Source organism: Melozone crissalis, unplaced genomic scaffold (genome assembly GCF_028551555.1).
Source record: "Melozone crissalis strain CALT ecotype California unplaced genomic scaffold, PUWL_Pcris_2 ptg000140l_1, whole genome shotgun sequence".
Classification (NCBI taxonomy): Eukaryota; Metazoa; Chordata; class Aves; order Passeriformes; family Passerellidae; genus Melozone; species Melozone crissalis.
Genome location: NW_026535913.1, coordinates 520310 through 592398, shown reverse-complemented (window position 1 = coordinate 592398; position 72089 = coordinate 520310).

Here is a 72089-nt window from a genome sequence, read left to right as displayed (position 1 = left end):
CAGATGGACAGACAGCAGGACAGAGCTCTCCTTTGCTTTTAGTTAGTTTTAGCTCGCTGAGGCAGAGAAGTTCCCCCAGCTGTGGTTTTTCTTTTTCTTCGGAGCTGTTTAAAGCTGCTCTGCACTGAACACCCAGAACACCACTGGCAGCCCCACCTGTGGCCCACCAGGCTGAGCCTGGGCCGCGGCAGTTCCAGTGCTGGAGGGGCCGTTAACAGACTGATAAGAGACTGATAAGAGACTGAGTGAGCCCAGCTACAGCCCACAGAGGGACTTTCTGAGTTTGTCATGTCTTTTGGAGCGGCAAGAAGTTTTATTTATTAATACTGTTCATTTTTTGTGCTGGTGAATGCTTTGCCTGTTAAATAAACAGGTTTTTTCCCCTTTTCTCCATGGAAATATTTTCTCGATCTGGTTGGGGGAGGGGCCGCTTGAATCTGCTTTCTAGAGGAAACGCTTTTGGAGATTTTCTCCCAAATTTGGCCTAAACCAGGACAGGGTGGTGGGAAGAGGGGAGAGCCCCTAGTGACAGGACTGGGGTGAGGCTGGAGAAGGGGACCCCAAAACCCCCCAGCATCCCTAAGCAGGACCCTGGAGAGGGGAGATCCCCAGTGCCCATGGGATCTCCAGCAGCCCTGAAACGGGGGACCACCAGAACCCCAGAGACTGGAAATGGGAAACTCCTGGTGGCTTTTTTTGATTCACTCTTGATTTTTGAAGGATTTTATGGACACCAGATGACTTCTAGTGATGGACTTGGGTGGGAGAAATCCCCAACCCAAGGCATTCACACCTTGTTTTTCCCCAAACCAGGATTTCCCATTCCCAAACCTTGGCAATATGGAGGAGGAGAAGGCTTGGAGGAAGAGGAAGATGCCCTGGGACACCCAGGCAGGTGAGGAGGAAGTCAGTGCCCCTTTCCCCCTCTCTCCAGCTCTATCTCCCAGCCCAGCACGGCCCCCAGCTGCAGGACAACCCTGCTGCCAAGCCCGTCCTGCTGGGGATGCACTGGGGGGATCTCCTTCCCCTTTTGGGTGGCCTGGAGGCAAATCCCATCCTCTCCTTGTCCTTCTTTCCCCAGGGAAGGAGCTGAGGATGGAGACCAGGGAGGACAAATCCCCACAGCAGAACCTCATGGAAGAGGCTCTTTTGAGTGACTCCACAGTGCAGGAACCCAATGGGGAGGAAAAGCCCAGGCAATCCCGCACAAGGAGGGGCTGCAAACCCAGCCCAGGGTGCTCTGAGGAGGAAAGACCCACCCTGAGCCAGGAAGGTGGACGGAGCTTCAGCCAGAGCTCAGAGCTGGTGGCCCATGGGCAGCTTCATGCCAGCGAGAGGCCCTATGAGTGCTTGGAGTGTGGGAAGAGCTTCAGGAAGAGATTCAACCTGATCTGCCACCAGAGGATCCACACTGGGGAACGGCCCTACGAGTGCTTGGAATGTGGGATGAACTTCAGCCACAGGTCCAACCTGGTTGTCCACCAGAGGTTCCGCACTGGGGAGAGGCCCTACGAGTGTCCCAAGTGTCAGAAGAGGTTTCACACCAGCACCCACCTCCTTGTGCATGAGCGCATTCACACCGAGGAGAGGCCCTTCCGCTGCCCCGACTGCGGGATGGGCTTCAGGCACAACTCCACCCTCGTCACCCACCGGCGCATCCACACTGGGGAGAGGCCCTACGAGTGTCCCCAGTGTGGGAAGAGCTCCTCAGACCGCTCGTTCTTTACCCGACACCAACAGAGGCACCGGTAAGGGCAGCCCCGTTGTTAGCGTTCAAAAACACATAATCACGGAGCGATTATATGCGGTGCTTTTTATTAAGAGCTCTGGGAATCGGGGTATATTCAACCCAAATCTGACTCCGACCATGCATCCGAAATGATCGTGTTTTATACTCTATCGTTACATAACTTTCATGTTAATTATTAAACTTATATTGTTCTATAGTATACATAAATTTAGCCCCTCTCTGAATTTCCAACATAGTTTCTCACTATTCTTCTTATGGTTATATAATAATTACATTTAATTACTAAACAATCATCACATCTAACAATTATATAATTTATCATACTGCTTACGCAGGTGCAGTTGATCTGGGAAAGCATAGAGCCTAACATTTTAGATTCTATCTTTAACTTTTTCCAGGGTTCCACTATCACTGTGAGTGCCCCAGCTGCAGGGGGAGCTTCATGCACTGCTCCGGCTTCATCCCTCATGGCAGGACCCACGTTGGTCAGAGCCCTGGCCATCCACATTCCTGGTGATCTGCATTGGGAAGGCAGCTGAACATTCTTTTGTTTTGCCCCTAATTTTCTTTGGATTCATCTTCATCCCTTTAAAACAGAGAAAATTGGGGTAAAACTCAATAAATTCATCAATGGCATCTAAAGCCTCACTTTTTACTTGTGTTTCAGAGCAATCTGGGATTCAGGGAGATAATTGGGAGAATTTGGGGGTATTTGATGTACTTGTTTCCCTTTCTTGGCACTGAAAGAGACCAGAGGGTTCAATCTGTCACCTCAATGCCACTGAAAACTACTCAATCCCACCCCAAAATTCCTGGATTCCACAGCTCTTTGGTGTGGAATGGGGTTGGAAGGGGATTGAGCAAAGTGGCCTTCAAATCAGGAGGCTTGACATGGGCATTAGGTGGGGCAGAATGGGTGGGATGGGGTTTGGAGTGGGAAATGGGGGAAATATGGCTTGGGAAGGGGGTCATGATGTCCATGAGGGGTGGGATGGGTTGGGGTTGTGATTGGGGAGGTGGGCTGGGGTCTGGAATGAGACCGCCAAAGTTTGGGGATGATGAAGGGAGGGGGAGCCCATTACTGAATGAGTTCTTGGATAATCCCCATTCCTGAAGAGATTTTGAGGTATCTCACATTTCTGAGGCAGTTTTGGGGCACTCCCTAGCTCTCAGGGTCTTTCCTGAGAGCAGCTCCATGGAGCCCCATTGCCAGGGGTGGTTGCCTTGGGCCAAGCTCAGAGCTGTAGCCAGAGTTCGTTGCCTCGGTGCTGGAGAGCAGAGAAATGATGAACGGCCCCAGACATCTCCAGTGTGTGTTGGGGGCAGGGAGAGTTCTGCATGGGTGGGGTGGTCACTGTCCCACCCCAGCCACTGCAGCCTCTGGTGCAGCCCCAAAGTGGCTGCCAAGCCCCTGGCACCCCAAAAACCCCACCTGGGAGAGGGACCAGAGCAGGTCAGGCTGTGACACAGGTGTGACACTGACACGTCCCACGGCCCTGGAGCTCACAGCAGGTGAGATCCAAGACTGACTGTGGATCTCTGTCTCCCTCTCTCTCTTCTCCTGACTTTTTCTTCTCAAAATCTGGATAACTTGAAGTTGGACAGGTTAGAGTTTGCTCAGTCAGTGCTTTGTCAAGTGATTTACTGTAATTCAATGGTTTTTAATATTTCCCAAGTATCTCATTCTCTGAAGTTTGCAACTAAAAGTTTGTTCTCCACCCTCCTGAGCAGTTTTTTGTTTTCTCCCCCTGGCCATCTGTCCTGCAGGCTGTGCCCCCTGGGCGTGCTGCTCCTCTGCCCTGGCCGGCTGCACTCGCCCATCTCGCTGTGCCCCAGCATTTCTCACCCAGCGTTTCTGTGCCCTCCCTGGGCTCCCTGCACCCAGCGCTGCCGGCTCCTGGCACACAGGCCAGGGCAGGAGCCCACCCTGCCAAGGGGCTCTGGGCAGGGCGGGGGCTGCGATGGCTTCTGTGCTCAGCAGCTGCTCCTGGCATGGTTCCATGGAGACCGAGCACAGCAACGCTGCTAAGCATTGTCCCTGCTGAGGGTCACACACTGCCGGGGCACATTCCCTGCCTGCAGCATTGCTGAGCATTGTCCCTGCTGAGGGTCACACACTCCCGGGGCACATTCCCTGCCTGCAGCATTGCTGAGCATTGTCCCTGCTGAGGGTCACACACTGCCGGGGCACATTCCCTGCCTGCAGGATTTGTGGCTGACCCAAGCACTGCACTGATGGCTCCAGTGTTGCTTTCCAACAAAAACAGGGGAAGGCAAACTGTGTACAGCTCATTGTGGGAGTTTTGTCAAAGAGTGGCTTGAGGAGAGAGGACACAGCCGAATTAATTTGGTAAAGATGTCCTAACTAGGGAAGAGGCCTTTTTGCAGGCAGGGTGTCTGTTGGGAATGTAGCTGACTAGAGAATGGAAAAGTACAAGACCGTGGTTAATTCCAAATCTTGCACCTGCAAAGATAACGTGTCCTTGGGCCTAGCAGAGTATGATAAAGAAATAGACAACGAGACGTGAGAAGTAGAGAACGTAGGCCCAAAGGAATGTGGATGAGTTAATGGTATAGTTTAACCAATAGATTGCTTGGCTTACAGAATATTCATAAGTTTATTATTTGTTGTATAAGTGTTTGATGCTTTTCTTCAATAAACTGGACCTGTGATGAACCATCTGGTGTCCTGGTCTCCTTCCTTTGACAGCTCATGGTATTTTACAGTGTCTAAAACTCGCTAAGTCATTGATCTTAGAGGTGAGATGCATTTGGAACTCATGGCATGGAGAAATAGTGCAAGATGGAAAAGGGGAGCATATAAATAAATAGAGGAAAACATTTCAGATGGTTTCTTTCCATTTTCATTTCACTTCTCCACAATCCTGTCTGCTCTTCACAAAAACCTTTCCTGGAGAACGAGGTCGAGCTCCTGTCACAAGATGTGCCACCAACTGCAGCTTCTCTTGGCTTTGCACACTGTGTGTGCAGCAGGACTCTTGGAGCAAAGCAGGAAGAAGGTTTGGAGAACTTGACATCTTTTCCTTTCTTTTCCTGGTGGACTGAGGAGTTGTGCCATTGATGAGGTTTTCATTGTTACTGTTCTAGGCTAAGAAAACAGGAGGTGGTACCAGGAATTGTTAGGGAATACAAGCCTGGCTGAATGCAGAGAAAGAATATCCAGAGCCTGTAGCCACAAATGGAGAGTTGTGTGATAATCATTCCAACGTGTCAGTGGAAATCTTGAAAATTATCTGGAATGTGAAAATGCTCTGACAGAGGGAGTTTGTTTCTGAGTTCAGTGTAAATGATTCCACATCTGGTGCTTGGTGCATAAATCAAGAGCACAATCAATTCATGAGAAGCACCAGAACAAGCTGGACCTTTCAGAGTAGCTGACTGAAACAATCTGAAAAGGAGAAATGCAGAGAATGACTTGGTGAACCTTGCCTGGAAGAAAAGTGATCTGTTTTTAATAACTACTAATCCACTCCCTTGGCTTTTGACTTTCTTAACAAGGCCATTTGCATCCCAGATTCCCCATGAGGTGAGAAGCGTGAGCTTGTGCAAGTGCCTGAAAGATGCCCTGTTCCTCTGCAGGGACACTCAGGCTGGAACAGGAGCTGAAGCCCTCTCTGCAGCAGCCTCCTCCAAGCTGGAATTTGTGCCGTGTTGGGAGAGGAGGAGGAGGGGGAGAAGGCTGGCGCTGTGTGGCAGGAGCAGGAGGTTTGGGCCGCAGGACATTCCGTCTGTGCCGCTGCCCCGCAATGGGCGGCCGTGCCCGGGGCTCTGGGCCTGGCCCCGCGTGTGCTGAGCTCCCTGGGCTGGGCTCAGGTTCCCACTGGGACTGGGCAGAGCCTGGGCTCAAACTGGGGGCAGCAGCAGTGCAAAACACCTCTGAGCATCTGCGTTTCCTGCTGCTGGGAAGGAGCAATGAAGTGAGTCGAGCAGTTCTGGTTTCTGTTTCTCCTGGTGGATTTTTTAATTTAATTCCACACCGCGGAGGCAACTTCTGTGATGGCCTCTGTCAGTTTATTCTATTTCAACAGTGCCAGCAACAGGGCTCTGTTTGAGCCCTGCAAATGTGGCTTGTGAAGCTTTAATTCCCCTCATCTTAGTGTTCAGGGGCTGGTGAGCCTTCCAGTATCTGCTGATCTTTATGTGTGTGACAAAAATACTGACTTCACTGTCATGAAAGCACCGTGGGTAGCACCAACTGAAAGAGGCACTTGCATTTTTATGGATAAAATTCAGGTGGCAAGCAGAAGAGGGCCAAGAGCAGCCATGATCTGCAATTCCCAAGGCAGAGGCACCAGCAGCCTCCTCCTGTCACCTCAGGGTGAGTCAAACAGAGCTGGAACCAGTGCTGGAACCCAATCCTTTCTTGCTCTGAGGTCTGGCTCAGGGCAGCACAGGCGGGCCCTGAGCAGTCAGGGCTGTGTGTGGGTGCTGGTTGCTGTGCTCCAGAATTGAGCTGGAAAAAGCCCTTGGGAGCCGAGGCAGGAGTAGGCGGGAAGGGGCCGGCGCTGCTGCTGCCCCTGGCCGAGAGCCCCGGCTGGACCGGACCGGCGCTCTCTGCGCTGCGGCTGCTGCTGCTGCCAGAGCCGGGCGGGACTCGGGGACAGGGAACGGACACGGGGGGACAGCAAAGGCCTGGTGGCTGCAGGGATGGTGGCGCTGGGGCCAGCGCCAGCACAGAGCTTCAGCCCGCAATTAACCCCAAGGGAAACGCTGGGCAAAGGCTCCATTTAAGCCTTTCTGCACTCACGGCTGTGAAAGGACTGAAATGAAAGGAGAGCAATCAGTGCCCGACACCTTCTCCTTTGGGAGGAGCCCCGCGTTTGGGGCTGTGAGGGGCCGTGAGGGGCCGCGAGGGGCCAAGGGGAACTGTGAGGGGTTGTGAGGGGCCATGAGGGGCTCTGAGGGGCCATGGGGAACTGTGAGGGGCTGTGAGGGGCCATGAGAGGCTCTGAGGGGCCATGAGGGGCCGTGAGGGGCTGTGAGGGGCCATGGGGAACTGTGAAGGGGTTGTGAGGGGCCATGAGGGGCTCTGAGGGGCCATGGGGAACTGTGAGGGGCTGTGAGGGGCCATGAGAGGCTCTGAGGGGCCATGAGGGGCCATGAGGGGCCGTGAGGGGCTGTGAGGGGCTGTGAGGGGCCATGGGGAACTGTGAAGGGGTTGTGAGGGGCCATGAGGGGCTGTGAGGTGTCACTCTTGAGTCGAGAATGTCACAGGAACAGGTAGGAGGCAGTTGTGTAGAGAGAGTGAAATAAGGTTTTTTTCAAGAGAACTGTGCGGTTTTTATAGAGAAACAGAAAGACGAAGTAGAACAACACCACCTGCAGATTGTTTATAGTTAACAAGTTTTCACATCCCTACCATACCCTAAAAATTCTCACATGCTGCTGTGAGAAACACTTGCTGTTTCTCTCTCTCTCTTCCAGGGCATCCACAGTGAGAGGCTGTGAGGGATCTTGGGGAACTGTGAGGGGCCATGAGCTGTGGGAGGCTGTGAGGGGCCATGAGGGGCCATGGGGAGCTGTGAGGGGCCATGGGGAACTGTGAGGGAGCCATGAGGGGCTGTGAGGGGGCATGAGGGGCCATAAGGGTCTGTGAGGGGCTGTGGGAGGCCAGGCCCCTCATGGAACCAAGGATCCATTGTGACTGCAGAACCAAGGAAATCATTGTTGACAGTACAGAGCCTCATGGAACCAAGGGGCCTTTGTGGCCCAACAAGGCCTTGTGGAACCAAAGGCACCATGGTGACACTATGGAACCTCATGGTACTACAGATCCATTGTTACACAGCAGCCACAGCAGGGCCCCAGAACCAAGCAGATCATTGTGACACTGCACAACCTCATGGAATCAAGGCATCCATGTTACACTACTGAACCTCATGGAGCAAAGGGTCCATTGTGACACTGTGGAACCAAGGAGACTGTTGTTGGCAGTAGGAAAGCTCATGGAACCAAAAGTCCATTGTGACATTGTGGGGTGTCATGGAACCATGGAGACCATTAGGACACTTCAGGACCACTGGTACTAAGGGGCCATTGTGACACTGCAGGGCCTTGTATAACCAAGGGGTCCTTGTAGCATGGCAGGGCCTTATGGACTCAAGGGGATCAAAGTGACACTGTGGGGCTCCATAAGGGGCTTTGGAGCTCCATAAGGGGCTGTGGGGTTCCATGAGACCACGGGGCCATTCTGACCATGGAACCAAGGATACCATTGTTACACTACAGAATAAAGGAGGCCACTGTGAACCAGCAGGGGAACCCACTGGGACTATTGTGACACTTCAAGGGCATTGTGGAACAGCAGGGCCTCGTGGAAGCGATGAGACCATTGTGACATCCCAGGGCCTCATGGGAGCAGGGGGCCATTGGGACACTGTGGGTCCCCATGGAAACAAGGGGCCAGTGTAACACATCCAGGCCTGGTGGAACCAAGGGGCCACTGTGATCCTGGGGAACCAAATAGAACCAAGGGGCCATTTGGAGACACTGTGACCTCATGGAAGCAAGGGGCCATTGTGGCATTGTGCAGTCCCATGGCAAGAAGGAAACCATTTGGACACTGCAAGGCCTCATGGAAAGCAAAGGGCCATTGTGCCACTGCAGAGCCAAGGAGACCATTGTTATATCACTGGGCCTCATGGAAAGCAAGATCTGTGGTGATCCTACAGGGCCTCATGGAACCAAGGGGCAATTTTGATGCTGCAGGGCCCCAGGGATCCAAGAACATGGAACAGGTCTGGGTGGCTGCGCCTCCTGGGGGCTGCTTGACTGGTCCAGCTGGCCTTGGCATGTTGAGAGTTGCTTCTTATCAACCCCTGAAACCCTGGAATTCTGTGCATTCCTTCCTGTGGGAAAGAACTGTCCTTCTCCAGGGGTTCAACGCTGAAATTGGGATTCCTCCTCCAAATTTGATTATATCCAAGGATTATTCCCATATGAAACCTGCCAGGACAGACTGCTCTGGCTGGTGTTGGCCTCTTGGGGGCCACTCCTCATCTGCCTTCAAAAAGGCTGCCTTCAAACTGGGGGCCCGTTCTTTTCTTCCCATTGAAAAAAACACTTCCAAGTCCAGACATCCATGGCCAAAATTGAGAACCCGCCTCCAAAATTCCTTATATCCAAAGGTAGCTCCCAGACAAAAGCTGCCAGGGCTGTCTAGATTCTCTTGGCTGCCCTGGTGGCCCTGGTGTTGCTGTAGGGCCTGAGTGCTCTCGGGGCTGGACACAGCCCTGGGGGTGGCAGTGCCGGGGCTGCAGCAGGGACAGGCCATGGGCACGGCTGGGGCAGCACTGACGCCTCAGGCCAGGGCCTGGGGGCTCCAGGCTCCTTGCCCAGGCTCTCTCAAGAACACACCCAGGCCAATGCTCAGCACAGAAAAGCCCCGTGAGCAGCCCCAGGCTGGCCGTGGGCAGGCTGGGGGCAAACAGCATGGCTGGGGCTCTGCAAGGGCCCTGGGGGAGATGGGAAGGAGCAGCAGAGCAGGGGCTGATCCATCCCCAGTGGGCTGGACAGCTCAGGGCAGCGTCCCAGAGCATGCTCATGGAGCTGCCAACAACATCCCCCCTCTGCAGCCCTGGCCTCTCCCCAGCTCACACAGGTGCCCCATCCTTGCAGGCACAGACACGGCAGCACTGGCTCAGCAGCCCCTGTTTGCATTGCACACAGCAGGCGGGAGCACCCCCATGCTGTTGGTGTGGGGACATGAACCTGAGGGAGCACAAATGCCATCAGCCCCTGGGGCCAGCAAGGGCTGGGGGACACCAGGGAAACCACTCAGCTTTGTCCTGGCCTCTGCAGTCAGCCAGAAAGTTTGTTCCCATCAGCTGGGAGTTTCCTGTCCCACTGCAGACGCTGTTGCTCAGAGCCAGGACTGCCTGGCAGCGACCCCCAAACTGCCCTGAGCATTTCCTTGGCTTCACCTTTGCTTTCTTTCCTCTTCCTGCTGCAAATTTCTTCCTATTGCCCACCCCTCTTCCCTCCCCTGCAAACAGCCCATCCCTGTTTGCCCTTTCCTCTCTGGCCCCACTCCCCATTGCAGTTCCTGACTTGGCCCCATGGGAAGGTCCCTTTGGGCAGCAGGATCATCCTACAAGTGCTGCAGGAATTGTCTGCAGGCTCCTGCAGTGCCTGGTGCTGCTCCCTTGCCAGAGGCACCCCAGGCCAGGGGGGCACATCTGGGCTGCTGTGTCTGGCTCTGGGGCTCCCTGTTCTGGGCAGTGAGGAGGAGCTGCAGAGGCTCTGCAGGACTGACAGGATGGGCTTTGGGGCTGGCAGGAGGAGCTGAAGGACCTGGGCTGCTGGAGCTCCTGAAGAGGAGGCCCAGGGCTCATCCTGCAACTGCTCCAAGGGTGGTTCCAGAGAATCCCAGAATCAGCAAGGGTGGAACAGGCCATGGAGATCATCAAGTCCAACCTGTGCCCTGACACTGCCCTGTCTCCCCCGAGCCTCCTCTTCTCCAGGATAAACAACCTCAGCTCCCTCAGCAACTCCTCACAGCTCTTGTGCTCCTGACCCCTCCCCAGCCTTGTTGCCCTTCTCTGGACACGCTCCAGCCCCTCCATGTTCTTCCTAAATTGGGGGCTCCAGAACTGCAAACAGCACTTGAGGTGCTGCCCAAGCAGTGCTGAGCACAGGGGAAGAATCCCTGCCCTGCTCCTGCTGGCCACACCATTCCTGATCCAGGCCAGGAGCCATTGGCCTTCTTGGCCACCTGGGCACCACTGCTGGCTCATGTCCAGCCTGATGTCCATCAGTCCCTGCAGGTCCCTTTCTGCCTGGCTGCTGTGCAGCCCCTCTGGCACCTTGTGGAGGGGAGGGGAAGGGAAGGGAAGGGAAGGGAAGGGGAAGGGGAAGGGAAGGGAAGGGAAGGGAAGGGAAGGGAAGGGAAGGGAAGGGAAGGGAAGGGAAGGGAAGGGAAGGGAAGGGAAGGGAAGGGAAGGGAAGGGAAGGGAAGGGAAGGGAAGGGAAGGGAAGGGAAGGGAAGGGAAGGGGAAGGGGAGGGGAAGGGGAGGGGAAGGGGAGGGGAAGGGAAGGGGAAGGGAAGGGGAAGGGAAGGGAAGGGAAGGGAAGGGAAGGGAAGGGAAGGGAAGGGTCCAGATCCAATCCTTCCAGAAATGTGGGGTTTGCTGGCACTGCCAGTGCCTTGACCTGAAAATTTCTCTATTCTGACACAGCCCAAGTGCAACAATTTGCTGGCGCAGAAATCCAAAACCCGGCAACTTCCTGCTACTGGGTCTGGCACCTCCAACATTTTGGAAATTTCCTGGTGCCTGCACAGCGAGATGGGCGAGTGCAGCTGGCCAGGGCAGAGGAGCAGCACGCACAGGGGGCACAGCCTGCAGGACACATGGCCAGGGGGAGAAAACAACAAACATCTCAGGAGGGTGGAGAACAAACTTTTAGTTGCAAACTTCAGAGAATGAGATACTTGGGAAATCCTTAAAACCATTGAATTACAGTAAATCACTTGACAAAGCACTGACTGAGCAAACTCTAACCTGTCCAACTGCAAGTTATCCAGATTTCGATAAAAGGAAGTCAGGAGAAGAGAGAGAGGGAGACAGAGATCCACAGTCAGTCTTGGATCTCAGCTGCTGTGAGCTCCAGGGCCGTGGGACGTGTCAGTGTCACACCCGTGTCACAGCCCGACCTGCTCTGGTCCCTCTCTCAGGTGGGGTTTTTGGGGTGCCAGGGGCTTGGCAGCCACTTTGGGGCTGCACCAGAGGCTGCAGTGGCTGGGGTGGGACAGTGACCACCCCACCCATGCAGAACTCTCCCTGCCCCCAACACACACTGGAGATGTCTGAGGCTGTTCATCATTTCTCTGCTCTCCAGCACCGAGGCAACGGACTCTGGCTACAGATCTGAGCTCATGCCCAAGGCAACCACCCCTGGCAATGGGGCTCCATGGAGCTGCTCTCAGGAAACCCCCAAGAGCTGGGGAGTGCCCCAAAACTGCCTCAGAAACGTGAGATACTCCAAAATCTCTTCAGGAATGTGGATTATTCAAGAACTCATTCAGTAATGGGCTCCCCCTCCCTTCATCATCCCCAAACTTTGGCTATCTCATTCCAGACCCCAGCCCACCTCCCCAGTCCCAACCCCAACCCATCCCACCCCTCATGGACATCATGACCCCCTTCCCAAGCCATATTTCCCCCATTTCCCACCTCCCAAACCCCATCCCACCCATCCTGCCCCACCTAATGCCCATGTCAAGCCTCCTGATTTGAAGGCCACTTTGCTCAATCCCCTTCCAACCCCATTCCACACCAAAGAGCTGTGGAATCCAGGAATTTTGGGGTGGGATTGAGTAGTTTTCAGTGGCATTGAGGTGACAGATTGAACCCTCTGGTCTCTTTCAGTGCCAAGAAAGGGAAACAAGTACATCAAATACCCCCAAATTCTCCCAATTATCTCCCTGAATCCCAGATTGCTCTGAAACACAAGTAAAAAGTGAGGCTTTAGATGCCATTGATGAATTTATTGAGTTTTACCCCAATTTTCTCTGTTTTAAAGGGATGAAGATGAATCCAAAGAAAATTAGGGGCAAAACAAAAGAATGTTCAGCTGCCTTCCCAATGCAGATCACCAGGAATGTGGATGGCCAGGGCTCTGACCAACGTGGGTCCTGCCATGAGGGATGAAGCCGGAGCAGTGCATGAAGCTCCCCCTGCAGCTGGGGCACTCACAGTGATAGTGGAACCCTGGAAAAAGTTAAAGATAGAATCTAAAATGTTAGGCTCTATGCTTTCCCAGATCAACTGCACCTGCGTAAGCAGTATGATAAATTATATAATTGTTAGATGTGATGACTGTTTAGTAATTAAATGTAATTATTATATAACCATAAGAAGAATAGTGAGAAACTATGTTGGAAATTCAGAGAGGGGCTAAATTTATGTATACTATAGAACAATATAAGTTTAATAATTAACATGAAAGTTATGTAACGATAGAGTATAAAACACGATCATTTCGGATGCATGGTCGGAGTCGGATTTGGGTTGAATATACCCCGATTCCCAGAGCTCTTAATAAAAATAAAAAGCACCGCATATAATCGCTCCGTGATTATGTGTTTTTGAACGCTAACAACAGGGCTGCCCTTACCGGTGCCTCTGTTGGTGTCGGGTAAAGAACGAGCGGTCTGAGGAGCTCTTCCCACACTGGGGACACTCGTAGGGCCTCTCCCCAGTGTGGATGCGCCGGTGGGTGACGAGGGTGGAGTTGTGCCTGAAGCCCATCCCGCAGTCGGGGCAGCGGAAGGGCCTCTCCTCGGTGTGAATGCGCTCATGCACAAGGAGGTGGGTGCTGGTGTGAAACCTCTTCTGACACTGGGGACACTCGTAGGGCCTCTCCCCAGTGCGGAACCTCTGGTGGACAACCAGGTTGGACCTGTGGCTGAAGTTCATCCCACATTCCAAGCACTCGTAGGGCCGTTCCCCAGTGTGGATCCTCTGGTGGCAGATCAGGTTGAATCTCTTCCTGAAGCTCTTCCCACACTCCAAGCACTCATAGGGCCTCTCGCTGGCATGAAGCTGCCCATGGGCCACCAGCTCTGAGCTCTGGCTGAAGCTCCGTCCACCTTCCTGGCTCAGGGTGGGTCTTTCCTCCTCAGAGCACCCTGGGCTGGGTTTGCAGCCCCTCCTTGTGCGGGATTGCCTGGGCTTTTCCTCCCCATTGGGTTCCTGCACTGTGGAGTCACTCAAAAGAGCCTCTTCCATGAGGTTCTGCTGTGGGGATTTGTCCTCCCTGGTCTCCATCCTCAGCTCCTTCCCTGGGGAAAGAAGGACAAGGAGAGGATGGGATTTGCCTCCAGGCCACCCAAAAGGGGAAGGAGATCCCCCCAGTGCATCCCCAGCAGGACGGGCTTGGCAGCAGGGTTGTCCTGCAGCTGGGGGCCGTGCTGGGCTGGGAGATAGAGCTGGAGAGAGGGGGAAAGGGGCACTGACTTCCTCCTCACCTGCCTGGGTGTCCCAGGGCATCTTCCTCTTCCTCCAAGCCTTCTCCTCCTCCATATTGCCAAGGTTTGGGAATGGGAAATCCTGGTTTGGGGAAAAACAAGGTGTGAATGCCTTGGGTTGGGGATTTCTCCCACCCAAGTCCATCACTAGAAGTCATCTGGTGTCCATAAAATCCTTCAAAAATCAAGAGTGAATCAAAAAAAGCCACCAGGAGTTTCCCATTTCCAGTCTCTGGGGTTCTGGTGGTCCCCCGTTTCAGGGCTGCTGGAGATCCCATGGGCACTGGGGATCTCCCCTCTCCAGGGTCCTGCTAAGGGATGCTGGGGGGTTTTGGGGTCCCCTTCTCCAGCCTCACCCCAGTCCTGTCACTAGGGGCTCTCCCCTCTTCCCACCACCCTGTCCTGGTTTAGGCCAAATTTGGGAGAAAATCTCCAAAAGCGTTTCCTCTAGAAAGCAGATTCAAGCGGCCCCTCCCCCAACCAGATCGAGAAAATATTTCCATGGAGAAAAGGGGAAAAAACCTGTTTATTTAACAGGCAAAGCATTCATCAGCACAAAAAATGAACAGTATTAATAAATAAAACTTCTTGCCGCTCCAAAAGACATGACAAACTCAGAAAGTCCCTCTGTGGGCTGTAGCTGGGCTCACTCAGTCTCTTATCAGTCTCTTATCAGTCTGTTAACGGCCCCTCCAGCACTGGAACTGCCGCGGCCCAGGCTCAGCCTGGTGGGCCACAGGTGGGGCTGCCAGTGGTGTTCTGGGTGTTCAGTGCAGAGCAGCTTTAAACAGCTCCGAAGAAAAAGAAAAACCACAGCTGGGGGAACTTCTCTGCCTCAGTGAGCTAAAACTAACTAAAAGCAAAGGAGAGCTCTGTCCTGCTGTCTGTCCATCTGCAGATAACTGATACCTTAAGTTTTAAGTTTTTCTGTTGTATTTTGGTGTGCAGCTTTCAGCTTTATATTAAGTGTTACTGGGATCTTTTCTGAGGGTGGTGAAGACAAAACAATCCTGGAAACTCAAGGACAATCTCTTAAAACTTCAGGCCCAAAGCATAAACAACGTGAAAAGAGGAAGGCAGGCAAGCAAGGAGGATGAAACTTCATAATTTGAAGTTATTAATTGGGCAGTTATGTGCAAATGGACTAAAACTTTTAAAAATGTGAGATCTCGTGATCAAGCCCTCTTTTGCTCATCCAGGCAGAGTCACAGCTGTGGCTGTGGTACTGCCAGGGTGTGACCTTTGAAGGCATTTCAGTAAAAATCCACTTTATTCCTCTTAACTCCGTCTGGCCTCTGTTCCAGCTCCTTAAGGCATCACAACAGTCCAGGAGCCGGAATGTGGAGGAGTGAGTGCAGTGCAGAAAAACAAACTGCAGCTTCTTCCCCCTCCCCTTCGCTCTCACAACCAGCATTAAAGGTGCAAAATTCATTTCTGGGCTAAACAGACCGATGGGGTACGAGCATCATGAAGTCACCCCAGGACACGCCCCTGTCAGGGTCAGGGGTCCCGTCCCCGCCTCATCTCCGGGCTGCCGGGGGTCCCCCAGCTCCGGTATCGCCCCTTCCCCTCTCCCCGCCCCGGGGGTCCCCCGTTCCACAGCCCCGCCTCGCACGGGGATCCCCAAAACCAATGTCCCGCCCCGTCGGTACCGGGCCATCCCCACGTGGACCCCCCCGGACCCTTCCGAGGGGCGATCGCGGCTCCTCTCCCCCCGAAAAAGCTCCTCTTAGGGAGCCCGGAGATATCCGGGGCTCGAGTCCGGGATCTGCCGGCTCCGAACACTCACCAAAAAATCCTCCTGGAGACCCCTGCCTGGAGCCGGGGCGAGCTCGGCCTCCGCCCTCCCCTGCGGCTCGGGGCTGGGGGCGATGCTCCCGGGGCAGGGGGTGCTGCAGGCTCGGCGTGCGGGCGCTGCGAGCGCCGCGATTCTCCCGCTCCCGCTCCTGCTCCTCCTCTCCCTCCTCTTCCTCCCGCATTTCCTCCGCTGCCAGCCCGGACCCCCCTTTCCCACCGCTCTGCCCGGCAGCACCGGCTGCTGGGTGGGGGAGCCCCCGATCGGCCCCAGGGCTGGGCAGGGGGCTCGGGGACGCCCCCGGGGCGGATCCGTCCCCCGGCCCGAGCCCCAAATTCCGCTCGGGGCCGCCGGGCTCTGTGGGTCCGCCTGGCAACCGGTGAGTCATCAGCAAAAAAAGCTCTGGTTGGCTGGAAATTGTTTAGCGCCTCTTCTGATTGGCTGGAATTGTGAAGGGCGCTGCGCCCTGCGGGTGTCCTCGGGAGCCGCGGAGTTGGGGCCGGAGCCTTTTCCTATTTCCTTCTGTTTTCTGAGACCTCTTTCCTATTTCTTTCTCTCTCTGAGACCTCTTCCCGAATTATTTCTCTCCTTCTCTCTTCCCCATTTCTCATTCAGTTCAATCCAAGTTCGAGCAGATCCGCAGGTTGCGTTCCCATGGTCTCATTCGCTCCTTCCCTGGGGCAGAGGCGTCTTTCCCTCGCGAAATCGTAACCCATGGACAGGGTCCTTTCCCAGCCCAATCCTTTCAGGATTTTGTTGGGGACTCGCTTCCATTTCCTCCCTCCCTCTACTTCCAGCAGGTAAGGTGCTGGAAAATGTCCGGCAAAGCCACCTTTGCTGTGTGCTCTGGAGCCCACAGAGCTGCTGGACCTTGTACCCTGGCCCTGCAGAGCTCCTTGGGAGGCACGGCAAGAGCAGCACCCTGGGAACCTCGGGAATGTCCCTCTGGGATCCATGGCACACACTCCCAGGGGCTGGAATTCCAGTTCTCAGCCAGGAAAAGATGTTTCTGCTCTTGAAGGCAAAGCTCTCAAGAAGGAGCCAAAAGCCAAGTCGAGCAGGATCTTACAGTGACATTTCACTGCCAGCCTTCATAACTTCACCCATGGTTATTGTAGCTCGTGGATTGGCAATTAAATCAGGGCAGGGTCTTTGGTGGGAGCTGCCCTGGGTCAAGGGAGACCCTGAGAGAGAAACAGAGCAGGGAAAGAGAGGCAGGAGAGAAAGAGGGGCACAACACAATCAGCTGAGAAGGTGGCACACTGAAAAAAGACCAGAACTGACTGAAAATGAATGGGACAGAAAGAAATAATTTTGCATTTTTTATTTCCTAACAAAATACAGTTTCCTCTCTTTCTCACAAACCTTCTCCCAGTGTCATTCAGCAGGGCTGTTGGAAAGTTCTTCGTTCTGGGTGGATGTTCCAGGCTGCAGCCACAAGCAAACAGGGAATGGGGATTTTCCTGCTCCTGGGGAGTTTGACATCATCAGCTGAGGAGAGGAGGAGACACCAGAAGAAAAGGGCAGCCGGGCTTCACCCTTCCACAGGAAAGAGAGGGGAGAAAATCTCTCATCCTGTCTGCAGCTGCTCCCACAGGGATGTGAGGGCTGATCCCAGAGCCCCAAGGGTCACAGTCAGGGCTGCCGTCAGGGAATGCTCACCTGGTATTGAGGGGCAGCATGGGAGCACCTGGATCTTGGAGCACCCAGCTGCCCCTCATGTGTGGAGGTGCCTGAGGAGGGCTGGGATGATGCCGGGGACATCCTGCAGTGACATCCCCTCTGTCCCGCTCTGGGTGAGCTCAGTCCCAAACCTGACCCTGATCCTGCTCTCAATCTTACTCCGTGTTTAGACACACAATTCTGTATTTAATCTCATCCCATCCCAAACTCATCTAGCCTCAGACCCAATCCCAACCCCTGCCCTAAAGCCAATCCCATGTCTAGCCTTAACCCCAATACCAGCTCTAATCCAAACCTCAGCCCTAACTCCAACCCAGCCCCAATTCCAGCCCCTTCCTAAATCCTCAGCCCCAAACCAAATCCCAGGTTCAGCCCTTCTGGGGGTTTGGGGGTGTCTCTGTCCCTCTGACCCCAATGATGTTTGGGTGGGGTCACACCAGGGCTGAGAGGGACAGAGACTCCCCCCGGCCTCCCCAGGTGTGAGAAGGTCGGAGAGCCCCCCCAGCCCCGAGCACCCTCAGCGGGGAGAGGGACACAGAGCCCCTGGTCCCCAGCCCTGCACAGGCATTGCCTGAGGCCAGAGGGATGGAGACCCCCCGAGCATCCCCCAGGTGAGGGGACAGAGACCCCCGAGCATCCCCTGGGCTGAGAGGGACAGAGACTGCCCCGAGCACCCCCTGGCACAGGAGTGAGAGGGAGGGAGACCCCCCAGGGATTTCCTGGGGTGAGAATGATGGAGACCCCCTGGGGAATGGCCTGGGGTGACAGGGACAACCCCCCCAAGCCCCTCCCAAGCATCCCCCAGGGCCAGAGGCAGAGACACCCCTAAAGCATCTCCTGGGCACTGGAAAAAAGTAAACTTGGCAGAAACCAAACTTAACTCTGCATAAATAATTTGGATGAATATTTGAATTTTCCACAAGTCACGTGTGATGGAAATGCAAACAAATCCCAAATAATAATAAATGAACCATAGAAGTAATTTTGTGGCAATTCCAAGTTTTATCGGTTTCTGCACAGCTCCAGCTCAATTGCTGGCAGTTTCTGGTAAAAGAGAAGTGGAAATTCAGCCTAATACAGATTTTTAAAAGGAAGGGAAAGCTCTTTGTAGCTGTCACAACAGTGACAGGGATGAAGAGAAAAATGATTCTCACATTTGACAACCCAAGCCTGGGAATTCAGGAGTTATTTGGGAACTGAGCTACTTGAGCTGGGCTTGTTGTGGGACTTCTAGCAGCCTTGTGTTCCTCACCGTGGGGTCAATGAACCTTGTCAGTCTCGCAGGTATCTTTTCCTCCTTTTCCTCCAGTGATTTTAACAAACTTTTGAAGCAAAGACAAAAAAAATTATCTTTACACTGGCCACCTATCACAGCCATTTTCCTCATCAGTTTTCCCATAAGTTGCTCAGAGGAAGCTGCATCCAAGTTTCCAAGAGTTCCTCCAGAAAGAAGCACAACCTCCTATGAGGAGGGAACCATGCTGTTGTCAAAGGCACTTGACGTCAGAGAACAGTGCCCTGAACTCACTGTGCCAAAATAATGTCACCGTCTAGTTAAGAAAATTGTTAGAGAGATTCCTCTGCCCCAGTTAAAGTGCTAACAATACTAAATCCAAGGTGAATTTTATTGAGCAGTAAATGTGAGGTAGAGAGAGAGAGACGGAAAGAAAGAGAAAAGGGGAGAGAGCAAGGGAGTGACAGGGACAGAGACCTCACCTGGAGCAGGGCAAGCGTGACATTGTCCCCTGTGTGTGTGCCCTTCCCGGGGTGGGGGTTTTACACCTGAGCCAGTTTGGGTAAGGGGGGTGGTGTTCACCACCTGAGCAGGGGTTACCCCACTGTTTCAGGTTGCAATGCAAGATGTAACCAAATGCATGTTTTCAATCCCCACCTTCATCAACTGCTATAAACAGATGGGGCAGTGTTCTTTATCTCTTCCATGAGTCAGCCCTGATAACGCCCTCCAGGGGAGATATCTTCTGTGAATGGGCCATTGAGTGTCACTGCAGGACTGATAAAATTCCATCATCCCACTGTGGGATGATCCACCCAGGGGGAGGAACCAAGCATTCCTACCTGGATATAAGCTGAGCCTTGCCTACACCAGCAGCACCTTGCCTACTGGGTTCCCAGAGGACAAGCGCTCCATAACCACCACTGGACCTTCAGAGGATGACCAGACCCTTCTACAGCATCACTGCTTGGACAGAATCACGTTCATCACTCCAACACGACTGCAGCCACCATTTACTGGGCCTGCTGCTACCACCCTGACCAACAGGGTGTCAGATTATATCCTGACTCTGTCAGTTTAAGGCAGTGTTTCCGTATCATTGCCTTGATCTTCATTTTCTTATTAAATTGTAATTCGCGCTTAGACACTCCCCCAGGTTTGCCTTCAAACCAGTACAAAAGACAATGTACTCACCGCTTGTCTTCTTCCCAAACCAGGATTTCCTATTCCCAAAACTTGATTGGATGGGGGAGGAGGCAGCGAGGAAGAGGAAGGTGCCCTTGCATACCCAGGCAGGTGAGGAGGAAGCCATTGCCCCTTTCCCCCTCTCTGCTGCTCCATCACCCAGCCCAGCACAGCCCCCGGAACAAAAGAGAATGTGTGCACCCTTTGTTTTCTTCCCAGAACAGGATTTCCCATTCCCAAATCTTGATTGGATGGAGGAGGAGACTGCGAGGAACAAGAAGCAGCCTCCGGACACCTAGTCAGGTGAGGAGGAAGTCAGTGCCCCTTTCCCCCTCTCTCCTGCTCCATCTCCCAGCCCAGCATGGCCCCTGGCTGCAGGACAACCCTGCTGCCAACGCCGTCCTGCTGGGGATGCACTGGGGGAATCTCCTTCCCTTTCCCTCTGGCACGGAGGCAAATCCCATCCTCTCCTTGTCCTTCCTCCCCCAGAGAAGGAGCTGAGAATGGAGACCATGGAGGAAAAACCTCCATGGCAGAACCTCATGGAAAAGGCCATTTTGAGTGACTCCACAGTGCGGAATTCTAATGGGGAGGAAAATCCCCAGAGATTCCACAGGAGGAGGGCTGCAAACCCAGCCCAGGGTGCTCTGAGGAGGAAAGAACCACCCCGTGCCAGGAAGGTGGAGAGAGCTCCTTCCAGTGCTCGGAGCTGGTGGTCCATGGGCAGCTTCATGACGGGGAGAAGCCCCACAAGTGCTTGGAGTGTGGGAAGAGCTTCAGGCAGAGCAGCACCCTGATCAAGCACCAGATGATCCACACTGGGGAATGGCCCTATGAGTGTGGGAAATGTGGGAAGGGCTTCAGTGACAACTCCGCCCTTGTCAGGCACCAACAGCATCCACACTGGGGAGAGGCCCTAGGAGCGTCCCCAGTGTCAGAACTTCCCAATACCTATCACCTATGTTAGACAGTGAGCTTCTACTCTAAACCAATCCAAAAGTGCCAGCATCACAGCAGAAGATGGAGGCCAAGAAGAAGAAGGAGAAAGACTGGACACACCCAGATTCCTCCATCTTGCCTCCCGAACCCCCATTCTAAAAACCCCAAAAACCTATTTTTCACCCCATGACAAACTATTACTCTACTTAGAATTTCGTGGCTTGCAGATCCTCATATAAGGTTGGAAAGTTTTTTTTCCATGGATCAAAATCAAAGTCACAGGGGTCTTGGACTCTGTGCCAAGGTCTCTGAGCCCCCTGGGCAGGGGCTGGAGCCATCCAAGACAGCCAGAGGAATTTCCTGGGTTCTGACACTTACCAGTAACTCTGTGTGGGGATTTGCATCCCTTGTCAATAACCCAAAGGAAAATAATTTAAATGATGCCTTCACTTACACCAGGGATGTTGCCTAGAGTCCCTGAAGGTCTAAAGTTGAGGTTCTCCCTGAAAATTCTTCAGTGCTGGCTGGAGATCTGTAGATTCATTGAAGCTCTAGGCTGATCTTCTGGCTGCCACAAAAACTCCATATTGTTGGAACAAGCCTCCTTAACACTGATTTGCTTTAAAAAGGCATAATTTATTCAGGCCTGAGGTCACACAAAGGAAACTCCTAACCATTTGTGTACACATGATTTTACAAGTAAGCAATTTACATATTACAATTTATCCATTACCATAAAGCCCAGAATCAGTCCTTGTTTTGTTTGTTTTGTCTATTCCTACATTCTTGAGCCGGATGTTTTCTTCTTCTCTTCCAACTGTTCTTGCTGGGAAAAGCAGTTTTTGTGTGCCTGGTTTCTCTGTTCACAAGCCCAGTAAAAACTAAATTAATTCCTTTGCTGTCACATAGCATGGAAGCCTCTCTCCAGCTTCCTTCCCTGAGCCCTCCTGCTCCTGCAGAACCACCCTGATAATGGACCTCCGTGTGTTGGACATGGTGGCTGTCACCTTGGCGTGGCCAATACTCACCTGGACGGGCTCCTGGCAGGTGTCCAGGGTGACGTGGCAGCACGCAGTGCTCCCGTTGGTGGTGAAGGACGTCCTCATCTGGGACATGCGGCTGTAGGTGTCCTTCAAGCTGCCCAGGTGAGCTTTGACCAGGGACAGCTCCAGGCCCAGCTCCATGGCAAAGCGGTTGTAGTCCAGGGGGTTGGAGAAGAAGATGGCCATGGTGAAGGTGGTGGCCTCATAGACCAGGACTCCACAACAGCCGCAGAACAGGGGGCTGGAGAGCTGGCAGGTGTCAGAGGAGCCTGGGGGCACGGAAGGGCTGGGGGGGACGGAGCTGTGCCCGCTGTAGAAGTAGGTCCTGGGGAGGAGAAACGGGGCTGTGCCATCAGGGGAGCATGGTGAGACCCCCAGTGCCACAGACATTTTTAAATGAAAAACGCTTTCTTTAGGATTTTTCCTCTTGAGAATAAACAAAATGTAAAATGTTCCTGAGAGGCCTCAGGAACAAAATGTAAACAATGGTTATCTGCTGCTGTGGGATGCAATAGGTGCATCTGTGATTGGTCTCATGTGGTTGTTTCTAATTAATGGCCAATCACAGTCAGCTGGCTCGGACTCTCTTTCTGAGACAGAACCTTTTGTTATTCATTCTTTCTTTTTCTATTCTTAGCTAGCCTTCTAATGAAATCCTTTCTTCTATTCTTTTAGTATAGTTTTAATATATTATATATAATAAAATAATAAATCAAGCTTTCTGAAACATGGAGTCAGATCCTCATCTCTTCCCTCATTCTCGAGCCCCTGTGAACACGGTCACACACCAGGAGATCATCGTGGAGCAAGTGGCGGGTGGTGGAACCAGCAGAAGACAGTCTCACCACCACTGGGAGGTGGTGGGAGCACCACTGGGAGGTGCTGGGGGCACTGGGAGGTGATGGGGGCATTACTGGGAAGTGCTGGGAGCACTGGGAGGTGATGGGAGCACTGCTGGGAGGCGCTGGGGGCACTGGGAGGTGATGGGGGTACTGCTGGGAGGTGCTGGGAGCACTGGGAGGTGATGGGGGCATTACTGGGAAGTGCTGGGAGCACTGGGAGGTGATGGGAGCACTGCTGGGAGGCGCTGGGAGCACTGGGAGGTGATGGGAGCACTGGTGGACAAGTATGAGATGGACCAAGCCCTAGGAAATGCTCCCATCGTGGAATGATGACCCCACCCTGTGGTGATGTTTACAGGGGTCTCAGGACAAGGGAAGACATGAGAATGTTGACTTTATATTTCAGAAGGCTGATTTATTATTTTGTGATATTTATTAAAAGAAAATTGTATATTAAAACTTACTAAAATGATAGGAGAAAAGATTTTATCAGAAAGTTGACAGAAAATAGAAAAGAATAGAATGATAATAAAATCTTGTCTGAGATAGCTGGACTGTGATTAGCCATTAATTTAAAACAACTACATGAGACCAATCAAAGATGCACTTGTTGCATTCTACAGTAGCAAATTTATTATTTTATTATATATATTATATAAAAAGAAAATTATATATTAAAACTTACTAAAATAAAAGGAGAAAAGATTTAATCAGAAAGCTAGCAAAGAATAGAAAAGGATAGAATGATAATAAAATCTTGTGACTGACTAGAGAGTCTGAGACAGCTGGACTGTGATTAGCTAATAATTAAAAACAACTACATGAAACCAAACAAAGATGCACTTGCTGCATTCTACAGCAGCAAATAATTATTGTTTACATTTAGTTTTTGAAGTCTCTCAACTTCTCAAGAGAAAAAATCTTAATGAAAAGATTTTTCATAAAATATGTCTGCGACACCACCCTGTCCTGGTTTGGAATGGGAGGAAAATTCATGGAAGTGATGCAAAGCTTTTTGTGTAACTGACGGACTGCTGAACCACTGAGAAGCTGGGCATAACTCTGTGAAGCACATATGTTAAAAACCAAAAACCTCCAAAACTCTCTCTTTCATTTCCAATCAACAAAAAAGCAGCAACCCCCAACCTCAACCCCCATCTCAGTCAAACCAAGCCAAACAGTGTCACTGTGATATTTTATGGAAAATCCCTTTGCCAGGATTTCTTCTCCTGGGAAGCTGGGAAGCCTCAGCTTCTCCCTGTTTTGCTGATTTGGGATGTGATTTGGAGAATTGTTTACCCAGCATATGAATTGTTTTTAATTAATGACCAATCCCAGTCCAGCTGGGTCGGGACTCTGGTCAGTCACGGGTTTTTATTATTCATTCTTTTACAGCCTTCTGATATCTCCTTTCTCTTTCTTTAGTGTAGTTTTAGTATATAATTTCTTTTAATATAATATTGAGGGAACCCAGGAAATTCCTCTGGCTGCCCTGGAGGGCTCCAGCCCCTACATGGGGGGCTCAGAGACCTTGGCACAGAGCCCAAGACCCCTGTGCCTTTGATTTAGCCCTTAGAAAAAACAATTACCAGCCTTTATAGGAAGGATTACAAGTCAAGAGAGTTTAGGTAGAATAATAGTTAGTTTGTCATGGGGCTAAAAATAGATTTTTGAGATTTTTAGAATGAGGGCTTGAAGTCCCAAGATAGAAGAATTTAAGCATGCCTTGTCCTTCCTTTCCTTCCTTTCCTTGCTTTCCTTCCTTTCCTTCCTTTCCTTCCTTTCCTTCTTCCTCCATCTTTTAAGTGTTGTTGGCATATTTAGATTAGTTTAGAGTAAAAACTCACTGTCTAACATAGGTGATAAGCATTTAGAAGTTATTGTAAATATTGTACACGTAGTTTTTAGTATAAAAAGATAACACCACCTCAAGGACAGGCAATGTGCCTCGACCCGACCTGCCAGACAGACCTCGGTGAGTAAAAAAAAAATTATAGATAAAAAACCAATAAACAACCCTAAGAATAAGAATAGAAGAGTTCTGACTCCTTCTTCTAATGCCGGTCTGGGAAAAGAGACTTTCTGACACATCTTAGGGTCACTGTGATCAGCAGAGATTCTGAGATATTATAATATCATATAATATCATAAAATAATAAATCAGCCTTCTGAGGACATGGAGTCAAATTCAATGTAATGTTAACCCTTCTAGTGCCTCAGTCCTCTCTCAAGTGAGAAAAAAACCCCGAAATACAAACATGTAAAAGAACAGCATTAAGACATCAAAGTTGGTGTAGAAGAAGTCCCAAATAAGAAAGAAAAAGAAACTATTGGCTTTCATGAGCTAAAATCCTCTTATAAGCTATAGAGAAAAGACTATTTTTCCTTACAGCACACAAAGCTATAAAGAAATAAAAGTGTATAAAGTTGATAGCAAACAAAAGCCTCCATACTAAAATAAACAAATGCTAAAATAGCTGTAATCCTAGAAAAAGTTAAACAGAAAAAAAGCATATTCCTATGCTTCAGGGGAAAAAAAAGAAAATCTCTATTCCTAAAAACAAAAATAATTTTAAAAATAGACAATAAAGAGAATTTTCACCTTGAAACAACACATCTTTAAAACAATACCCCCTAAATCAACATAACCCATCAACAAGCTATAAAAATGCTTATAACAATAAGGAAAACTTTATCATAGCAAAATTCCCCAAACAACTGCTGTTTGTAACAAATTAAGAACCACAAAAAACCTGGTTACTTTGTCTCTTATAAAAAAGTCTCCATAACCTTAACAAAAAAGACTTCTCCCCCTCAATAAACTAAAGAAAAACTATTTTAAAAATTATAAACTAACTAAAAATCTTCAGTGTAATTTCTTTACATTATCAGTGAGGAAGAAAAGTTGTGAGAAGAAGAAAAGTGTTCTAAAAGGTTTGTTTTAGTTCTTACAACCTTTTTCCTTCTAATTACTTTTAATAACATTTTCTTTATACCCGCTTGAAGTTTTAAACCTGCTTTACCTTTCTCCTAATCCTATCTCACAACAAAAAGTAAGTGTATCAGGAATCAGCCAACACCAAACTTACCACAATCTTTAGTACATCAGCAAAAAAAAAAAAAAATTCAAATTAAAAAAATCTTAAATTAGCAAACCTAAACCACAACACAAAATTGGTGTTTCCACCCAATTTCAAACTAAAACCACCACACACCCTGCACCCCAGGGGTCCTCCTGCACCTTCCCCTCACCTGGGGTTCTCCAGGGTGACATTCCAGATGCTGTTGGATATCTGGATCTCCACGGTCCTCTCCAGGAAATTCCACAGCTTGGCACGCGATTGGCTGCTCCAGGGGGACAGAATCTACTCCTCCAGTCTGGGGTTTCCTCAGCTCTGGGATCTTGGCCTTGGAGACAGAATTTTCTCAGCTCTGGAGTCTCCTTGAATCCATGATCTTCTCACTCCAAGGTCTCCTCCTCAGCTCCTGAGTCTCTTTGTTCCAGAATCTTCTTCTTCAATCCAGGATCTTTTCCTCAGCTCTGGGGTCTCCTTGGATTCAGAATCTTCTCAGCTCTGGAATCTTGCTCCTGTCTCTGGAAATTTATTGGATTTGGATTCCTCTCAGATTCGGTGTCTCTTTGGATCCAGGTCTCCTCAGCACTGAAATCTTCTCCTCAGCTCTGGGATTTCCTCAGTCCCAGGCTCTCCTCAGTACTCCTTGCATCCAGAATCTTCACCTTGGTCTCCTTTGATCCATGTAGACCCTGGATCCAGCATCTCCAGCTCAGCCCCCAAATTTCCCTGTGGTCTCCCCCTCTGAGCACCTTCTGGGTCTCCACTGGTGCTGGGAATGTCCTGGGGCAGGCAAATCCCTCCCCTGTTTGGAAAAATCCTAAATTACAACTTGCTGGTGGTTAAATAGAACCAACTCCCTGGTGGTGAATCCGGGGCAAAGTTCCCCAGGGCCTGGCACCTTTAGCTGGGGTAACTGGTTTAACTGGCTGAATTGTCTAATTGATTTCTCTAATTTATGTAATTTAAGTCAGTCTATCTAACTCAGCTGGTTTAAATGTGTCACCGACATCTTTTCATAAAAATCCTTTCTTTAGGATTTTTCTCCCTTCTGAGAAGCTGTGGCCTCAGCAACAAAATGTAAACAATGGTTATCTGCTGCTGTGGAGTGCAACAGGTGAATCCGTGATTGGTCTCATGTGGATGTTTGGATTTACTGACCACTCACAGCAGAGCTGGGTCTCACCCCCTGCTGAGACACAGCCCCTTGTTATTCACTCCTTTTCTATTCTTAGCTTAGCTAGTCTTCTGAGAACTTTTCCTTCTATTCCTATTAGTATAGTCATAATGTAATATATATCATAAAATAATAAATCAAGCCTTCTGAACATGAGGTCAACATTCTCGCCTCTCTCTCACCCTGCAACCCTTGCAAGCCCTGTGACAATTGGTGAACCCCGAGTGAATGAGGAGGACAAAACCATCAATTGGTGACCCCAGAGGAGCAATTGCTGCACTGGGTAAACCCCGAATGTATGACATTGATGGTTGCTTCCCAAGTGACCACAGAGGTGGATTCTAGCCAGGAGCTGAAGAACTGAAGATCCAGATTTGGACAGAGTTCACAGCAAGGCTGACCACAAAGAGAACCTCCTGAAAAGCCCCCAGGAAGATGTTCGGAAAGTGCATAAGCACAATGGAGCTGGCCAGAGCATGCTGGACTCTTTCAAAAGGTACTGTTGGCTTTTCCCTTCCTGACGATCCTGGCCTTCGCAGGTTATGGCTGCAAAGGTGGTGGGGCATTCCCACCAGGGCTGAGGTTCAATTCTCCCCTTCAGAGGAGAAGCTTATTGCCCTCTGGCACAAATGGGATGAAGAGGATGGATTTTGCCTGTTGGAGACACATTTCCATGTGTTTTTTCAATGGGCAAAGCTCTTTGGGTTTTTAACGGATGTGCTGTATGAACTTGATGTGTTCGTATGGGAGTGCATGGAATCCATTTTCCAATTCGTTTGGGACCGTGGTTTGGGACACCCCCGCGTTTACCCAGTCTTCTGTGTACTCTTTTCTATCTTGAAACAGAGAGCAGTTGTTTTTCCCTGGATTGCTAAATGCAACGGGCAAGCCCCAGTTCCCCTGTCTCCAGCAGGAGAAGACCCTTTGCAGGGGGGGAGACGATCCACTGCTTCCCAGCCTCCCTCCATCCCGGCAGAGGGGCGATGTTTCAATCGAACCCAAAGTTTTTTCTCTGCATCTTCGGAGCATACTCAGATGGAGCGGTCTTTCTCCCCCCCCCTTCTCTCTCTCTGGGGGATGAAGAGTGGGCGGCTCCACCCCGGCCGGCACCACGAGCACCGCCCCGGCCAGCACCGCCGGGACGCCCCCCGCAGCCGCCTCCCCGGGCGGTCCCGCCTGCCCCTTCACCGGCCTTGCCACCTCCGCCAGCCCCCTCTCTGCCCTCGCCGCCTCCGCAGCCGATCCCAGAGCCAGCAGAAGACGCTGCCGACCCCGTACCTCGCCCGGCAGGCTCTCCCGCAGAGGCAGAGCAGCTTGCAGTCCCACCGCTCCTGGCAGCAGCTGCCGCAATGGCTCCTGCACCCAGCGAGATTTCCCCCCCAAGTTTTTCGGGCTGTCCCGGGGCTGCCCCTGCGGGGGCAGCTGGGACAGGGGAAGAGGGCGTCGGCCTCTCCTTCCATGGAGGCATGGCCTGACATCTGGGGGCGGGGGCAGCCCATCTGCCGGCATTCAAAATCAGCGTTCTCGGTGGGTTGGGGAGTGGTTGGTCAGTTGCTGCCCCTTGGAGGTTGCCATCTCTGCCGCCCCTCATGAGCCCCAGCGGCGAGGGGCAGGTGGGTGCCGAGAGTTCTGCCTTTGGTCCCCAGCCGAGAGGGGGTGGTGCCGTGAGGCAGATGGGAGACACACCTGTTGCATTTGCATTGCAGAGGCAGAGGGCACAGCGGGAAGCGATCATCTCTTTCTTGCTGTGGGGAAGAAACATTCCTAGACCCGAGATGAGGGCGCTTGGGGCTGCTTCTATTCCCTCACTGCTGGCATGCCTTGGTGATTTTGGGGAAAAGAAGCGTCTCACCGCCTGTTCTGCCATTATACTGGCAGCAGAGTGTAGGCCTGTGGCAAGGCAGAGCCTGCCTCGGGGGTTGGGCCTGGGCTGTTGGGCTCGGCTCCCTGGGCCAGGGCCACCTCCCGGCCTCCTGATGGGTTTGGGGGTTTTGCTTTCCCCTACCGGTCCTGGCCCACCTTTTGTGGGCCAGATCTGGGGTTCCTGGTACATCCACATGGGTCAGGGCCCCCCAGGGCCTCTCTGGCTCCTCTGCTGCTGCTTTTTCCTATTTAAAAAAAAAAAAATTAATTAAATAAAAAGACTTGAAATAGCTGGCAGCAGCTCTGAAGCATTGAAGGGCCAAAAACTTGGCTTCAGCCCAAAAGTGCTCAAAAAAGGGCTGTGGCGAAGACATTCCAGAAGTCTCAAAATTGTTTGAAATTATTTTGTGACTGTCAATGGACTTTTGATAACTATTGATGGACTTTTCTGCAGCAAGCCTGTTTCAGGACCAAAAGGGACTTTCAGATATGTCCAAGAGGAATATCTTCAGTCCATGGACTTTTTCCTGAAACTCAGCTGTTTGGACATGGACTCTCTTTGCATTGTTTTTTTGTATTTTCTTATACTGTAAGATTGTTTTAGTGATTTGATAGAATTGTATGTTCTACAGGTGAAGAAATTCCCTGTTCATTCCACACCAGCACTTGAGTGAGGTTTTGATTGGCAACAGATAACCTGTCAAGTGTTTGTTCTTTCCTTGGTATGTGCCCAGCAGAGAAAATTACAAACACTTTTCTTTTTAATTAAACTAAATTTAAAAGGGTGACATGTCACAGACATCTTTTCTGAAAAATCCTTTCTTTAGGATTTTTTTCCCCTTCTGGGAAACTGTGGCCTCAGCAACAAAATGTAAACAATGGTTATCTGCTGCTGTGGAATGCAACAGGTGGATGCGTGATTGGTCTTGGGCGGATGTTTGGATTCGCTGACCACTCACGGCAGAGCTGTTCTTGCTTTCTGCCTGGACACAGCCCTTTGTTATTCATTCCTTTTCTATTCTTAGCTTAGCTAGCATTCTGAGAACTTTCTCTCTATTTCTTTTTAGTATAGTTATAATGTAATATATATCATAAAATAATAAATCTAGCCTTCTGAACATGAGGTCAACATTCTCGTCTCTCTCTTCACCCTGAAAAACCCTTGCAAGCCCTGTAACAAATCTGCTATTACTGACAAGTCTAGCTGGCCTTGGCCTACTGAGGCTCTCACCTGCCTTCCAAACCTTGGAGCTCTGTGCTTTCCTTCCTATGGAAAAGAACTGTCCTTCTAATCCAGGTGCCCATGGCCACAAATGGGATTTCACTTCCAGCATTCCCTGTAGTGACAGACTGGAGGAGATTGTTGGCTCAAAACATTTTGTGTGGGGGGGAGGAAGGGGCAGGTGCAGCCGTGCCCTGCCCTGGAACCCCAGCACTGCCCTGCCCTGGAACCCCAATCCCCCCAGAGCCTCTATGCCAGCCCAGCAGTGGCTGCCAGTCCCTGGCACAGCACAGGCAATGCTCCACAGCCACCTCTGCAGCCCCCAGCCCAGCTCCTGAGGGACCAAATGACCCCAAGGCCCACCTGGGGAAAGGGCTCAGGAAGACCAAGGGGTATTTGAGGCTGACCACAAGGCAAGCACACATCTTGACCCTACCTCCTCTAGGAATTTCTATCTGAACACTGCTGGAATCCAGGAGTTGGTAGCTCTGCGTGTGCTTCTCTGTATCTTTTCATCCAACAAAGCCAAGGGGAGGCCCAGCTCCATCAAATGCAAAAGTCATTCCTCTGCTGGATATTAAATCCACTTTCCACAGCAGACAGCCTCAGAGCAATGGAAAACACCTTCTGTGCCCAGCACAGATCCCAAGGTCTCCCCAAACCCTCCCTGCCCCAATTCTGCCCAGAATTGCTCTTTGCACACACGAGTCACAGGCTGAAGTCAGGAGCTGCCTCCATGCCCAAAGGGAGGAAAAGAGAGAAAGGGGATGAAGAGCTCTCCTGTGCAGAGCCAAGGTCCAAGTGCTCTGGGATGTCCCAGCACCATCTGACATGTCCACCATCCCCCAGAGATTTCCGTACAGTAACAGTTTCAGACAAACACAAAAGAAAAGGCAATTCTGTGAGATATAAACACAATTAGGATGTTGACTAATATGCTATTTATTTGAGCTTCAGAAATATTAGGCAATTCCCTGAAGCTCAAAGCATGAAACAAGTCAGCTGAAGGGCACTTGAATGACCAGAAAGCATTGGGAGGAGTGTTGAGGGTTTTTTGCAGGACAATGGACATATGCAACATATGCACAATGCAGCCTTCATAGAAACTGAGTAAGGTCACCATGCCCTTGAAAGACACAAAAGAAGAAGAACATGTTTAGCAGCAGATGGTTCAGGATGCAAAGGCAGACAAGAAAACTGCAGCGAGATGCATGAAGAAGAAAGACTAACTAAAATTAACTGAAATGTCAAAATGCGTGCGTAAAAAGGACTTAACCAATCATGTATTAGCTTGAGGTGTGAACAATAGAGAACAGTATAAAGATGGCTTGCTTTTTGTAATAAATTGGCTTCACTTGATCATATTGATCATGCTGTGATGTCCCGTTAATGATCCTCCGCACCTAGGGACCAGAAATGCATGCAAGCCTCCACCCCAAGAGACATTATGAATTCAAAAAACATGGCCATTAACTGCTTGATACCAACACAGAGTAATGGCAACCAAAATGCAGTCAGAACAGGGTTTTTTCCACTCTCTCTCAAGCCCCATGCATTGGGCACCAAATTTTGTCCTGGTTTAGGGCAAATTTGGGAGAAAACCTCCAAAGGGGCCCCTCCAGAAAGCAAACCCACACGGCCCCTCCTGCCAAACGGTTCGGGAAGGATTCCTTGGAAAGAAGTGGAAAGAACCTGTTCATTTTACAGGCAAAACACTCCCCAGCACACAAAATGAACAATACCAGGTGGCAACACTCTTTCATCACTCTGAAAAAGATGACAAATTCACAAAGTCTCTCTTGGGAGTGGTCGCTCTGTTATCAGTCCCTCTGGTGCTGGGGCAGCATCTGCAGCCACAAGGTGCAAACTCTCGGTGTTCCCAAGTCCCAGTCCAGAGCAGGTTTGAGTGGTTCCAAGAAAGGGAAAGGAAAACAGTCCAGGCAAAAATTCAGACTGCTTAGCTAAACTAACTAATGAGCAGAAACAAAAGCAAGAGCAAAGCAAAAAGCCAAGCAAAAAGCAAAAGCAGCACTATGTACTGCCCTGTCTGTTTGTCCCACCAGCCGTTGGGGAGCAGGCTGATATCAAAACCAAAACAAAACTTCACTCTTCAGAGCCAGTCTTGAAGGCACAGAACATGATATCCAGCATAAACAGAACAGATGAATGGGGATACAAGCATCATAACGTCACCTTAGGACAATCCTGCACCCAAAATTCTGTCCTGCACCCACTGCTGCATGCTGAGTCCTGTCCTGCACCCCGAGTCCCGTCTTGTACCCAAATTCTGTACTGCCCCATACCCCAAACACAAAGCTGCCCCCAAATCCCAACCCCACCCCTCATTCATCACCACATCCCTGTTCTACAGCCACTCCCCACTCTTCCCCCTCTCCCACTGCTGTCCCACCCCCCAATTTATCCCCTCTCTCCTGTCCCTGATCCCCTCCCTGTTCCCTCCCCAACCCAGTCCTTCCCCGTAAGTGGGCGGCAGCAGCAGTGGCAGCTGGTGGGGGCCGGTGGAGTTGGAGGTGCTACAGCCCCTGAGCCTCCTCACCCTGGACACGCTCCAGAAGTGCATCTTCAGCCACGAGAGCCACGGCCAGGAGTGATTGTTACCTGTCCCCACTGATCATCTGTAAGAGACACTCTGAGGTTTCCCTCATCTGCCTCACGACCACTGTGATGGACGGAGACTGAAGCCCCCTCCCAAGGGCTGAGACTGACACCCCTATAACTCTAACACAGGGGCTGGCCGGACTGAAGTGAGATGTTTGCCAAGTGTTGCCTGCAGGTGTGCTCCCTGGACCAAGAAAACAATTGGTCTCGCTCACTGCTGAGAACATGGACTGTCTGCAAACTTACCTGTTCCCTCTCGGTGGTTTCAATAGACTTACCTGTTCCCCCCCTTGGTGGAGGACTACAATAGAATGAAGACTTTGAGATTCTCCCTGACGTGACAAGACGGATCTATTGGCTGGACCACGAGGGTTTCATCTCTCCATTGGCAGCTATTCCTCCCCTCTTTCTCTCTCTCTCTCTCTCTCTATCCTTTATTCTCCTTTCTAATCCTTCCATCACATCTGCTGTGGGCACTCAATTAAAGGTGCATTTGTTTTGATTAATACCAAAATCCCCTTCCGTGTTGCTTTTGCACTCTGAGATCAGTTAACGAACCATCATGACCCCTGCTTGTACGAGCGGATCATGACACCATCCTGGTGGCCCTGGTGACCCTACCATTGTCCCTGTTGGCCATCCTGGTGGCCCTGGTGACCCTACCATTGTCCCTGCTGGTCATCCTGGTGGCTGTGCTGGCTCTGCCATGGTCCCCACTGGCCATCCTTTCCCATCACTGTCCCTGTTGGCCATTCTGGTGGCCCCAATGGTCCTGCTATCATCCATGCTGGTGGCCACAGTGTCCCCCCATTGTCCCTGGTGCAGACAGACCAGCGAGTACATCCTGCTGCTCACCAAGGTGGGGCTGGGGTGGTGGCCATGGGGCATGAAAGTGGTCAAGAGAGTGGTGGTGGCCATGGAAGGATTGGCCATAGAGGCCAGTAGGATGCTGGTGGCCATGGGGAGCTTGGGCATAGACTGGTGGCCACAGGAGAACAGTGGTGGCCATGGGCAGCACTGACCATAGAGCTGGTGGCCAGTGGGATGGTGGTGCCATAGGGTGGTGGCCATGGATGGGATTTGGCCCCAGGTGGCCACAGACTGGTGGCCCCAGTGGCCCGTGGCCCATCTTGCCCCTGCAGGACGAGAATGGCCGCACCCTGTCAGATGAGGACATCGCGGCTGAGGCTGACACCTTCATGTCTGAGGGTGAGCACGAGCTCCCAGGTGCCACTGGGGAGGAGCCACTCCAGTGTCCCCTCACTCACCCAGTGTCCCCACAGGCCACGACACCATGGCCTGGCATGGCTCTTCTACAACCTGGCCGGCCATCCTGAGCACCAGGAGTGATGCCGCCAGCAGGTCCAGGAGCTCCTGGCTGGCCAGGACACTGCAGACATTGAATGGTGAGATGTCCCCAGGCCACCCCCGTCATGTGGCTTGGGGACACGGTGCCACCCCCGCTTGTCCCCAGGGACGACCTGTCCCAGCTGCCCTTCACCACCATGTGCATCAAGGAGAGCCTGTGGTTGCACCCTCCTGTCACTGCTGTGTCCCGGCGCTGCACCGAGGACATCCCCCTGTGTGATGGCTGTGTCATCCCCAAGGGTATGGCATGGCCAGGGTGTCCCCAGTGTCACCACCCACCCTCATCTGCTGTCCCTAAAGTGGCCATTCCCATCCCACCAGGGGTCATCTGCCTGATGAGCATCTACGGGACCCACCACAACCCAGACCTCTGGCCCAAGCCTGAGGTAGGGCCACCCTATGAGGTGTCCCTGTCACCATGGTGGTGACAGCTGTGTCCCCTCGGTGTGACTGTGTCGGTGTCACCCCAGGTGTTCAGTCCTCTAAGGTTCAGTCCGGAGAACAGCAAGGAACGGTCCCCGTCATCCTTCATCCCCTTCTCTGCTGGCCCCAGGCATGTGCTGGAGTGGGGACAGGAGTGTGCCCAAATGTCACCCCTGTCCCTGGCTGGGTTCACAGTGGGGTGACAATGGGGAGGAGCAGGGAATAAATGGTAGCATGAAAGGGACAGTATCATGGTGGTGGTGGGGATGTGTTGTCCTTGGCCATGGGACACCCCATGGCATGGACATGTCAACCCATGGACTTGTCTCTAGGCCACTTGTGTCACCATCCATGGCCATGTCCCCCATGTCCTCCTCCATGGCCATAGAGCCCCATGTCACCATCTCTATCTGTGACACCCCCCCATGCCCAATATTGCCATCCACAGCCATGTCCTGGTCCCCATCCCCACCATATCCCCACCCAGGTCCTTGTCCCCATCCCCACCATGTCCCCACCCAGGTCCTTGTCCCCATCCCCACCATGTCCCCACCCATGTCCCACAATGTCACCATGTGTGTGTGAGTTAAATGTCTTTATATTTACCCCAATGTTGGGTGAAGGATAATGAAAAATGAACGAAAATAAAGGCCAAAATAAAAGCATTTACGTGTCCATGCTGGCTGAGTATCCGTGTGCCTGGGCGGGTAGAAAGGACCTTTTCTAGAAAGATTTCCACTCCATTGTCTCCAAAATCCTGGGTTTTGCCCCAATCAATCACCATTTGGCTGTGGAAGATGCTGGTGGGCCAGAGAGAATTAGAATCATGGAATGATTCGGGTTGGAAAAGACCTCCAACACCATTTGGAATTCTGGATGCCACCCGAAAAATGATAGGATGCAAAAGATGAGACTTTTTTGGGGTCGAAAGTAAAAAACTGTGCTGTCCCCTGTGAAATTCTGATGTCTGTTTGCATCCCAATGGATTTTTCTCTGGCCGTGTCCAAGTGCCCAAGGGGAGCCAGGAAGACGTGGAGACCACCAGCCAGGTGTCTTCCCAACATGGATCACCAGGACCATGGATGACCAAGTCTCTGCACAGAGAGGGTCACTGTGGACCATCCAGTGGGGGTCCCCAATGGGGGATGGAGTTGAAGCAGCGCTCAAAGCTCTTCCTGTCACTGCAGGACACAAAACAACACGAGCGCACACACTGCTGCTCTCAAGGGGAAGAAAAGGGAAGTTTATTTCCTGACTCCAACATTTAGAGTTTTCTAAAAGCGACCATGGATTGGAGGGTGAAAGTGCCACCTCTCCAATGACACTGGACAAACCAACAGTCCATCAAATTTTTCTTCTTCTATAAAAGAATGCTGAACAAGAAGTTATTTACAGAAAGTGTTTGAGAAAGTTTGCTACAAGAATGTAAACATTAGAAGGCTCAGAAAATCTTTGAAACTCAAGGTAACACTCTTCCTGCACACAGGGCACTTGTTGGGCATCCCTTACTGCTGCCTCCCTTGGTGTTGGGTCACGGCACAGTTCTGGGAGAAGCTCTTCCCACACTTGGGACACTGTCAGGGCCTCTCCCCAGTGTGGATCCGCTGGTGGGTGACGAGGGTGGAGTTTTTCTAAAAGCCCTTCCTGCAGTCAGGGCAGCAGAAGGGCCTCTAAGGTGTGAATCTGCTGATTGAGGAGACGGTATCGGCTCTGAAACCTCTCCCCACACTCAGAACACTCATAGGGTCTCTCCCCAGTGTGGATTCTCTGGTGGGCAATCAGCTTAGAGTTCTGCCTGAAGCATTTCCCACATTCCCCACACCTGTAAGGCCTCTCACTGGTGTGGATCGTCTGGTGCAGAATCAGCCTAGTGCTCTGACTGAAGCTTTTCCCACATTCCCCGCACTTGTAGGGCCTCTCCCCAGTGTGGATCCTCTGGTGGGCATTCAGATGGCAGCTCTGCCTAAAGCTTTTCCCACATTCCCTGCACTTGTAGGGCCTCTCCCCAGTGTGGATCCTCTGGTGCAGAATCAGGCCGGAGTTCTCAATGAAGCTCTTCCCACACTCTGAGCACGTGTAGGGGCACTCCCCAGTGTGCATTGTCTGGTGGATGATCAGGCGGGAGCTGTCACGGAAGCCCTTCCCACACTCCCCACACACAAAGGGTCGTATCCCAGTGTGGATCATCTGGTGGAGTTTCAGGCTGGAGCTCCTCCTGAACCCTTTCCCACATTCTCCACATTTATAGGGCCGTTCACTGGTGTGGATCCTCTGGTGGGCGATCAGGTTGGAGTTGATCCTGAACCCTTTCCCACATTCCCCACACTTGTGGGGCCGTTCATTGGTGTGGATCCTCTGGTGGACGATCAGGTGGGAGCTGATCCTGAAGCTCTTCCCACATTCCCCACACTCATAGGGCCGTTCCCCGGTGTGGGTCCTCTGGTGGATGAGCAGGTGGTCGCTCCTGCCGAAACTCTTCCCACATTCCAAGCACTGGTGGGGCTTCTTGCCATCATCAAGCTGCTCATGGACCACCACCTCAGCGCTCTGGCCACATCTCTGGCTGCCTTCCTGGCTCAGGCTGAGTCTTTCCTCCTCGGAGCACCCTGGGCTGGGTTTGCAGCCCCTCCTCCTGAGGGATCTCTGGGGCTTTTCCTCCCCAGTGGACTCCTGTGCCCTGGAGCCACTCAAAACGGCCTCTTCCACCAGGTTCTGCTGTGGCGATTTGTCCTCCCTGGTCTCCATCCTCAGCTCCTTCCCTGGGGGAGGAAGGACAAGAAGAGGATGGGATTTGCCTCCATGCCAGAGGGAAGGGGAAAGGGGATTCCCCCAGTGCATCCCTGGCTGGACAGCATCAGCAGTGGGGCTGTGCTGCAGCTGGGGCCGTGCTGGGGTGGGAGATGGAGCAGGACAGAGGGGAAAAGGGGCACTGACTTCCTCCTCACCTGCCTCAGTGCGCTGGGGCATCTTCTTCTTCCTCACAGCCTTCTCCATCCAGATGAGGTTTGGGAATGGGAAATCCTGATTTGGGGGAAAAACAAGATGTGAGTGCATTGCCTTCGGAGGTCCCACTGGGCAAGTCCATCTCTAGAAGTCACCAGACGTCTGGTGGCCAGAAATACCTCCAAAAATCAAGGAGTCCAAAAACCTCTCCCAGGAGTTCCCTGTTTCCTGTGTCCTCACTTTGGGGTTATGGGGGTCCCTCTTCTCAGAGCTGCTGGGGGGGCTGTGGGTCCTGGGCATTCCCCCTCTCCCGGGTCCTGCTCAGGCATGATGAGGGGGTTTTGGGGGGTCCCAGGGCTCACCCTCCCCTGATTCTGTGGAAATTGTTTTTGAGATTTGTGCCAATTGGCAATGGAATCAGCAAATGCTTCTATCTGCTGTGTCCAAAACAGACACAAAGAAAGGTTTTGAAACTTTCTGACCAAACAGCCAAAAAAAGCATCAAAATCAAAGAAGTATAGTAGAGCAAAAGAGATGAGGGAGCAAGATGACTGATGCTTAGAACAAATTAGAGGAAGTTGGGGTAAAGCTAAGAGATATTGCAACAAAGCAATTAAAAGCTTATGTATAACAAAAAGCTTGATGCACTTGACAAAATCATGTAGCAGACACCAGTGCAAGGCCTCCCTCCAGACAACCACAAGGATAGGAATCAAGGACAACCTAGAAATATTATGAAATTACTGCTCCCAGCTTATTGATATTTGCTAATTTGGACTAACCAAGCACATTGGAAAATGCTTTGTAGGCTTAAAAACAGTATATATACTTTACTGAACTGTGTGTGCTGTGAGTGGAGCAGTGACTCCCCGGCCACCCAGCGCTGCTTGCTTGCTTTAAAATAAAAGGTATAGAAGTAAAATTTGGATTGACCATTGAAATTTTACATCAGGTGTTCCAGGGTCCCCTTTCCCCAGCATCCCTCCACTCCAGGCACTCAGCACTTCCCCTGCTCCCCTTTGCATTCCTGAGAGATCCAAAAATATCCCCTCATCAAATGAATTAAAAATACCTCTCTCAGCGACACCAAAATATATTTGGGACTCAACTCCTGTGAAAAACGCCAATCACTTGTTTTTAAAATTTTAAAAGTTTAATAGTAATAAAATGGTTCTAAAAATAGTAATACAATTAGAGTAATAATAATTTGGACAATTTGAATTAGGACAATGCAAGACAACAAATACAAAGAATTATGGATGTCCGGGTACCTTTTTCTGGGCAGCACGAGCCTGAAAAAGGACACCCGTTAACAAAGATTAACCCTTAAAAACAATAACCCGTTGCACATTCATACACCTCATACATGATGCATAAATTCCATTCAAACACAGGATTCTGTCTGGCCATCATCAACTTCTTCCTTCTAATCCTAACAGCCCCTTCGAGGCAGGAAGAAGTTAGTTTCTTCTGAAAAGAGAGCAAAAAATTCTTTTTTCTGAAAGATTCAGGTGTCCTGTGGCTGCTATCTGATGCGAGTGCCTCATTCCTTTCTTTAAAAAAACCTCACTGACATAGTTCTTCTTTTAACTACAAAAGTTACCTTTTAATTACAAGACTACATTTATTATTAAACTGTTAATACAGCACTACTAATCAATACATCAAAATACATATGGTAAATGTGAAAATGCCTGTATTTTATGATTGGCTTTTTGCAAATATTAAAATTAATATTATATGTGTTGTGTTAGAAAGTAATGCTGTATTAATTCTCTTAAGTACCGTGTTAAATATAGTTTTAGGTTATAAAAATTGTTAAAATAGAAACGATGCCATGTAGGATACTTTTTTAAAGAAAGGACTTGCAGTGAGATAGCAGCCACAGGACACCTAAATCTTTCAGAGAAAAAGAATTTACTGCTCTCTTATCAGAAGAAAAGAACTTCTTCCCGCCTCGAAGGTGCTGTTAGGATTCAGAGGAAGAAGCTGACACTGACCAGAACCACAGAATCCTGTGTTTGAATGTTTGAATGGAATTTATACGTCATCTATGAGGTGTATGAATATGCAATGGGCTATTGTTTTTAAGGGTTAATCTTCGTTAGCGGGGCTCCTTTTTCGGGCTCGTGCTGCCCAGAAAAAGGTACCCAGACGTCCGTAACTCTTTATATTTGTTGTCTCGTATTGTCCTAATTCAAATTGTCTAAATTATTATTACTCTAATTATATTACTATTTGTAGAACTATTTTATTGCTATTAAACTTTTAAAATTTTAAAAACAAGTGATTGCCGTTTTTCACACACCATAAGCACACATACCTTTGCTTAAAACAATGCTTGCTTATTTCGAATACAATACCTGCTTGTAAGCCTTAAAACACAACGCACTGAGCTCCATTCTTAAGCTTCAACTTTCCTAATATCTTGCTAGATAAACTTTCTGCAGCTTAGAGAGCTATTCAGACAAGCGTTAATACACAGGGCATTGTTCTATTTGCCCTTGCTTTTTCTACAGTTTAAACAATTTTTCTGCTGACCTATCTCATGGCTGCGCTCTACTCACAGTTCTGCTGTCTCTGAGGCCTGCCTTTTGCAGCTTTCCCAAACCCCTCTGATTCTATGGATTCCCACAGTAAATATCTGCATAGAGCCATACAATACGCACTTTTCACAACTCCGGAATCGGCAAGGTCCAAACCCCAGCAGAATCCCCCTCTTCCCCCCACAAAAACCCTCCCGGAGCTGCCGCTTCCCCTCGGCGCTCACCTGCGGGACGCGGGGCAATGCGATGCTGCCGGGCCCAGCCGAGCTGCGGGCTCGCCGTGGAACCCCGCAATGCTCCTTGCCCTGCTGCTGCTCCTCCTCGGGCTGCTCCCTCCGTGCTGCTCCTGTTCCTGCTCCTCCCCTTCCCCTCTCCCTCCCCTTCCTCCCGCTCCAAGCCCGGATCCCCCTTTCGCACCCCCTCTGCCCCACGGCCGGAGCAGCGCCGGCTCTGGGGTGTTGGGGAAGATGAAACAGGAAAGCCTTACAAATATGATTGTCTGGCAAAAGATTTTGAGAATATGGAAACTATAAGCGAGATGGAAATGAAAGCAAGCTATGAGATCCCTTAGTTACTGAACAACGGGAAAACAACGGTGCGGCCGCTGAAAGTAACCCCCTTTTGATGGAACAATTCCCTCTGCTTGCAGGCAGGTCCCAGGGTCAGAGCAGCCCCTACTGAAGGGGTCCACGGAGGAGTTTTTAAGGTTTAAAATGTAGCACAGTATGGTAATGTAATGATTCTTATAGGTGGTATGAAAATGCTGTAGGATTTGTATCTTCTACTAGATTGGTTAGTGAGAATCAGAATATTCAACACAGAAGAAGATTTATTATATTGTAATGGGAACTTTGCTGTTTTAGCTCTTACCTCTCTTACTCTTGCTCTTACCTCTTGTCTCCTAGCTCTTGCCTTTGATGCTCTTACCCCTTTTACTCTCTTACGCTTTTACTCTCTTACCCTCTCATCCTCTCTCCCCCTCTCCTCTCTCGGGCCTGCTCCAGCTGTGGCTGCAGCTCCCAGCAGGGCCCTGCACCCAGGCCCTTTGCAATAAACCCCAAATCCCAAAAGGTCCCTGCACCCAGGCCCTTTGCAATAAACCCCAAATCCCAGCAGGGCCCTGCACCCAGGCCCTTTGCAATAAACCCCAAATCCCAGCAGGGCCCTGCACCCAGGCCCTTTGCAATAAACCGCAAATCCCAGCAGGGCCCTGCACCCAGGCCCTTTGCAATAAACCCTGTTATGTTTGCCCAATTATCCATAATAAAAAAAAACCAAACAATATTTAAGGTAGCAGCAATTTTAATTGAATAGTTTAGAAAATATATAAATAAGGGATAATTTGGTTCAAATAATAGCGCATAAGCAAAAACAACTGCGGGGTACGGAGGGCAGAGTTCAATGACCCTTGCCACTTCACGTACCAGCTTGCCAAGTGAAAGTCACCCCTTATATGCCATGTGTAAATGCCATCTCCTCCCATTTTCGGTTCATCATATCTCTATCTCCGCCCTCATTACCACCCTTATCACGCATGCGCCACCACTCGGTTTGGTGGTCGCACAAGTCTTTGGGGGTCGTCACTGATGAAGGCTCTGTAGTCTTCTTCGTTGTCCTTTAATTCACCTTTGGGTTACACATGCGCACCAAGCCAGTACAATGTAAGCCAAGACTAATGTATCACTGCATCTGCATATCAAGACAATAAGTCCCTTATAATTAGCATTTTCTTGGACCCAACCAGGTTCTTGGTCATTTTTAGCAACGGTATCTTCAGCTTCTTTCCTGTGGTCCTTGAGAACATCTGCTGGGAAGGGGGGGTGGGTGGAGACCCTCCTTTCCCTCTCTTCTTTGGCATTACAACTTTTAGCTGTTAACTATTTTATTATTCTCAAATATTAATTACTGTAACAATATTGATTACTGTTTCAATTTTTATCAGCACGAATCATACCTATTTATCACAACCCCAAGTTCCACGACCTGGCTGCAGAGATCTCTCATCTCCATGCGTCCCGACCGTGCTACCCCCATCAATCCTACACTGGGACAGGGGGAGAAACCCCCAGAGCCCCCAGCGATGGGCAGGGGGCTCGGGGATTAAGATGTACTTGTAGTTTTCTTGTTATGTCTAGGCTCTGAAGCAGGGTTTGTCATTGTTGTGAAACCAAGATTTGTCAGGACCCAGGACATCCCTCTGGCTGTCCTGAGCAGCCCAGACCCCTGCCATGGGGCTCAGAGACCCTGGCACAGAGCCCAGAATGGCCCTGTGGTTTTGATTATGACCCATGGAGCAAGTTACCAACCTTCTATGAAGATCAGCAGGCCACAACAGTTTAGGTAGCGTATTAGTGAAGCTATTACGGGGTGAAAATGTAGATTTTGGGGTTTCTGGTATGGGGGTTCAGGGGGCAAGATGGAGGGAACTGTGTGTGTCCAGCTTTCTCCTTCTTCTTCTGCTGTGATGGTGGCACTTACCGATTGGTTTAGAGTAGAAGCTCACTGTCTAACATAGATGATAGGTATTGGAAAGCAATTGTAAACATTGTACACGTAGTTTGTAGTATAAAGACATAACACTGCCCTGGGGGAGGCAGAATGCCTCAGACTGTCCTGCTGAGCTGACCTTGGCAGGGCAGGAGAAAATTTTTTACAGATAAGGTAAATGAAACAACCTTGAGACTGAGAAATGAAGAGCCCTGACTCCTTCTTCAAGCACCGGGCTGGGAAAAGAGACTTTGGAACTGTTCTCGGGGTCACTCTGACCAGCCAGAGACCCTGACAAAGATTAATCAAGGATTAATACAGAAATAGATGTTCTAATCTATCCTTGCACTTCTGCTGGTCCCTAGGAAGGCTGGTGGGTGATTTCTGTCTGTGTTCAAATATTTAAAGCAACAACAAATAGTCCCACACTTTATATTTCAGATAAACAATTTAATGGCTTCTTAACATTGGTTTCACAATCTTATAATGTGCATATTTTACTCCTTGTGAAGCTGAAATCTTTTTAAATACAAGTAATTCTACTGAAATTTTAGAAGTTTCAAAACCATTTTAACATACTGAAAACAAAATAGTCTAAAAAGACAGGTCTAACAGCCATTAAAATGCAGGAAAAAGCAAGAGGACTTCAGGTAAAAGAACATTCATTTAACAGCTACATTTCTTCCACTAAGTATTTATGTGTTAAGAAAAACAGAGCAAATGTAAAAGAACAGAAGTTTATAAAACCAGAGTTTATAATGCCAGAAACAGCTTTGAAACAACTTTTTATGTAGTTCTATTTATTTCAAAATTTAAAATTGGCTCATTTTTGTCCCAACATTTTGAAGTATTAAACACACTGAGTATGACAGAAAAAAGCAACAAATTCCTAACCCTGAGAGAAGAACAGCCCTGCAAGCAATGCCAGGGCACTGGGCATTTCTGCATTTTAAGCAAAGAGCTTTACAGCATCTTTAATTTTCCTTTTCCTGTCCATTTTGGAGAGCACAGTCCAGCCTGCCTCGCACATCCTCCTCATGGTTTTGAGTTTCAGAGCAGAGCCTGGAGATTTCACACTGCATGGAGCTGGGCTCTGGGAAGGAAAATAAAGCCATCCTTTAGTTTCTGTAAACAATCTGATTAACTGCTTGCTTTAATCTTAGGAAAGGCTAACATACCTTTTTTGGTGCTGTGGAATGTAACTGTGAAGCTTGTGGATAATCTTTGTACAAATTTTTAAATGTTTCTTCTTCCGAGACTATGCTCTATATGATTAAAAGTTGAAAGTTAAATTAAAAGTTACTTAGTCACACTATATTAAAATTACTTTTTCTTTCTGCCTAAGGATATTAAATTATGGAAAAGAAAAGTTGTCATTATGAGGCATAACAGTTCAATAAAAAGAATGTTAATTATGTACATACAATTACAATTCCAGAAAGAACCAATAAATTAAAAATATACATAAATATTGGCTTGAATGTGGAAGCCCAAACTCTTTATTTCCATTCTCAGCCCCAGCAGTGAGCACAAAGAGCTGCTCAGCCCATGATTTGTTCTCTGGCTCTTACCAGGAGGTCAGTGTGCTCAGAGCTGTCTGACTGAGTGTCCAGCTGCACAAGCACTTTCTGCTTTTTCCTGCTGCTCTGCCCTGCAGGCAGGCTTGTGCTTCTTCCACTCTGCATTTTATCCACTGGAGGAGTCTTTATAACACATGTCTGGGAAAGAAAATGTTTCTCTTTTTAGATTACATTTTATGGGGTAAGTATGGAATCTAAAGCCAAACTCAGGACCCAGTTTACAGTCTGAGTGTCCAAGAATTCACCTGAGAGAAATGGTGGAACTCTGATCTTTCCATCCAAACATGGAGCAAAGACCCAAACAAAGTGGGGTGGAAATATAATTTTTTATATTATTTTTGTTGCCAAATGAGGAGAATGAAGGGGAAGCTATGGAAGAGCTGAGTTTCATGGCACATTGTATTTAAGTTCTCCATGCTTATCTGCAGAAATCCAGGTTATTCTGAACTGTAGCCACTACACTGGACTCTATCAAACATCAAAGAAAATGGGAACAAACAAAACTGCAGGAAAAGGCTTTCAAAGAAAGATTGGTAGCTACATCAAGATTGGTGTTTCTTAAAATAGTCTTTTCACTAGAAGTGAAACTGAGAAGCATTGAATGGTCCAGTGCAGTCCTTTTTTAGACAGAAAACATCAAAATGGTGCTGGATTCCATTGTTCCAATGTGAAAACCACAAGTGAACTCCTGACAGGGAAGAAGGGTCAGTTCTGCAGTCAGGACTACTTTGATACTTTGACCATTTTTACAGCTGTATCAGCTTTTTTCTCTTCCATAGAGGAAAAGTGCCTTTACAAATGGACACTTTTAAGACTATGTAAAATAATTCTAGAGACATAAAAAAATCAACAAGTGAGCAAGAAAGATTACACACTGGGAGCCCTTCCAGAAACTGCTGTCTCATATCTCCATGGAATGGTGTGACCTTTTAAAATCCCTTCTTATCCCAGGGGGAAAAAAAGAATCATCTACAGAGAAGTAAGAAATAAAAATTCACTGTTAGGAGTTACAAAACTTCAATGTTGGACTGCCTAAGGGGCTTCCTGTACTGAAGAAGACTTTTTTTTTTTTTTTAGGAATATAATTTGGAGAGTTTCTATTTTTTACATGAATAGATTCACTGCATAGATCTAAACAAGGTTTAGGAGTCCCAGGAACATCAATTTGTATTTTCTATAATTTAAAATTTTAAGTCTAAAGCATTCTACCGTCTTTTGTTGAATGGAAATAAATTATCATGGCACTTCAATTGATTCTACACATATAAATACTACCAAATTCTAAAAGCAATTAAAAAGTTAAAGTTACCTTGTGTTTCTTTTCACTTTCAGGAATCACACTGCCAGAGTGCTCTTTTACAAGATTCTCCTACAAAAGAGTTATGTGACAGCAAGGAAATATTGATTTGAATTCAGTTGTTAAAAATCTTCTTGGTCTAATTACAGAGCACAGTCTATAATCACAGACTGCTACAAAGTTCACACAAAAATATGACCAGGTTTGGTACAACCCCAGCATTCAAAAGTCACTGAAAAACCCCTTCAATTTAGGGAACTTTTTTGCTTTAGCTAGTTAAAATTAACTAAAATCAAGGAGAGTTTTGTTTTGTTGTTTGTTTATTTATATGTAATCTATAATCACAGACTGTTACAAAGTTCACACAAATCTATGACCAGATTTAGCACAACCCCAGCATTCCAAAGTCACTGTTTTTCTGTTCAGTTTCATTTCTTACCCAACTCCTCCCACAGCACAAGCCCAGGCCACACCTCTCACCCCCACTGCTCAGGGAATAAAAAACTCCACCTTTTCTTCCATTTCTGCTCTCAGCTGTTCCTGAAGGGAGGACAGTTCCCTTTTCAAACATGACAGCTCATTTTCCTACAAACCGTTAAACAAAGGACAGGGTTAACTCTGCACAGCCCAGAAAAAGGAAAACAGTCCCAAGTGAGGCAGTAATTAACAGGGACACTCATTAGATACACAAGATAATTCTATTTGCTTTTCAGCCTTATACTTGAAGCTTTGCTTTAGCTTGTTTAACAAAGACTGAAGCACTGTAAGAAACCGGTACTTGATCAGAAGTGTTCAAGGTAATACCTTAAAACCCTTGGGAGAGCAGGGGTGAGAGGGCACAATAGAGCAGGGGTGAGAGGGCACAATCTAAATATTTAAAACAAAAGTTTCCTATTCAAAGTGCGGAGTCAGAACACGACCCACTACCTGGAGGAGCAGACACAAACACACTGCCACTCCAATTTATTTTTAGAAACATTTGGAGTTTTTAGCGCCCAGAATAAGATCTGTTGCAGCAGGTTGGGTGGGACTGCTGCGGGTAAAAATTAAAAGCACACTGGAAGAGTTCCCAGAGAATGTCTCTGGTGGGAAAGACCCCAGAGCACAGCAGGAAAAAGAAACTCTCCAAGCAAACTGAAAAAAGATCTTTACAAGTCACAAACTGACCGAAGATCACATCTTTTGTCTCTCTGTGCTGTCGGTGGGCAAGAGGGAGGGATTGGGAAAAAAGGTGTTTTAAGGGTTGCGTTTAATTATCATTACTCACTTTTAATTCTATTAATAATAATTTTTTTGCACTATTTAAGTTTGAATCTGCTTTACCCTCAAAGTGTTTTTCTCCTAATCGTTATCTCAACTCAGTCCTTGAATTTTTCTTTCCCCTCCTCTGCTCAACAATAGCAGAGAAAAATGAGTGAATGTTTTTTTGTGTGTGCCTGGCACTTAGCCAGTATAAAACCACTACACAAGGACATCAGCCCCTTCACTGAATTATTGACCATTGCAAAGTGCTCCTTACCAGTGCCCTTTCTGATGAGAACTGCTTTTGCTGTTTCATTTTATATACTTTTAACTCTGCATCTTTTTCTTCAACCATTTTATCATATTCATTCTGTGGTAAAAAAACCCAAACCAACAACTAACTCAAAACATGTGACTAAATGTCGCAATTATAGAGTTATCCAGTCTTAAAACATCATTTTTTCAAACCAGGCTCTTAAGATTCATAAAGAAAAGATTCATTGATGCTTCTGCAGAAACTGTAAAACAGGAAATGCTCAATTCAAGTATTATTTTGTGGACTGGCAGAGAGTGCTTTATTTCTGTGCAGCAATATGTGCTCAGCACTAAGAGCCAGCTGTGCCATCTTTATTAATGTAGCTGCTAAAGATATTGCAAAATGAGGAATAGAAAGGTAAACTAAAATGTGTCAGGCTAAACTGCTGACAGTCACTAGGTAACCTCTGAGAAAGAGGCCAAACTGATACTGAAAAATATTGCATTCAGATGGTGTCAAAGGAAGCCTGAATTGAAAAAAAAATCTAAAAATCCCAGAAGTTTAGATGAATGGAATGTATCTGCCCATAGGAATGTGTTCATATTCTTCAAATGAATTTGATTTTAGATGATGCAAAGTCCAGCATGTGTTCATCTTCCTTTTCCCAGACTCAGGCCTGTTTCTGCTTTGGAAAGGTCATTAACGTGGTGTCACAAGTTATAAACATGGTATTGACATGGTATCACCCATTGCAAATCACAGCAAGCAGGAAAATCTCCGACCTTGTGCTTTTCCATCAGTGCCATCATCTCAGTTATCTTGTGCTGACATCTGGCATCAGTTTCTCTCTGTATCATTGCAGTTTCATCACAAAGCAACCTCATCTTTTCTACCTGTCAGTAATAAATTGCATTTCATTCATCAAGATAACAATATATTTCTTTTAAATCTCAATTTCTTCTTCCCCCTGTGGGTGCAAAGTTTGCAGTCCCACTTGGGCTTTATTTGCTTTTAAGATCCCTTTCAAATCCCTCATCTTTTCTGCAGATTGTTAAAATGGGCAAGATCAAAGGTACAGCCATGGCAGGCAAGCTCACTGCAAACCAAAAGGCCATTTCAAGCCCTCTGCCCTAACATTTCTTAGCATTGCCATCAAAAAAGTGTGGGCGGAAAAATCCTAATATGGGAGAAGTTATAATCTAATTTAACTGGGCTGACTTTATACCAAGGGTGGAATTTCTTTAAACTATATCTTGAAAGAAGGAATTTTTAATGGAGTTCTCATTGTCAAAGACATATTCAAATATTTCAACCTAAGCACCTAATGTACTAAAGCTTTGCTCACAGGCATACAAAACAAGTTCCATTTATGTTGATAAGACTGAAATATGAGCAAGGACTCTGGATATTAAAGCTTCAGAACAACATTTTAAACTAAAAAAAATAAATTGCAGTAAAAATTAACACCTCTCACCTCTTCACGAAGTTTATTTTCATTTACTTTTCTTGTTTCTATGTCTTTTTGATAGATGTCAACTTCTTCCTTATGTTGCTTGTTCATATTTTCCATCTCTAACTGCAATTTATTCACCTTTGGAGAAAGCAGAATTGCTGCTGTTATTTGTTTAGGAATGACTATGTTGATTATTTTTTCTTACCTCTTATTTTTGAGCACAAACACTGTTACTTTTCAGGTATATGATTCAAGTGTTTCCTATTTAAAAGTTCAGGGTTTTTTTTAATAAAGAGTTGAACTTTGGCCTGAAGTGAGTTAGAATATACTCAAAGGAACAATGGCAACAGCACAATGGGGAAGACTGCCCTAAGCAGTCACCCTAAATGCTGTGAATGCCTTGGAAAAAAAAACAAATGGAGATGGAGATTTTATTCCCTCTCTTGTAAATCTGTATCAGATTTTCACAGGTTTTATGGTACATTTTCTCCCAGCTGTGCATTTTCACTACAGTTTTTTCTTTTTAAGTTTTTCATATGAATATCCTCAAAAAAGTCCACTTTTCTTCAAGTGCATTACCCAAAGCTGGACACAATATTCCCATCAGAGGGATTGCCACTGCAGAACACATTTAAAGAACAGCCTAAAAAGAGTAATATGTTTATATATATATTTCTATTAAATGCTTTTCTGTTACAATGAGGTTGCTGAACCCTGTTCAGTCCACTATCAACAAAAGAAAACAAAAAGGAACAGATTGGAAACATCATTAATTGCAATGTGAATCCATCTCTTAAATGTCCAATAGTCAGTGCCCAATGATTAAAAATGGAAGCATCTTCTAAAAACTATGAGCTCATTCCTGCAAAGTCTGTATCCTAGATCCATAAACCAGCTCAGAATGTATAACAAGTATTATCATTACCTACCCTGGAAGTTAAAAACACTCACCTCATCTTCTACACGATGTTATTTAAACCTACCTTCCCTTCATAAGTATTGCTTTTCTTGCTTTCTGCAGTAATTTTCTTTTTCAGCACCCTATTCTGTTGAAATAAAACAAAACAAGCACTGTACCTTAATAAGTTAATAGAATTATGTCATGGTTTAACTGCATCAAGATATTCCAGCTTTCATCAGGCAAATAACTCTTTGTTGTGCAGCTCAGGTTCCAGAACAATTCTTCAAACAAATGAATGTTCAGCTAATTTCTGTGATAATTACTGTTTCTTCATGACCTTAAGAAGGGCTCCTCCTGAGCAGCAGCAGGGAATAACAAATGAATGCAGAATGGAAATTAAAACTAAGATGCTGCTGACAGAAGGTGTCAAGATGTCATGACCAAAAATACAAGTTATTTATTTTTACAGTGAAGTTACTACAGTTTGTGCCAGTGCAGAATTCTTTTCTACTAGTGGTAACTGAGATACTCATACACGTACATAAATAACACTATGCACTAAATGAAAAAGAGTAGAAGTTTATTAAAGATATTATTTTTGTAATTGCTCTTTTCAAATTAAGGCTCATTTAACAAATCAAGTGATCCCTAAGATGACTCTCTAATTTGCTCAGGGTTAGGATAAGAAAGGAAAATGTTTAAGTTACATAGGTGTATCTAAAGACATCACAGCAGACAAAAACCTGCTGGAAAGGCAACCCAAAGTATAATGTGTTTATGTATTTGTGACATTTAAAATCTCTACACACCTCCTGCTGCAACTCTTCAATGCATTTGGTTTTATTTTCCATCTGTTTCTTTAAATTATTCATCTGAAAGAGATATTTCAGACATGAGTTAGTAAGTTCTACAAATGACTCCCTATGTGAGCAATTCCTGTAGATGTTCTCAAACCTGCACTTGCACCAGTCTGGTTTGTTCCAATGGGACTGAAACACCAGCTGCCGTGTCAGAATAATCAGAGTTTTAGCCATAAAGTACCACAAGATGTTGATTAATAGCAGTGAACCAGTTCCTTAGTGGTTATGGAGTTAAGAAAGAAGAAGAAAAAAACCCCAAGATCTTCACAATTTAAAAAATGCACTTGTATGAAGTTCCCTACATCCATGAAAAAATGAATTTTCCCAATTATTTTCTAGAATCTTCAATGGCTTTTCCTTTCTTGAAATTTCATTTTCAGTTCTCTTAACCTGAAATTAAATTGTAAATCTTTGACTTTTACAATGAAATTTTGAAATTTGCTAAAAACCCCAGGTTGCTTTGAACCAATAGAAAGAAAAGTAAAAATGTTTGAATCTATTTCAGCTCAAACTCACACTACATATAAAAAGCTAATCCAAAGCCCATCCATCACTGAGTGGGTATATGAAAAAACAGAAAAGCAGGTTCTCTGTTTGCCTGAAAACAAACAAATCTTTAATATTAAACTTCCAGCAGAGAGTGAACATCCCAGTGAAAGTGCTTGTCTTTTGAAATACCAGGGCTCACATGGGGACACACAAGGGCACAGCTGGCAGCAGCTGGGAAAGAAGAAACCTCTGGCAGAGATCACATCCCCCAGGCAGAGCTTTGCAGAAAAAATCCCAACAAAGATTTTACATTGAATGCTGCCCTGCAGGTTCTGTAAGATATTTTCATGACACAGGACATACATTTTCTTCTCTTTCATCCAGTGTACTTTTCATCTCTTCACCTGTCTTTGCCATTTTCTCCTTCAAAGACTCCAGTTCATTTCTAAGTGCCAAATTAACAAGCATTAGTAAATATGTCCTTATTGCCTTTAACTTATTTTCAGTACTTCTAATAAACCCATATTTTATTTTCTGAAAAGAGCTGCTAATGTTGATGGGAACTTCACATAAGCTGCTCAATGAAAATGTTCTTAAAATGCAGCAACAGGCTCAGTAAGTCAATATGTGAACTGTCCATACTTCTTGTAAGTAGGAAAAGATGTTCCAGGAGCCCAAGGAAAATACATCCTGACCTGGACTATTGCAATGCAGCTGTGAAACATGGGAGCTGCCTGTCTGTTGAACTGGGGATACAGAGAGTAACTCTGATCCAGTTTTGCCTTGTCACATTTCATCCATAACCTTCAGCTTCCATTTGAATTTCCTTCACACCTGAGATGGCTAATGCAAAACAAGACAGCTCCTACTATGGAATACAAAATGATGGCAAACATTGTTCCTGCAGCAATTGGTATTTCTAATCTGAGAAAATTTCTACTTGGCCAACAGCAATTCTGAATAGTTTCTGTTTAGCTATGTAATCTAAAAAAACATTAATCAAAAAATCCCAGAAAGCAACATTTGAACACAACTAACTATTTGAGTCTACTTCCTTTAGCAATATCAGTTATTAATATTTGGTTTTACTTGCCTTAGCTGGCTATTTGCCTCTTCTAGATTTTCAACTAACTGCTTTGTATTGTCTTCTTTTTTCTTACTATCCTAAATAAAGACCCATGTGTCAGCAAAGAAATAAAATTCAAAGTGACTTCTTAAAAAATTCAAAGCCATCCAAAGCACACAGACCTGCCTTGTTCACAAGTGTAAATACACTTCCTTTCCAATTCAAACACAAAAAAATTTGCTCAGGTACTCTACAGACCCAAGTCATGTTGCAGCTCATCATCTAATTTGTAAAATGGAGTCATTTGCCAAATTGAGTATTGTCCTTTCAAGAAAGCTGGAAGTTTACAACTTGCCTCTTGTTGTTCTTGCAGCTTCTGGAGTTCTGCAGCCACAGCATTTTTCTCTTGTGCTGTTTGTTCTTTCTCTAGTGAAAGCTTACTGAGATACACTGTTAGCTGTTCATTCTTTAACCTAATTTAAAACAAATGGCCAAGAGGAATAAGAAGATGCATTTTGAAATCTCCTTTTAAATTAAAAATACCCATTATCAAGTGTTATTCCATGCTGAAAGAAGTCCAGGCCTTTATCTACAAATATAAGCTTTGCAGCAGAGTCAGAGAGATGTAAGAAGGTGACAGAAGAAGGAAAGAAAATCAGAGTCAACTTTTATATATATATAATGGTTAGTGAAGATTATGTATTTTAAAGCAAGATTAACAATGAATTCAGAAACTTTCTCTTCTTGTTAAATAAGTGAAAGAACAACTACATATGCCATAGAATACACATAAATAGAGAAAGTGGAATTTAGAAATGTAAGCATATAATTAATGGCATATATGTGGTTCAAAACTTTCATTAGAAAACAATCATAGTTCATTTCACTGTGGATTAAAGCAACTTCTATATTACACCAAAACTAATTCAATATTCTATTTTCAAAATGGTCATACGCCTCTTGTTCAAGATCTGTTTTCAGAGTCACAAGCTGCTTTAAATAATCTTGTTCCTTCTTAGCTGTTCTTGTCAGCTGTGCTTTCAAACCGTGGAATTCTTTCTGCAAAATGAAAAGGAAGAGTTTTGAGTTCCCATGTGCAAACTCCAACTGCTGGAGGTCATCAGACATGAACTCAGAGCACAAGGCTTTCAGAAGAACCCAACAACATCCATGCCATGGATTATCCAGATTGGATCTTTCCAGTCTCTGCTGGGATCTGGAAGTGGTGTGATATAGTGAACTGTGACACCAGTGCTGTTCATGTCTGTCCTCTGCTGTGAGTTTCATTACCTGGGCTGCAAAATTCGGGTGGGACCCTGCTCTGGGTGCTGTTTCTTATGTATAAACTTGTATCCAAGTCATGATGTGCAACTTCACTATTTCTAAAAACATGTAACTGTTGCCTTTCTTCAGACCTCTCTCATTTGGAGAGTATTTTCATTTCTCTCTCCAAATGTTTCTCTCTCTGCAAATTTTCTGTACTAGCCTCAAGATTCTTCTTCAGTAAAAGTGCTCCAATTTACCCATTTTAGAAAATGAGTGAAACTCAGTTCAGAACACTCAATGCACAGATTATAACAACAAGCAGACACAGTAAAATGCACACCTGATTTCAGACTATCTTAACTTTAGTTGATATGGATTCTTGTTAGGCTTGTAAATATAAAATCATAATTAAAATAAACCTGTGTTAAGAGTGTATTTCATATAGCTTAGACTTCTGTGACAGAAAATGGGCCTGTGTCACAGCACAGCAGGGTTCACAGAGGCCAGAGCTAATTACCTTCCTGGAAGGAAGGAAAAATGGGAAAACCTTATATCCAGAGGGAGTGGCATTTGAATGGGCATGAACAAAGAAGGAAATAACCAAAAACCTTGAGAAGGAAAACCAAAAACATGGGAGACAAGAAAAACCAAAAGCACAGGAGACAAGAAAAACAGAGGCAATAAAGAATTCTTCAAAGAAAACACTGAAATTGTGTGTGAGAAAGTTTAGTAGAAATGTTAAGGCAGACTAGATGGAATTTACTTATGACATTTAAGATACTTACAAAGCAAGAGGAATTTCATATGAAGAGCAAATGCCATGAGATTAATAAAATGAACATTTACCAGAGTTTCTGACAGCTCTTCAAGTTGCACTTCTTTATCACATTTTACTTTAGCCATCTCTTCTACAGCACAAGGAATGTAAAATTAATGGAACATAAATGATTTTTCATATTTAGCAGGCAGTATAAAACATTTCCCCTTTTGCAATACCCAGTTCTCAAAACTTGTTGGATTAAGTTAAGAAACTGAAAAGCTCATTTATGACTTAATCTAAATGTAGACTTGAGAAAATGATTCAGACATTAGCAAATCTATATCTGAAGAGAAACTGAATATTTATCTTAAATAAAATTTAGAGCCTATTATGTTTTCCACAAATATAGCTTCAAGTAAACCATGGACTGTAAGACTAGAGTATTCTCCAAGCATTGATGCACCTGCATTGTTCCAGAAAAAAAATACGAACTGCTGAAGGTATCACATAGATATGCTGGGAAAGGAAACCAGTTGTTACTAACTTCCAAATGGTTTCTATGTGCACATTCACAATTCTGGGATTTTCTGCAAGTTCTCAACAGCAAGGCAGAGCTCTTACTCTGGGGACTATGGAGCACATCCCTAGAAAGCACAGGATGTCAAATTGATGATATTTAAAGACAACCCCTGCCAGCATCATTCCACTTCCAGCATGGGGAGGGTCACAGAAACCTCCATGGGAGGTTTTGTCTCTGCTGCACAAGTCACTCCTGGCACCTGCAGTGCTGCTGCTCTGAGCTGCAAACCAAAATTACCTCCAGAAGAATTCATGCATGAATGGTCTGACTATTGGAGCTGTGCACAGCACTGCCCTTTGGCTGCTGCCAGCACCAATGACCCCCAAAGAAAAGGGATCAGCTGAGTAAAAATAAATCCAGGCATTCCTGACAGGTACAGGCACTGTAAAATCATTTCTCCAGCTACTAGAGACAGTCCATTTCCAGAAAAGAGCAGAAAACATTTTTATTACTGCCCAGCTCATTTTCTGCCTTTCTACAAGCCTTACCCAGTTCAGCAGATTTATTCTGGAGCTCCAAGATAAGCAGCTTTGAATCATCTTCAGATTTCTTTAATCTAAGGAAATGGTAAATGAAAAATCCCAAATGTAGGGTACAAAGCACTGCATTTGAAACTTACAGGACAATAAGACAAAGTCTTAGCACAAGCACTTTAAGAACATTTATCTTTCAACAGGCAGGTGATAGATCTGCCTGCAACACACATCAAATTTCACTTTTAAAACCTCAGAACAGTAGACATAAAAGTAAACAAATATATACCTACAGAAATCTGTATTTCTTAAAGACAGAATTATGAAAGTTGGAGGAGGCAAAAGATTACTTTTTATACAGTATCAACTATCACAAACAAAAAAAATACATTAAATTCTCTGCATTTAGACCACTGTGTGAAAAAAATTTCAGCTTCATTTCCAATTGTTATTGATTTTGTCATAGACTGCAACCTGTAAGATCACTCTTGGAATTTAAACTCATTCATTTACCTATTTTGTTCTTCTTGCAGCAAGCTTTTCAAATTGGCAACAGAAGTCTCAAACTCCTCCGTCAGGGCTGCAAGCAAAGCCTTCATTTTTTTACATTCTTCCTCCTGCTCTTCCTTTTCTCCAGTGACCTGAATTAATGTTTTCACTGTAGTCTGGAATTCAGTTTCCAAGTTCTTTTGAGTAGCCTTCAAGACATGATATCATTTCTAAACATGTTTTGCAACAAAGAGCTACAGCTGTTTCATGTCTAAAGTATCCATAATTACTTATGCAAATACTCATCTAGTCTATTTGTACTGTAAAACTATAAGCAAGGGGTACCTCTGCCTTTTGCAATGAAATTTTAGCCTCTTCCAGCTCTGCCCTAAAATGTTCTTTACTGACTTGGGACTCCTTTAACATTTCTTCATTATGTACTAAACAAAAAAAGATGTTTATATTTTTAAAATAGGATATTTACTAAAAAATGCTGCTAAAAATGGAAAATTACATACATTTAAAGAATTTAACAGAGACCAATGGTACTGACATCATATACTATAAAATAATAGATGAAATTAAAATATAGATGGCTTAAAAATATTGAAAATCAAGTTCTGAAAAGTAAGTTTCCTCAGTGACATGTGCCTGATGGTACATTTGCAAAACTGAAGCAACATATTTTCCCCTTGCAATTTTCAAGAGCTCTCAATGCTTGACTCCCCCTAAAAACTGCCCTGCCAGTCCTGCTCCCACATGAGCAGCTCCTGCTCCAAACAAAAATAAGGCCTTCAAGGCCCCAAAATTCTGCTGCCAACCAGCAACAGAATAAGACTATCATGGCCCTGTTTCCTATGCTTCTATAAACAATTACATATAATAAATAAAGATTTCATAAACAATTACATTTCAATTCTATAAACAATTACATTTAAACACAGCAGGCAGAACTCTTACATTTTGCTTCCATTAAGTCAGCAATCTTATTTTGTGACGTCTGCAGCTGAGCCTTGATGTCTTTTATGACATCATCTTTTTCATCTCTCTGTATGGTAAGAGCTGAAATCTAGAAAAATGCAAGAAATATCATCATGAAGTCTGGAGAAGGGACAGATATTAATTTTCATTTGTACCCAGGTATGATAAGCAGACATTTTGCTGTCATTCAAGTTAGATTAGATAGATTAGATTAGATTAGATAGATAGATAAGATTAGATAGATAGATAGATAGATAGATAGATAGATAGATAGATAGATAGATAATATTTGGCTAGATATAATCTTAGCCAAATATTGATCAAGTCACATTACTCTAAACAAAAAAGTTCTCCAATTCAAAATCAAACCATAAATTCCAGTAGACTAAAGGGACTGAAACACCACTAAACTTAGAAGAATTTGACTTAAATGCAGCTTCAGATGTTATTTTGTCTTTTTTACTAATACCCAGAAACACTTCTTGGCTCTTGCATTGCCCCATTAGTTCCAAATAAAGCTCTACATCTTAGATGGCAAAATGAGCAAACCTGCTTTTCCTTTTGACTGACTTCCAGTCTGCATTCTTTTTCAAACTTGTCCACTTTTTCTGCTTCTTCTTTTACTTTGGAGATACAGTAACATCCATAGTTAACATTCTAGCTGAAATAAACTCCAAGCTCAATACAACTTCCAGTTTAAGGTTGCCTGGAATTGTACAGCTGTACCATTTGTTTCCCAAGAGTAATTGCTGAGGCAATGTCTGATTTTATAATGAAAATACAAACAGAAGAGAGCATGTGAGAATGAAACAGGAACATAGCAGGCTATACATACAGAGAGAGAGTATTTAGCTAAAGTTTCTGTAGCTATACACTCGTGCATTATCATTTAAATAAACAAACTATGGGAAGTAAGTATTGATCTCCAGACTGTACTTCACAGACAAAACTTCAATTTTGAGTGACTGTTTGAGAAATAAAGTTCCAGCTTTGGCCCAGTGGAACAGCAACAGAAGGGGCCAGGCAGTGACCAAAGGCAGCAGGAATAAAAGAAGGGTCCCAGTGTCTCAGTGTGAGCTGCTCACCATTCCAGCACTTCACATCTGGCTGCCCTGACACTTCATGTGTAACACAAGCTATGAAGTACAAAACTGAGCCAACTGCATAAACTCAATAAACAGAATTCTTACATTTAAAACTCATTTCCAATCTGTCGTTCTCTGCTTGCACACGAAGCTCTTCAAATGCCACCGTCATTCTCTAAAAACAAAATTTAATATTTGAAGTTCAATACTGGAAACCCTGGAACTTCTCCAGGGGCTGCTGCCCACCTCAGCCATTCTGAGGAACCAGCAGGGAGGTGAAACAGAGCCCAGAAAGAAGCCAGAAGCTGTGCCAGTGACCCAGCACTAAGCCTACATCACCCAGATCACAGGGATCTACATCCCACACACTGCTGCACCTTCTCCATTGAATGTGCTTTATAGAACGCAAAAATCACTCTTGAAAAGGGATTGAAAACCCAACTTCATGTATCACACATGACATGATACCCACACATGATGGACACAAACAGTATCCCACCATAAACATGGAACTCGGCTCAGCTCACATAACTCACATTCCTTTCATTAAGCTTACTCACTTACTTCTACGTTGCTGTGAAGTTCCTCATACAATTGTATTGTTGCTTCCTTTTCCTGTTCATCTATCAAAGCAAGAACATATAAGAAAGTTTTTCTTTTGAACAAGAATACCAGCTGCCCAAGTCATAATTTTTAATCAGCATAATGAATTAACAAAGGAATTATCAGCTCCATTCTTACTAAATAAGTCATTATGAAACATGGTGCCAAAAGTTACAGACTCTAGGGAAAATGTGTATTTCATTGAAACATTAAGCAAGCTCAGCTTTTAAATTTCCTTCCTAAGATATTTTTTTCTGTGAAAAGTGTAATTCTGGATCAGTTTATGCGACCATATTAATTATTATAGTATTAATGCTGTTGAATAATAACGTATCAAAACTGTTAGTATTTATAAACTGTAATCTAGGGTTTAGCACTTAATTTCTTCCTATCAGCAGATGCTGATAGAGCATCTCAACTGTCATTATAAAATTGCAACACTCCATGTCCATATTTTCCTTCTTTCCTTTCACTTTTGTAATTGATACCATTTTTTCCTCAGAAAACAATAAAAAAGAGAACAGTAAAAGAAACAGCTATCAAAAAAGAACAGTACATCTATATACTAGGATTTCTAGAATTAAGGCTAAAAAGAAATAGACACTTCTTAAGTATCCAGGATCAAGTTAGTAAATTATAATGATTATAATAACAATTCTAAATTGCATATAAAGTAAAATTCCCAATCAATAACATATTTTAAAACCTCAAGAATTTAAACTTCATTAAGTTATCCAACTGTCTTGGCTTGTTCAGTTTCATGAGAAGAATTCCAGTTACTCATTATACCTTGGGGTTCAGACCTTTTTTCCCCACAAATGTGTGATGGCTGAAAACAGGAAAGGTCAGCTCTGGAAATTTGTTACAGAGTGCTGGGAATTCAGAGTAGATTCTACTGCCTAAAACCAGGCATGAAGTGTCACTTCTCATGTCTGAATACATTCCCAGAGTGTGGCTGGGACTGCAAAGCTTCAATGGGCTGAGCAGCCTTGGGGAGCCCTGCCCTGCTCTGCAGTGGCTCCAGTGCCAGTCAGGGCTGTGGGCACTGCCTCAAACCTGGAGCACTGTTTGGGCACCCAAGGAGCTCCCAGGCTGGCAACTTGCAGCAAACAATCTCACTGCCTTCAAAAGCCCTCTGCATTCAGCATTACAAACCACAAATCTGTTAGACCTGGGGCTTCACTTCCAATTTTGTGAGCCACTTAAAATTCACTTCTCATTCTGAGAGCCACATCCAGTCGATCTCAACTGTAGAACTTTTCTGAACAGCACGAGAAATTTCTTCTTCTTGCTTCTGTTTGTGAATTCAGATCAAGCTAGAAGTACATTTATCTGATAAATAAAAACTAAAAAAGCATTTACATTTGCTGGTCTTCTCTGTGAAGCGAGTGCAGGTTTCCTTGAGCAGATTACACAGATGCCTCGAAGCAGCAGCTCTAAAGGAGGGAAAAATATCATGTTTGCACAGGAGTGCACAGTGCTTTGTGCACCTAAGGAGTAACAATGGAAATGACCTTCAAAATTTAACAGCTACATAAAACTGCCCACATGGAAACTGATTATTTCCACCACAAAAATATATCCTTGGTTCTATTACTTACTCTTTCAAGAGATCTTTATTTTCACATATCTCATCTTCCAGTTTCAAATGGAGTTTCTCATTTTCAAACTGATTTCATGGGGAACAGATGCAAAAAGACACTGTTATTGAAAAATATATTAGAAATACACTTGAACTTCTCAAATCCCTCATGAAAAAGTCACTTGGGGCATCAGTAGACAGAAGTCTGTTTTATCTGGTATTACATGCTGAGTCATCTTTTGCATAAAAGATACAATAATTAATGAACAATAATTTACCAGCAAATGAGACACTTACAGGTATATTCTTCATACCCACCCTCACACAGGACAGGTGCCTGCAACTTCTCAAAATAATCATTTTCTCAAGGCACAAACCAAACTGCAACAGTCTTTAATATTTAATTGTATCAATAATAGTGTCATACTGAATCAGGAAGCACTGAACTTCATCTGTTCAATGTACACTATACAATACTGGCCTGCAGTTCTTGAATGGCTTTATTCTGTGCTTCAATAATCTTTCTATTCTCTTGGAGTTTTCTTTCTTTCTGGTTTAGTTCAGTTTCTACAGTCAGTTTCCACTGCTTGATCTTCTCAGCCTCTTTGTAGAGTTTTGAGAACAATTCATTCGTTGTTTCTGGATTCTATTAGAACAGGTTCCACAAGTTAATCTCAAATACTATCTAATTAATAGTATATAATATCTAATTAATACTGTTGTAGATAATGTATTTATCTCTTAGAAACATCACAAGAGTAATATTTTTTCCACAGATGGTGATATAAGCTTATATATGATCAGGAGCCCAAGTTTAAATCTTTGTGCATCCTCTGTGTATGTATCAAAAGGCATTACAGGGCACATAGGAGATACAAATACAATGAAATATCCCAAACCCCCTTCAGACATCACCAAATAGATGGGCTTAAAGACACGGATAACTGCAATCCACCAAAATCAACAAAAATTTTGCCAGAATTATCAGTGAAGCCAAATTTCCTTCTAGCAGGTTCTTCACCCCATTTCTGTCCTCTCCTTCTGACAGACACTGCTGAGTTAAGTAAAAGCAGCTTCAGAGACTTTGCCCAGGAGTACCTGTGATATTGCCATGGACACACACAGAATCACAGAATCACAGAATCACAGAATAATGAGGCTGGAAGAGACCTCTCAGATCATCGAGACCAACCTATGCCCTGACACCTCAACTGCAGCACCAAGTGCCATGTCCAGGCTTTTTTTAAACACATCCAGAGATGGTGATTCTATCACCTCCCTGGGAAGAGCATTCCAGTGCTTCATTATTCTTTTAGTGAAATTTTTTTCCCTAATATCCAACCTATCCCTTCCCTGCTGTAGCTGGAGACTGTGTCCTCTGGTTCTGTCAGTGCTGCCCGGTGGAAGAGACCAACCCCACCTGGCTCCAACCTCCCTGCAGGAAGCTGTAGAGAGCAATAAGGTCACTCCTGAGCCTCCTCTTCTCCCGGCTAAACAGCCCCAGCTCCTTCAAACGTTCCTCACAGGGCTTGTGTTCCAAACCCCTCACCAGCCTTGCTGCCCTCCTCTGGATGTGCTCCAGCATCTCAACGTCCTTCCTAAACTGAGGGCCCAGAACTGGACACAGCACTCAAGGTGCAGCCTCAGCAGTGCCCAGAACAGGGGCAGAATGAGCTCCCTGCTCCCGCTGGCCACACCATTCCTGACCCAGGCCAGGAGCCATTGGCCTTCTTGGCCACCAGGGCACACTGCTGGCTCATGTTCAACCGGCTGTCACCAGCACCCCCAGGGCCCTTTCTGCCTGAGCACTGTCCAGCCACACTGTCCCCAGCTTGGAATGCTGTAGGAGATTTTTGTGGCCAAAATGTGGAACTCAGCACTTGGACTGATTAAACTTCATGCTGCTGGACTCTGCCCATCCATCCAACTGATCTAAGTCTCTCTGCAGAGCCCTCCTTCCTCCCAACAGATCAACACAAGCTCCCAGCTTAGTGTCCTCTGCAAATTTACTGATGAAGGACTCGATGCCCTCACCCATGTTGTCTATAAAAATATGAAACAGGACTGGTCCCAGTACAGAGCCCTGAGGGACGGCACTGGTGCCTGGCTGCCAGCTGGATGCAGCACCATTCACCACCACTCTCTGGCCCGGCCATGCAGCCGGTTCTGAGCCCAGCACAGAGTGCTCCTGTCCCAGCCATGGCTGCAGCTTCTCCAGGAGTGTGCTGTGGGACACAGTGCCAAAGGCCTTGCTGGAGCCCAGAGACACAACACCCACAGCCTTTCCTGCATGCACCAGGCAGTCACCTGCTCACAGAAGGAGCCCAGATTGGTCAGACATGACCCATCCTTGGTAAAGCCCTGCTGGCTGGGTCTGATAGCCTGGTCATGCTGTGAGTGCTGTGTGATAGCACTCAGTGTGAACTGCTCCATTATCTCACCTGCCACTGGGGCCAGGCTGACTGGCCTGGAATTACCAGGATCCTCCTTCCTACTTTTTTTGTACATGGGTGTCACACTGGCCAGTGTCCAATCCTCTGGAACCTCACAGTGAGCCACAACTCCTGATAAATGATGGAGAGAGGCTTGGCAAGCTCATCTGCCAGCTCCCTCATCACCCTGGCATGGATCCCATCTGGAACCAGGGATTTATAAATATCCAAGTGTCCCAGCAGTTCTCTGCTCACACATGGAGCAAGAAGGAAAACCACCACCCTTGTGCCCTTACAGCACCTTGAAAGTGCCCTACAAGCAGTGCTGGGCCAGTGGTTGAGGCAGGGAGAGCAACACACGAGTCCCAAGGGCCCTTTGGTTCATTTACAACACCCCCAAACACCACCCTTGTTTTGGCTGCATCACAGTTTTGTTACAGTCCTGATGGTACTTTAATAGCTTAGGATTAAAAAAGTCTAAAAAGTTGTCAGGGATATGAAAAACAGCAGAGAGAGCACAAGAAATGTGTTTTATTTTGTGGTAGCAAACAGTGTTTTGTAGCTGCAAAGTAGAGAAGCTATTGCAAAAAAATGAGCTGTACTGAGTTGTGCTAAAGCAGAGATCTGCTGGTAAAGACACTGTGAAAGGAATCCAGTGCTTGAGGAAACCACTGAATTCATTGTTTTACAGATAAAATAAAGCCAGAAAGGGCAATTGGGATAATCTACTTCAGTTTTCCAAAGAATACTCTGACTTCAACCCTTCTGCCTCTCAACAGAATATTCCGCAACAGTTCGACAAGGATACTTAAGTGTTTAAATCTTACTCTAATTAAAGCTCATAGACTTTGCAGACACTTCAAACAAAGAAAAAAACAACAACAATATTGCAATCACCTTAATTTTAAAAGATTAATTTCCAGGTGTGTTCACTAAATCACAAGTATCTCCTCTAAGTGATTCAGCTTTAAACACGAGACAGAAAACATTATTCCCTTTTGACTACTTCCTTTAGGCCTGAAATATCTACTGAATAATGCTTTAGGCACTGTTTGGGAACAAATTCAAAAGACCCCAAGGAATTAGATGTGCAGAGTTGATACTTAGCTGACCTCTTCACCTACTCCAGAGCAAAGTTTCGCTTGCTGTGAAATTGCATCTGAAACATGAAGAGATTTTGATCAATGTATTTCTAAAAAAAGTAACAGTGAAACTGTATTTAACAGTTACAGACATGAAACTGTGAGACTACTCATGAAAATTAAAACTTGACAATATATAAAAATCTAAAGAAGGTGCATGGCAAATATTCCAATCGTACCTGAATCAGTGATTTCTCCATGGCTCAACACATCGAATGGCAGCTTAAAGTCATCATCTGAGCATCTGTGAATACCCTGCACAAATTTAAAAATTAGTTCCTTAAGAGTAGATTTGCAAAGAAGAATTATAAAAGCCAGAAAAAATCCCTACAGATGATGTGAAAATAGAATGTGTCATTAATTAAACAGCTGCCTACAATTTTCAAAGCCCAAGGTATTGGTAATGGCTTTGGAACTCACTTCTTACTTCCCAGTGATTGATCAAACTGTTGGTGTTCTGCAGTTTGATTTATAGACTGTGGCCAAAGGGGAGCTTTCAATGCAGGGAACTCAGCAGCTCCTGCCTGTCTGGGCACTGCTGCATGGCAAAGGACTCAAGGAGAAAAATTACTTTTCTGAAGACTTTTCAGTAATTGATATTTCTTTTTTGCTTTACTTTCAAGGGCACTTCTAAACAATATCTGATTATGTTTCAGTATGAAAATACCCTTTTACAAGTTTTTTAAGTCACAGAAGTTCATCCTGTAAACAGCAAACTCATCTGCTGTCAGAATATCCTGTTTGAATCTCAACATATTTCATAAGAAGCTTTGACATGAAAAAATAACTTGTTGAATTCTCATAACTCAGCGTGGGGACAGAACATTTTCACTGCACACCTGATCTGGTGAGACCAAGACGCCAATGCCAGTGCGAGCATCTGAGTGGGGCCTGTGGGAATCCATAAAATCAGAGGGGTTTGGGAAAGCTGCAAAAGGCAGGCCTCAGAGACAGCAGAACTGTGATTAGTGCCAAGCAGTAGCCATGACATAGGTCAGCAGAAAAATTATGCAAAAAGTAGAAAAGTAATGACAAATAGAACAATGGTCTGTGTATTAATGCTTGGCTAGAATAACTCCCTAAGTTACAGAAAAGTTTATCTAGCAAGATATTAGAAAGTTCTAAGCTTAATAATGGAGCTCTGTGCATTGTGTTTCAAGGCTTACAAGCAGGTATTGTATTCAAAAAAGGCAAGCATTGTTTTAACCAATGGAACATGTGCTTATAGTGGTTGGATAGAACTGCTGTAAATATGCTTTTGCTTTGTGTGATTGGTCAAAAAACTTTTAAAGTAAGTTGTCACATGAAGTTCTTTGTCTGCTGCCTGGGATGTGAGCTGCTGGCATCTTCCCATTGTCATAACCACGTAATGAGACTGATGCTGGAAAATAAAACAGCTCAAGGCAGTTCCTCAGCAGTCCCGTCCCGTTGGTGATTTGTACACAGAGCCCGGCCAGCGATAGATCCCTGCTCGCTCTCTGGGCTGAATTACCCACAGCAAACGCGGACTTACAACACAGAGTGGATGCTCCAGAAGATGATTCCCTTCAGTTTTGAGAGAACACAACAACAAAAGTCTTTGAAATTCAAACTGAAGATGTCTGTGCATGTGCCACTCGAGGCATACGCACAGAAATGAGTCCAGTGCAGGAGCCGTCCCGGCCTATGCAGGGGCAGGTGGGTGTGTGTTCCAGCCCGGGGCAAGGGGCAGGTGTGTGTGTGCTCCAGCTCGGGGCTCTGCCGGGGCACTCCCCGGGCCCAGCACTGTCCCCGTGTCCCCGGGAAGGGCCCCTGCGCTTTCCCCCCCGTCCCCTCCTCAGCCGCGGCCTCCAGAGCAGCACAGCCCGAGGAGGCGGCCGGGGTCGGGGGCGGGTGTGGTATGGGCCGCCCTCAGCGGCTCCGCGGCCTCGCGCTCACCTGGGATCTGCCCGCAGACACCTGCCCAGCGCTCAGGCGCGGCGGCATGAACAGTTTAAAGCGGTTTTCCTTCTCCATGGCTCCGATAAAAGGGCGGGCGGGGCGGCCCCAGTTCCCAGCGGCCGCTGAGGGCGGGCGCGAAGGGCGGGAAGCGGCAGCGGCCCCTCAGCGCGGGAGAGCTCTGAGGGGAAGGGGGGGTCCCGCCGGTACAGGGAATAACTGGGGGGGACCAGTCCTCCCGTGGGAAAAATGCGTGATTTATGATCGCCTTTTCGCAAATATTAAAATGAATATTATATGTGTTGTGTCAGAAAGTTATGCTGTATTAATTTTCTTAAGTAGTGTGTTAAATCTAGTTTTAGGGTATAACATAATGTTAAAATAAAAACTATGCTATGTAAAATACTTTTTTTAAAGAAAGGACTCGCAACGAGATAGCGGCCACAGGACACCTAAATCTTTCAGAGAAAGAGAATTTATTGCTCTCTTATCAGAAGAAACGAACTTCTTCCTGCCTGCTCAGCTATGAAGACGCCGTCAGGATTCAGAGGAAGAAAACAGAATCCTGTGTTTGAATAGAATTTATGCGTCATGTATGAGGGGTATGAATATGCAACAGGCTATTGTTTTTAAGGGTTAACCCTCTGTTAATGTGTGTCCTTTTTCAGGCTTATGCTGCCCAGAAGAAGTTACCCAGATGTCTGTAATTCTTTGTTTCTATTATCTCATATTGTCCTAATTCAAATTGTCCAAATTATTAATACTCTAATTATAAAAGTATCTTACATAGCATAGTTTCTATTTCAACATTATGGTATAACCTAAAACTAGATGTAACACACTACTTAAGGAAATTAGTACAACATAACTTTCTAACACAACACATATAATATTCATTTTAATATTTGTGAAAAGCCAGTCATACAATATGCATTTTTCACACAGGTAATGCAGGCCCTGGAGGCATCTCCTGAAGCTGGCACAGCCCCAGCAGATGGCATCGGTGAGGAGGGGGCTGCTGGGGGGCAGTTTGGAATAACTGTGCTGTCCTAGGGTGACATTAGGACGCTTGTATCCCCAGCTGTCTGTTCTGTTTATGCTGGATATTATGTTCTTTGCCTTCAAGACTCGCTCTGAAGAGTGAAGTTTTGTTTTGGTTTTGTTATCAGCCGCTCCCCCATGGCTGGCAGGACACAGAGACGGGGCAGTACATGGTGCTGCTTTTGCTTTTTGCTTGGCTTTTTGCTTTGCTCTTGCTTTTGTTTCTGCTCATTAGTTAGTTTAGCTAAGCAGTCTGAATTTTTGCCTGGACTGTTTTCCTTTCCCATTTTTTGGAACCACTCAAACCTGCTCCAGACTGGGACCTGGGAAACACCGAGAGTTTGCACCTTGTGGCTGCAGCAGCTGCCCCAGCACCAGAGGGACTGATAACAGAGCGACCACCCCCAGGAGAGACTTTGTGAATTTGTCATCTTTTTCAGAGTGGTGAAAGAGTGTTGTCACCTGGTATTGTTCATTTTGTGTGCTGGGGGTGCTTTGCCTGTTAAATGAACAGGTTCTTTCCACTTCTCTCCAAGGAATCCTTCCCGACCCGTTTGGCAGGAGGGGCTGTGTGGGTTTGCTTTCTGGAGGGGCCCCTTTGGAGGTTTTCTCCCAAATTTGCCCTAAACCAGGACAAAATTTGGTGCCCAATGCATGGGGCTTGAGAGAGAGTGGAAAAAACCCTGTTCTGACTGCATTTTGGTTGCCATTACTCTGTGTTGGTATCAAGCAGTTAATGGCCATGTTTTTTGGATTCATAATGTCTCTTGGGGTGGAGGCTTGCATGCATTTCTGGTCCCTAGGTGCAGAGGATCATTAACGGGACATCACAGCATGATCAATATGATCAAGTGAAGCCAATTTATTACAAAAAGCAAGCCATCTTTATACTGTTCTCTATTGTTCACACCTCAAGCTAATACGTGATTGGTTAAGTCCTTTTTACGCACGCATTTTGACATTTCAGTTAATTTTAGTTAATCTTTCTTCTTCAGGCGTCTTGCTGCAGTTTTCTTGTGTGCCTTTGCATCCCGAACCGTCTGCTGCTGAGCATGTTCTTCTCCTTTTGTGTCCTTCAAGGGCATGGTGACCTTACTCAGTTTCTATGAAGGCTGGATTGTGCATATGTTGCATATGTCCATTGTCCTGCAAAAAACCCTCAACACTCCTCCCAATGCTTTCTGGTCCTTCAAGTGCCCTTCAGCTGACTTGTTTCATGCTTTGAGCTTCAGGGAATTGCCTAATATTTCTGAAGCTCAAAAAAATAGCATATTAGTCAACATCTTAATTGTGTTTATATCTCACAGAATTACCTTTTCTTTTGTCTTTGTCTGAAACTGTTACTGTACGGAAATCTCTGGGGGATGGTGGACATGTCAGATGGTGCTGGGACATCCCAGAGCACGTGGACCTTGGCTCTGCACAGGAGAGCTCTTCATCCCCTTTCTGTCTTTTCCTCCCTCTGGGCATGGAGGGAGCTCCTGACTTCAGTGTGTGACTTGTGTGTGCAAAGAGCAAATCTGGGCAGAATCGGGGCAGGGAGGGTTTGGGGAGACCTTGGGATCTGTGCTGGGCACAGAAGGTGTTTTCCATTGCTCTGAGGCTGCCTGCTGTGGAAAGTGGACTTAATATCCAGCACAAGGATGACTTTTGCATTTGATGGAGCTGTGTCTTCCCTTGGCTTTGTTGGCTGACAAGAAATGAACATCCCTCTGTGTCTTGGGCAGCTCCTTCTCCAAGGAAAGCAGGTGGGAGTTGGAGCCAAGGAGCTGAAAGCTGCAGGTGCAGCCTGGGCTGGAGGGAGCTCAGATTTGCACAAGGCTGCTCTGAGTGCCAGGGCTTGGATGGGGGAAATGGTGGGGTGGGGGTAGGGACAGAGTCTGATTGATTGTCAGCCATGAAGGATCTTGATTTTCATATCTATTCAAACAGCATGAGGATGTACTTGGATTCAGTGTCAATTGAAGATTGCACATATCAATTTATTAACAGGGAAAAAAACCTAAACGGGACCTAAGAAATCTTTTCTCACTGTTTTTTAAAATAGAATATATTCAGTTTGAATGCACTTCTGAAATCTGCCTAATTAACCACACAAGATTTGAAAACTGAAATCAAATTATCCCCAGAGGCTTGGCTTGTTAAAGTGTTCTGAATGTTACTGAGCCCTGGGACACTGAATTCCTGCACTGAAGAGCGGAAGGCTGAACAAGCCTCTGGAGCAGGAAAATTCAGCAGCAGCCTCCAAGTTGCTGAGGATGTCAGCAGCCCCCACTGAGGCCATCCCTGCCCAGAGACCGTGGGGGAATGGGCAGACAAGGAGAGCGTCCCTGGGGCTAGGGCAGCACAACTCAGAGGCACCAGAGGCTCCAGCTGGGCAATGGAGTGTGGAATGTGGCTGGGAGCTCAAAAGAACAAAACAGCCTTTACTGTGAACTTTAGAAAAATCAGAGAAACTTTGGCAAAAGGTTTAGTATGACGTTCAATCAACAAAAACCAATTCTCAAAGCACTGACTTGGCCCATTCACCTTCACGAACCCTTAGCTTCATCAATTTTAAGTTACTCAAATTCTACAAGAAGCGTGAATTAAAAAGAGAAAAAGACAAAGAAGATACAGAGAAGCACACACACAGCTACCAACTCCTGGATTCCTGCAGTGTTCAGATAGAAGTTCCAAGAGGAGGTAGGGTCAAGATGTGTGCTTGCCTTGTGGTCAGCCTTAAATACCCCTTGGTCTCCCTGGGCCCTTCCCCCAGGTGGGACTTGGGCTCATTTGGTCCCTCAGGAGCTGGGCTGGGGGCTGCAGAGGTGGCTGTGGAGCATTGCCTGTGCTGTGCCAGGGACTGGCAGACACTGCTGGGCTGGGATAGAGGGTCTGGGGATACTGGGGTCACAGGGCAGGGCAGTGCTGGGGTTCCAGGGCAGGGCAAGGCTGGACCTGCCCCTTCCTCCCCCCCACACAAAATGTTTCGAGCCAACAATCTCCTCCAGCCTGTCACTACAGGGAATGTTGGAGGTGAAATCCCATTTGTGGCCATGGGCACCTGGATTAGAAGGACAGTTATTTTCCACAGGAAGGAAAGCACAGAGCTCCAAGGTTTGGAAGGCAGGTGAGAGCCTCAGTAGGCCAAGGCCAGCCAGACGTGTCAGGAATGGCAGATTTTTTTGGAAGCAGTCTTTGAATTTAGGGAATTTTGGAGGTGGAAAACCAATCTCGGTCATGGGCACCTGGAGAGGCAGGACAGTTCTTTCCCATGGGAAGGAGAGCATGGACCCTTCCTCAGTGTTTTGGGGACAGATGAGAAGTGACTATTGTGAAACCACTGCCAGCCAGACTTGTTCTGGCAATATTCCTATGGGAACAATCTCAGGATATAAGGAAATCTGGAGGTGAAATCCCAATTCTGGCCATGGGTGCCTGGAGCAGAAGGACAGTTCTTTTCCATTGGGAAGGAAAGCACAGAGCCCCAGTGTTTCAGCAGCAGATGAGAAGTGACCCTCAACATGCACAGGTCAGCTGGACCAGTCAGGCAGTCCATGGGAGGCCAAACCAGCCAGAGCTGTTCTGTGTTCCCTTGGTTTTGTGGGGCTCCATAGTGTCACAATGGTGCCATGGATCCATGGGGCCCCGCAGTGTCATCATGGTGACTTGATTCCATGGGTTCCAGCAGTGTCACAATGGCCCCTTGATTGCAAGAAGACCTGCAGTGTCACACTGGCCCCTAGGTTCCTTTGGGTCCCACAATGTCACAGTGGCCCCCAGGTGTCATAAGGCCCCACACTGTCACAATGGTCCCAAGGATTCCATGAGCCCTTGCAGTGTCACAATGGTCTCCATAGTTCCCCAGGCCCCACAATGTCATGGGACTCCTCTGTTCCATGAGGTCTGCAATATCACAATGGACCTTTGGACCCTGGGGCTTTGCTGTGTCACAATGGTCTCCTCTGGCTTCAAAGTGTCACAATGGACCACTGATGACATGAGGCCACTCTGTGTTGCCCTGGAACTTTGGTTCCATGCAGCCCTGCAGTGTCACAAAGGCCTCTTGGTTTCATGAGGCCCCACAGTATCACAATGGTCCTCCCAGGGCCACCATGAGGAGGTCCATAGTATCACAATGGACTTCCTCATGGTCTCACTGGTTCCATGAGGCCTCACAGTGTCCCAATGGTTTGCTTATTCCACGGGGCCTCTTAGTGTCACAATGGTCTCCATGTTTCCATGAGGCCCAGCAATGTCACAGAGCTCTCCATGATTCCATGGTGCCCCACAGTGTGACAAAGGCCCCTTGGTTCCATGAGGCTGTGATGTATCTTAATAGTCTGACCATGGTTCCATGAGGCCTTGCAATGTCACAATGGACCTTTGGCTCCATGGGGTCTCACAGTGTCACAATGGTCCCTTGGTTCCATGACACCCCAAAGTGTCACAATGGTCTCCACAGTCCTCTGCAGCTCATCACAAACATTGTCTGCTCCAGCCACTGCTGCTGCCCAACCAGCTCCTGGTTTCTGTAGGAGCAGCCCTGGGAACTGTTTTTGTTCCCTCAGTGGCACAACATCCCTGTTCTCACCCTGCCAAAGAAAGCTGTTGATGCCAAGTGCGGCCAGGATGAACCATTGCTGGGACTGAAGCCCCTCTCTTGGGGCCCTGCAAACAGCACTCCAAAAGGAGCCCTTGGAGCTCTCCTGGTCCAGCGACTCCCTCTGAGTGGGGCCTCTCCCAGCCGGGAACTCTCCCGTTTGCTGCACTCGGGGATCCCCGAACAACGACAGAGCCTGGGCCGATCCCCCCACTCCTCCAGGCTCAACCCTTCACCTGCTGGGGAGATGCCAAAGGATCCACAGGGAGCATTTCCTGCCCTCAGGGGAATTTCTCCCAGGTGCCTTGCACTGACTCTTTGTGTGCACACAGGAGTGCCTGTGCTGGGGAAATGTGGCAGAAATGCTGCTCTCTGAGGGGTTTGAGTGCCTTGGATAGCTGAGTCAGTCAGATATCCAGATAGCTGTAAGTAATGTAAAGTCATGAGGTCTAAGCTAACTTCAATTCTATTAAGAGTTGTTCTTTTGCAAAATTTTTATGTTTAATTTAAGTTGTTAGCTAAATTAAATATTGTTAGGTGTTATTCCTCTGTTAAATTGCTAAGTCATAGGCTATAAGTAAAGTTAAATACTGTTTAGTGCTGTTGTTTTGCTAAACTTTGATGTTTAAGGTATCGGTACATTTAAGGTGTAAGTTAAGTCCTGTTAAGCGTGAGGCCTGTTAAGCTTTAGGCTATATTCCTTTTATCCTTGCCCTCACTGTGCATGTGTCATACACACACACAGGGACAGTTCTCAGTTCATTTCTGGTTTGATTGCCTGGATTTTGTTTGGTGTTGTTGCTTTGTTTCCTTGGTGTGCCTCAAGTTTCCAGTCAGGAGCAGAGTGACTCTTGCCAAGGAACTTTGTGCTGCTGTCCCTTAATATTAAATCTGGTTTTTGCTGTTCCCTTGCCATAGATTTTTTCAGCGCTCTCAAGGCCTCATTGGTAATAGGGTGAAGGAGCCCTGGCCCAGGCTCTGGCCCTGGGGGACATGGGGACGCTGCCAGGGGGTCCCTGTCCCCCTGTGCCACCCCCAGGGCCCTGGCCCCCCGTCCCCGTGTCAGGTTCTGGGGTCGATCTCGTGGAACATCCTCTGGGGGATGCTGCGGGGCCGGGGGCGGGGGGACCTGGGGGGACAGGGGACCCCGCTGTGCACGAGCAGGGTTGGAATGCTCTGGGGAGAACTGTGAGGGGGGCCGGGGTAGAGTGACCTCCCCAGTGACCTCACACAGCCCCTGTGATGTCACACAGCTGCCTCTGTGATGTCACACTGCCCCTGGGATGTCACACTGCCCTTTGATGTCACAATGCCCCTGTGATGTCACACTGCCCCTGTGATGTCACACTGCCCCTTTGATATCACACAGCCATCTCTGTGATGTCACACTGCCCCTGTGATGTCACACTGACCCTGTGATGTCACAGGGCCAACTCTATGTCACCCTGTGATTTCATACAGCAATGCTGTGACATCACAGAAGACTGATGTCACAAAGTCATCCTGTGATGTCACAATCTGTTCTGTGATGTCATAGCCTCCTCTATGATGTTACACAGTCACCAGGTGATGTCACAACCCACTCTCTGATGCCTCAGAGCCACCCTCTATGATGGCACACTCTGCTCTATGGCCTCACACTCTGGTCTGTGATGTCACAGCCAGATCTGTGATGTCACCACTAGCTCTGTGATGTCACAGAACCCTCAAGAACCCTCAAGAACTCAATTCCATTGAAACACTGAAGTTTCTTGTACTTTGAAGAGATCCCTGTCAGGGACACGACTGAGAAAGTGTCCCCAGGCCCCAGGCAGAGCAGAGAACTGG